Source organism: Pseudophryne corroboree, chromosome 5 (assembly GCF_028390025.1).
Source record: "Pseudophryne corroboree isolate aPseCor3 chromosome 5, aPseCor3.hap2, whole genome shotgun sequence".
Taxonomy (NCBI): Eukaryota; Metazoa; Chordata; class Amphibia; order Anura; family Myobatrachidae; genus Pseudophryne; species Pseudophryne corroboree.
This window is the reverse complement of record NC_086448.1, coordinates 95,536,924-95,609,012: the sequence shown is the minus strand read 5'-3', so window position 1 is coordinate 95,609,012 and position 72,089 is coordinate 95,536,924.

Sequence of the window (72,089 nt, the reverse complement as noted above, 5' to 3'; positions counted from 1 at the left end):
AAGTTCTAATCGGTTATGGTGTCAACTGTTTAGTTGTCAGTAATGTTGTGTCAACTTTATTGTTGTCCGTTATGTTATATGTAATTCTCCATTGTCAACCTCTCTATTGCTCCTGTTCGGCTCAGTAAAAAACACTGAGGTACTCTGGGATATGGAGGGGAGGAGTAGTTTCAAAATTAATTTATTCAGTGCCTTCTTCCTGTGGAAGCCGTCCATATCCCAAGAGTACTCCAGTGCCCCCTATGGATTCAAAGAAAAGGATTTACCTGGTAAGTACCAAAATCCTGTTTTTACACATAACGGCAGACAGCGTGCCCTTGTTAAACATAGCGGCAGACATCGTACACTTTTTACACATAACGGCAGACAGCGTCCCCCTTTTTACACATTACGGCAGACAGCGTCCCCTTTTTACACATTACAGCAGACAGCGTACACTTTTTACACATAACGGCAGACAGCGTCCCCTTTTTACACATTACGGCAGACAGCGTGCCCTTGTTACACATTACGGCAGACAGCGTCCCCCTTTTTACACATTACGGCAGGCAGATTCCCCCTTTTTACACATAGCGGCAGGCAGATTCCCCATTTTTACACATAGCGGCAGGCAGTCCCCCATTTTTACACATTGCGGCAGGCAGATTCCCCCTTTTTACACATTGCGGCAGGCAGATTCCCCATTTTTACACATTGCGGCAGGCAGATTCCCCCTTTTTACACATAGCGGCAGACAGTCCCCCATTTTTACACATAGCGGCAAGCAGATTCCCCATTTTTACACATTGCGGCAGGCAGATTCCCCCTTTTTACACATAGCGGCAGGCAGTCCCTCATTTTTACACATTGCGGCAAGCAGATTCCCCCTTTTTACACATTGCGGCAGGCAGATTCCCCCTTTTTACACATTGCGGCAGGCAGATTCCCCCTTTTTACACATTGCGGCAGGCAGATTCCCCCTTTTTACATATAGCGGCAGGCATTCCCCCATTTTTACACATAGCGGCAGGCAGATTCCCCCTTTTTACACATTGCGGCAGGCAGATTCCCCCTTTTTACACATTGCGGCAGGCAGATTCCCCCTTTTTACACATAGCGGCAGGCAGTCCCCCATTTTTACACATAGCGGCAAGCAGATTCCCCCTTTTTACACATTGCGGCAGGCAGTCCCCCATTTTTACACATTGCGGCAGGCAGTCCTAAGAAAGAAAAAAAGAAAGAAAGAAAGAAAGAAAGAAAGAAAGAAAGAAAGAAAGAAAGAAAGAAAGAAAGAAAGAAAGAAAGAATTATACTTACCCTCTCCGCTGGCTCAGGCTCCTCGGTGCAGCTTGACGATTCCCGGGCAGTAGAGAAGGAGGAGGAGGGAGGTGGAGGAGGGAGCCGCAGCAGCGCTGTGTTATTGGTGGAGGCGCTGCTGCTGCTGACCCTCTGCTTCACTATAGGCTGTTCTCGGAAGACAGCCTATAGTGAAGCAGAGGGGCAGCAGCAGCAGCGCCTCAACCAGTAGTAAAGCGCTGCTGCGGCTTCATCCTCCACCTCCCTCCTCCTCCTTCCCCCGTACCGCTGCTCCTCTCAGGGCGGCTGTGCGCTGCGGGCAGCGGTTGCCCGCAGCGCACAGCGGCATGTAATGAGTCAGTTTGACTCATTACATGCTTTGGGCCCCTGGACAGAGGCGGGCCGCAGTGCAACGCACTGGTTGCACTGGCGGTAGTTCCGCTTCTGCCCAGTGAGTCCTTTAGTCCATTGTCACTCTTCTCTACTATATACTTTAAATTCAACTATTAATGACTAAATTGTAATGATTAATAATAAATTCATATTTTATTTTTTCAAATCTATATAATCCTAAACAATTTATTACAAAACAGCAAAAATATTAGATATGAAACATAAAAGGGTCACAGTTTTAACAGACTCTCCTGTCCTGGTGGTGTTGCTGCACAGTGCCTAGAAGCATGATGTCATAGTAACCAATACCCCTTTTCCATCTACGATGCGGGTCGCAGCCAGGAGCCTGACACGGGTGCTACCCGGCTGCGACCCGCAACGGCTCCTTTCCCATCAGCAGTTACCATCCCGGCATATTGCCGGGTTGGTGACGCTGCTGGTGATGCGGCAGGGGCGGCGCTGGGAGATCACATGATCTCCTAGCGCCGCCCTTACATACAGTGTAAACGGGAGCCGTGTCGCATCGACACAGCTTCTGTTTACACTACACCTTAACCGGATCATTCCCGTGTCCTACCTAGGTAGCTACCCGGGTAGGATTCCCAGGTCACTTGATCCGGGATTTTCCTGAGGGAGCCGTTTCCACTAGCAAAAAACACGGGGAAATGCGCACCCCCGTGCATTTACCCATGTTTTTTGAGCTAGTGTAAAAGGGGTATAAGCTTCATGGGTCCTAGAACTACTCTCAGCTACTGGCAGGCACTGTGGCGTAGTGTCTGCGTCAGTGTCTGGGAAGCCGGCATTGTGGGTTTGAGACCCACTCGGACCACTTCGCCCGGAATGCTACCTGGGAGTGCAGGGACGTGCAGTGAGCTAAATGGCTCAGGAGGCACTGGCTAACCCCAGAGCCAGATTTCCATGCAATATATAAGCCAAAGCGTACATCTGGGTATTATACACAGGTGCAGCAATATAAACTCCTGGAAATTTGGTGAGTTTTGATCAGAGATAAATGTAAGTATATCAGGAAAGGCTCTGCCTCACCCCACCGCACGTCATTGCGGGAGTGTGATAAGACCTGGCACACCTACCTGGGAGTGTGGTAAGTATTAGCATGCCTCAGGCCGGGAAGAGTGGTAAGTCCTAGCACACCTCTGACAGGTTGGCCCCTGAGTTGAGTCGCAGGGTGTCGATCTCGAACCTGAATCCCAGATACATTTTTTTTTCCCTGACATAAATAAAACCTGGACCTTAGAGGGCAGAGCTTATATAAAAGGGGCATCAGTTGGATTTTGACAAAATATTAAAACATGAAATGCTGATAATTAAAAATATTTGTATTGCCCCTGCTCAAGTTATGACCGTTTGTGGAGTGATGAAGTGAATTCACCCACTCACCTATCTGCACTAATTAGGAGTATTACTCTTTTCCAGTTTATGGAAATTGTTTATTATGGACTTTTGTTTGTTAAATTAATGTTAAATTAGTCCACTTGATAGTCAATTGACTATAAGACCATTTGGGTATAAAGCAATTAATATATTAATTAAAATAAATATGAGAAAACGAAAATTTAATATTAAAACCCTAGTGGGGTTCGAACCTGTGACCAAAGGTGACGTATTACAGCGCATTAACCCACATAACATTTAGCAGCACCCCATAACATTATGGGGTGCTGCTAAAATCTGGAGACCAATAAAACTATATAAAACCCTAGGGTCAGTTTTCACCTGCCAAAAGGGTAGCAGCTGGCATACTGATTTATGCATAGTCTCTGCCAGAGCCAGCCCTAGGCACTGGCAAACTAGGCAAATGCCAAGGGCATTTGGAATGCCATGGGACAGAAGCAGATTCTGCTGGTTAAAATGATATGCGGCATGCCTATATTCTGTGTGTGACTGTATCTGCATATGAAATGCTACATTACAGTGTATTCCTGGAAATCACTGTAACGTAGCATTTCGTATGCAGATACAGCCACAGTGGCACACAGAATATAGGCATGCTACATATCATTTTAATCAGTAGAAGCTGCTTGTACATTCTAGTCACATAGCAATGAAAAGGAGATGCATTTTCTGCACACAAAAAAAAAGGCGCCCAGCGTTAGCAGAGCTGGACGGGAGCTGCATGGCATATTGAGGCAAGATGTATGAGGACACATCTGTATCCAAGCAGATGAAGAGGTCACAGTGTTAGCGGCCATGTGATTGCTGTGTGTGGGTAGGTACGTTGTGCAGTAGTGTTCAGCATATGTGTAAGAGACATTATGTGTGTCATGTGTATAAATGCATTAATAATGTGCGGCATATGTGTAAGAGGCATTATGGGTGTCATGTGTATAAATGCACTAAAAATGTGCGACATATGTGTAAGGGGCATTATGTGTGTCATTATGGGTATAAGTACATTTATAAAGGTCAGCATAATGTGTAAGGCGTATTATGTTTAGAAGGACATTAATAATGTGTGACATATGTGTAAGAGGCATTATGTGTGTCATTATGGGTATAAGTACATTAATAAAGGTTGGCATAATGTATAAGGCATATTATGTTTATAAGGACATTAATAATGTGCAACATATGTGTAAGGGGCATTATGTGTGTCATTATGGGTATAAGTACATTTATAAAGGTCGGCATAATGTGTAAGGCATATTATGTTTATAAGGACATTAATAATGTGTGTCATATGTGTAAGGGGCATTACTGTGTGGTATTATGTGTAGAAAGGCATTACTAATGTGTGGCATTATGTGTATAAGGTGCTCTACTGTGTGGCGTAATGTATAGAAAAGGCATTACTATGTGGTCAAATGTGAATAAAGAGCAATATGGTGTGGCGTAATTTGAATTGGGGGCACTATTGTGTGGCCATGCCCATTCCCAAAAGAGCACGCCCCTTTTTGGGCTGCACGCTGAATGTGTGCACTGTTCCTATTTAAAATATTGGGGTAGGAGCACCAAAATGAGGACTGCTATGACTGAGGGGTGATGGGAAAGGGGTGCAGGGTCAGAGGCAGAACTAGCAGCGGTGCTAGGGGGCATAAGCCAAAATCTTGCCAAGGGCATCATATTGATTAGGGCCAGCTCTGAGTACAGGGGAGGAGGGTGCCAAAACATACCCTTGCTCTGGGCACCATGGCGGCTAGCTACACCTCTGCATAGGCCTGATACTAAGGGGTATATTTACTAAGGTCCCGATTTAATTTGAGTTTGTATTTTTCTTCTTAGTGTGATCGGGGGAATTTAAACACAAATCTCGGCAGTGTTGGGACTATTCGTATTGTTTTTCTCGGCTGAGTTCACAAATACGAATGAATAGACCATCGGTCAAACACGGCTGTTATTTGATACAACTCGGTAATTTACTAAGAATTCGTATTCTCAATTATTGCCGACAATAGCCAAACACTGCTGGGAAAGCATAGAATTCTTAAAAAAAAAAGGAGCTTTCAAATAGAGATGAGCGGGTTCGGTTCCTCGGAATCCGAACCCGCCCGAACTTCAGGTTTTTTTACACGGGGCCGAGCGACTCGGATCTTCCCGCCTTGCTCGGTTAACCCGAGCGCGCCCGAACGTCATCATCCCGCTGTCGGATTCTCGCGAGGCTCGGATTCTATCGCGAGACTCGGATTCTATATAAGGAGCCGCGCGTCGCCGCCATTTTCACACGTGCATTGAGATTGATAGGGAGAGGACGTGGCTGGCGTCCTCTCCGTTTAGAGTGACTAGAGTACTAGAGAGAGACACAAATTTTGGGGAGCATATAGGAGGAGTACTACTTGCTGCTGATAGTGTGACCAGTGACCAGTGCCACCAGTTTAATTAATCCGTTCTCTGCCTGAAAAAAAACGATACACAGTGTGACACAGTCACACATACCATATCTGTGCTCAGCCCAGTGTGCTGCATCATATACTGTATATCATTATCTGACTGCTGAGTGCTCACTGCTCACACAGCTTAATTGTGGGGGAGACTGGGGAGCAGTTATAGCAGTAGTACATTTAAGTACAGTGCACACTTTTGCTGCCAGAGTGCCACTGCCAGTGTGACTGACCAGTGACCACTGACCACCAGTATTGTGATTGTCTGCTGACCACCAGTATATTGTGATTGTCTGTCTGCCTGAAAAAGTTAAACACTCGTCGTGTGGTGTTTTTATAAACGCATTCTGCAGACAGTGTCCAGCAGGTCCGTCATTACATAATATATACCTGTCCGGCTGCAGTACTAGTGTGATATATATATATATTTTAATTTTATCTCATTATCATCCAGTCTATATTAGCAGCAGACACAGTACGGTAGTCCACGGCTGTAGCTACCTCTGTGTCGGCAGTCGCTCGTCCATCCATAATTGTATACCACCTACCCGTGGTTTTTTTTTTCTATCTTCTTGATACTAGTAGCTTACTTTAGGAGTCTGCAGTGCTGACAGACAGTGTCCAGCAGGTCCGTCATTACATAATATATACCTGTCCGGCTGCAGTACTAGTGTGATATATATATATATTTTAATTTTATCTCATTATCATCCAGTCTATATTAGCAGCAGACACAGTACGGTAGTCCACGGCTGTAGCTACCTCTGTGTCGGCAGTCGCTCGTCCATCCATAATTGTATACCACCTACCCGTGGTTTTTTTTTTTCTATCTTCTTGATACTAGTAGCTTACTTTAGGAGTCTGCAGTGCTGAGTCTGACAGACAGTGTCCAGCAGGTCCGTCATTACATAATATATACCTGTCCGGCTGCAGTACTAGTGTGATATATATATATATATTTTTTAATTTTATCTCATTATCATCCAGTCTATATTAGCAGCAGACACAGTACGGTAGTCCACGGCTGTAGCTACCTCTGTGTCGGCAGTCGCTCGTCCATCCATAATTGTATACCACCTACCCGTGGTTTTTTTTTTTTCTATCTTCTTGATACTAGTAGCTTACTTTAGGAGTCTGCAGTGCTGACAGACAGTGTCCAGCAGGTCCGTCATTACATAATATATACCTGTCCGGCTGCAGTACTAGTGTGATATATATATATATTTAAATTTTATCTCATTATCATCCAGTCTATATTAGCAGCAGACACAGTACGGTAGTCCACGGCTGTAGCTACCTCTGTGTCGGCAGTCGCTCGTCCATCCATAATTGTATACCACCTACCCGTGGTGTTTTTTTTTTTTTTCTATCTTCTTGATACTAGTAGCTTACTTTAGGAGTCTGCAGTGCTGACAGACAGTGTCCAGCAGGTCCGTCATTACATAATATATACCTGTCCGGCTGCAGTACTAGTGTGATATATATATATATATTTTAATTTTATCTCATTATCATCCAGTCTATATTAGCAGCAGACACAGTACGGTAGTCCACGGCTGTAGCTACCTCTGTGTCGGCAGTCGCTCGTCCATCCATAATTGTATACCACCTACCCGTGGTGTTTTTTTTTCTTTTCTATCTTCTTGATACTAGTAGCTTACTTTAGGAGTCTGCAGTGCTGACAGACAGTGTCCAGCAGGTCCGTCATTACATAATATATACCTGTCCGGCTGCAGTACTAGTGTGATATATATATATATTTAAATTTTATCTCATTGTCATCCAGTCTATATTAGCAGCAGACACAGTACGGTAGTCCACGGCTGTAGCTACCTCTGTGTCGGCAGTCGCTCGTCCATCCATAATTGTATACCACCTACCCGTGGTGTTTTTTTTTTTCTTCTATCTTCTTGATAATAGTAGCTTACTTTAGGAGTCTGCAGTGCTGACAGACAGTGTCCAGCAGGTCCGTCATTACATAATATATACCTGTCCGGCTGCAGTACTAGTGTGATATATATATATATATATTTAAATTTTATCTCATTATCATCCAGTCTATAATAGCAGCAGACACAGTACGGTAGTCCACGGCTGTAGCTACCTCTGTGTCGGCAGTCGCTCGTCCATCCATAATTGTATACCACCTACCCGTGTTTTTTTTTTTTTTCTATCTTCTTGATACTAGTAGTTTACTTTAGGAGTCTGCAGTGCTGACAGACAGTGTCCAGCAGGTCCGTCATTACATAATATATACCTGTCCGGCTGCAGTACTAGTGTGATATATATATATTTAAATTTTATCTCATTATCATCCAGTCTATAATAGCAGCAGACACAGTACGGTAGTCCACGGCTGTAGCTACCTCTGTGTCGGCAGTCGCTCGTCCATCCATAAGTATACTAGTATCCATCCATCTCCATTGTTTACCTGAGGTGCCTTTTAGTTGTGCCTATTAAAATATGGAGAACAAAAATGTTGAGGTTCCAAAAATAGGGAAAGATCAAGATCGACTTCCACCTCGTGCTGAAGCTGCTGCCACTAGTCATGGCCGAGACGATGAAATGCCAGCAACGTCGTCTGCCAAGGCCGATGCCCAATGTCATAGTACAGAGCATGTAAAATCCAAAACACCAAATATCAGTAAAAAAAGGACTCAAAAATCTAAAATAAAATTGTCGGAGGAGAAGCGTAAACTTGCCAATATGCCATTTACCACACGGAGTGGCAAGGAACGGCTGAGGCCCTGGCCTATGTTCATGGCTAGTGGTTCAGCTTCACATGAGGATGGAAGCACTCAGCCTCTCGCTAGAAAAATGAAAAGACTCAAGCTGGCAAAAGCACAGCAAAGAACTGTGCGTTCTTCGAAATCCCAAATCCACAAGGAAAGTCCAATTGTGTCGGTTGCGATGCCTGACCTTCCCAACACTGGACGTGAAGAGCATGCGCCTTCCACCATTTGCACGCCCCCTGCAAGTGCTGGAAGGAGCACCCGCAGTCCAGTTCCTGATAGTCATATTGAAGATGTCAGTGTTGAAGTACACCAGGATGAGGAGGATATGGGTGTTGCTGGCGCTGGGGAGGAAATTGACAAGGAGGATTCTGATGGTGAGGTGGTTTGTTTAAGTCAGGCACCCGGGGAGACACCTGTTGTCCGTGGGAGGAATATGGCCATTGACATGCCTGGTCAAAATACCAAAAAAATCAGCTCTTCGGTGTGGAAGTATTTCAACAGAAATGCGGACAACATTTGTCAAGCCGTGTGTTGCCTTTGTCAAGCTGTAATAAGTAGGGGTAAGGACGTTAACCACCTCGGAACATCCTCCCTTATACGTCACCTGCAGCGCATTCATCATAAGTCAGTGACAAGTTCAAAAACTTTGGGCGACAGCGGAAGCAGTCCACTGACCAGTAAATCCCTTCCTCTTGTAACCAAGCTCACGCAAACCACCCCACCAACTCCCTCAGTGTCAATTTCCTCCTTCCCCAGGAATGCCAATAGTCCTGCAGGCCATGTCACTGGCAATTCTGACGAGTCCTCTCCTGCCTGGGATTCCTCCGATGCATCCTTGCGTGTAACGCCTACTGCTGCTGGCGCTGCTGTTGTTGCTGCTGGGAGTCGATGGTCATCCCAGAGGGGAAGTCGGAAGACCACTTGTACTACTTCCAGTAAGCAATTGACTGTCCAACAGTCCTTTGCGAGGAAGATGAAATATCACAGCAGTCATCCTGTTGCAAAGCGGATAACTGAGGCCTTGACAACTATATTGGTGTTAGACGTGCGTCCGGTATCCGCCGTTAGTTCACAGGGAACTAGACAATTTCTTGAGGTAGTGTGCCCCCGTTACCAAATACCATCTAGGTTCCACTTCTCTAGGCAGGCGATACCGAGAATGTACACGGACGTCAGAAAAAGACTCACCAGTGTCCTAAAAAATGCAGTTGTACCCAATGTCCACTTAACCACGGACATGTGGACAAGTGGAGCAGAGCAGGGTCAGGACTATATGACTGTGAGAGCCCACTGGGTAGATGTATGGACTCCCGCCGCAAGAACAGCAGCGGCGGCACCAGTAGCAGCATCTCGCAAACGCCAACTCTTTCCTAGGCAGGCTACGCTTTGTATCACCGGTTTCCAGAATACGCACACATCTGAAAACCTCTTACGGCAACTGAGGAAGATCATCGCGGAATGGCTTACCCCAATTGGACTATCCTGTGGATTTGTGGCATCGGACAACGCCAGCAATATTGTGTGTGCATTAAATATGGGAAAATTCCAGCACGTCCCATGTTTTGCACATACCTTGAATTTGGTGGTGCAGAATTTTTTCAAAAACGAGAGGGGCGTGCAAGAGATGCTGTCGGTGGCCAGAAGAATTGCGGGACACTTTCGGCGTACAGGCACCACGTACAGAAGACTGGAGCACCACCAAAAACGCCTGAACCTGCCCTGCCATCATCTGAAGCAAGAAGTGGTAACGAGGTGGAATTCAACCCTATATATGCTTCAGAGGTTGGAGGAGCAGCAAAAGGCCATTCAAGCCTATACAATTGAGCACGATATAGGAGGTGGAATGCACCTGTCTCAAGCGCAGTGGAGAATGATTTCAACGTTGTGCAAGGTTCTGCTGCCCTTTGAACTTGCCACACGTGAAGTCAGTTCAGACACTGCCAGCCTGAGTCAGGTCATTCCCCTCATCAGGCTTTTGCAGAAGAAGCTGGAGACATTGAAGGAGGAGCTAACACGGAGCGATTCCGCTAGGCATGTGGGACTTGTGGATGGAGCCCTTAATTCGCTTAACAAGGATTCACGGGTGGTCAATCTGTTGAAATCAGATCACTACATTTTGGCCACCGTGCTCGATCCTAGATTTAAAACCTATCTTGGATCTCTCTTTCCGGCAGACACAAGTCTGCTGGGGTTCAAAGACCTGCTGGTGAGAAAATTGTCAAGTCAAGCGGAACGCGACCTGTCAACATCTCCTCCTTCACATTCTCCCGCAACTGGGGGTGCGAGGAAAAGGCTCAGAATTCCGAGCCCACCCGCTGGCGGTGATGCAGGGCAGTCTGGAGCGACTGCTGATGCTGACATCTGGTCCGGACTGAAGGACCTGCCAACGATTACGGACATGTCGTCTACTGTCACTGCATATGATTCTCTCCCCATTGAAAGAATGGTGGAGGATTATATGAGTGACCGCATCCAAGTAGGCACGTCAGACAGTCCGTACTTATACTGGCAGGAAAAAGAGGCAATTTGGAGGCCCTTGCACAAACTGGCTTTATTCTACCTAAGTTGCCCTCCCACAAGTGTGTACTCCGAAAGAGTGTTTAGTGCCGCTGCTCACCTTGTCAGCAATCGGCGTACGAGGTTACTTCCAGAAAATGTGGAGAAGATGATGTTCATTAAAATGAATTATAATCAATTCCTCCGTGGAGACATTGACCAGCAGCAATTGCCTCCACAAAGTACACAGGGAGCTGAGATGGTGGATTCCAGTGGGGACGAATTGATAATCTGTAAGGAGGGGGATGTACACGGTGATATATCGGAGGATGATGATGAGGTGGACATCTTGCCTCTGTAGAGCCAGTTTGTGCAAGGAGATATTAATTGCTTCTTTTTTGGTGGGGGTCCAAACCAACCCGTCATTTCAGTCACAGTCGTGTGGCAGACCCTGTCACTGAAATGATGGGTTGGTTAAAGTGTGCATGTCCTGTTTATACAACATAAGGGTGGGTGGGAGGGCCCAAGGACAATTCCATCTTGCACCTCTTTTTTCTTTAATTTTTCTTTGCGTCATGTGCTGTTTGGGGAGTATTTTTTTGAAGGGCCATCCTGCGTGTCACTGCAGTGCCACTCCTAGGTGGGCCAGGTGTTTGTGTCGGCCACTAGGGTCGCTTACCTTACTCACACAGCTACCTCATTGCGCCTCTTTTTTTCTTTGCGTCATGTGCTGTTTGGGGAGTGTTTTTTGGAAGGGCCATCCTGCGTGACACTGCAGTGCCACTCCTAGATGGGCCAGGTGTTTGTGTCGGCCACTAGGGTCGCTTATCTTACTCACACAGCTACCTCATTGCGCCTCTTTTTTTCTTTGCGTCATGTGCTGTTTGGGGAGTGTTTTTTGGAAGGGCCATCCTGCGTGACACTGCAGTGCCACTCCTAGATGGGCCAGGTGTTTGTGTCGGCCACTAGGGTCGCTTATTTTACTCACACAGCTACCTCATTGCGCCTCTTTTTTTCTTTGCGTCATGTGCTGTTTGGGGAGAGTTTTTTGGAAGGGCCATCCTGCGTGACACTGCAGTGCCACTCCTAGATGGGCCAGGTGTTTGTGTCGGCCACTAGGGTCGCTTACCTTACTCACACAGCTACCTCATTGCGCCTCTTTTTTTCTTTGCGTCATGTGCTGTTTGGGGAGTGTTTTTTGGAAGGGCCATCCTGCGTGACACTGCAGTGCCACTCCTAGATGGGCCAGGTGTTTGTGTCGGCCACTAGGGTCGCTTATCTTACTCACACAGCTACCTCATTGCGCCTCTTTTTTTCTTTGCGTCATGTGCTGTTTGGGGAGTGTTTTTTGGAAGGGCCATCCTGCGTGACACTGCAGTGCCACTCCTAGATGGGCCAGGTGTTTGTGTCGGCCACTATGGTCGCTTATATTACTCACACAGCTACCTCATTGCGCCTCTTTTTTTCTTTGCGTCATGTGCTGTTTGGGGAGTGTTTTTTGGAAGGGCCATCCTGCGTGACACTGCAGTGCCACTCCTAGATGGGCCAGGTGTTTGTGTCGGCCACTAGGGTCGCTTATCTTACTCACACAGCTACCTCATTGCGCCTCTTTTTTTCTTTGCGTCATGTGCTGTTTGGGGAGTGTTTTTTGGAAGGGCCATCCTGCGTGACACTGCAGTGCCACTCCTAGATGGGCCAGGTGTTTGTGTCGGCCACTAGGGTTGCTTACCTTACTCACACAGCTACCTCATTGTGCCTCTTTTTTTCTTTGCGTCATGTGCTGTTTGGGGAGTGTTTTTTGGAAGGGCCATCCTGCGTGACACTGCAGTGCCACTCCTAGATGGGCCAGGTGTTTGTGTCAGCCACTAGGGTCGCTTAGCTTAGTCATCCAGCGACCTCGGTGCAAATTTTAGGACTAAAAATAATATTGTGAGGTGTGAGATGTTCAGAATAGACTGAAAATGAGTGGAAATTATGGTTTTTGAGGTTAATAATACTTTGGGATCAAAATGACCCCCAAATTCTATGATTTAAGCTGTTTTTTAGTGTTTTTTGAAAAAAACACCCGAATCCAAAACACACCCGAATCCGACAAAAAAAATTCGGTGAGGTTTTGCCAAAACGCGTCCGAACCCAAAACACGGCCGCGGAACCGAACCCGAAACCAAAACACAAAACCCGAAAAATTTCAAGTGCACATCTCTACTTTCAAATATACCTGCTTTTTGCTGGCATGTTCAGATAGTCATGCTAAATAGTTGAAAAAAATAAAAAAATTGTGTGGGGTCCCCCCTCCTAAGCATAACCAGCCTCGGGCTCTTTGAGCCGGCCCTGGTTGTTTAAATACTGTGGAAAAATTGCCTGGGGTCCCCCGTATTATTAAAACCATCACCAGGCTCCACTAGCCAGAGAGATAATGCCACAGCTAGGGGACACTTTTATACTGGTCTCTGCGGCCGTGGCATTACTCCTCCAACTAGTCACCCCTGGCCGGGGTTCCCTGGAGGAGTGGGGACCCCTTAAATCAAGGGGTCCCCCCCTCCAGGCACCCAAGGACCAAGGGTGAAGCCCGAGGCTGCCCCCCCATCCCTTGGCAGTGGATGGGGGGCTGATAGCCTTTTTGTGTTTAAAAAAAGAATATTGACTTTTGTTGTAGAACTACTAGTCCCAGCAAGCCTCCCCCACTTGCTGGTGCTTGGAGAACTACAAGTACCAGCATGCGGGGAAATAACAGGCCGCTGGTACCTGTAGTTCTACAACAAAAGAAATACCCAAATAAAAACAAGAGACAGACACCGTGATAGTACAAATTTATTAAAACACACTTACACACTCATACATACATACCTACATCCCACGCTGACCAATCACATCCCCTTCTCCATGTAGAATCCAATCGTTTACCTGTTAAACCAAAATTCCAATATACTCACCCAGGGGTGTATCTTCCTATTTTCCAGGATGGCACTCGCCAGGGGCGCCAGCCAAGGAGGGGCGCCGTCCAGAGGTGCCACCCGCGGGCAGTAGGTAGATTCACTTTTAGAGGCAGCAGCTATCCCCCCACCCCCGTGTAGTTCCTCACCAGCAGGAACGATCGCAGCAGCAGCTGCTGGGAGGTGTAGTTTATGTAGAGTTTCTTGTCTGTATTGTGGTGCGGTGCTGGACCCCAGCGCCAATTACAGTGGCTGCTGCTGCTGCATTCTTTGATCATTAAACGGCATCCCTGCTGTTGAGGAACTACACGGGGATGGGGTAATAGCTGCCGCCTCTAAAAGTGAATCTACCTAAAAGTGCTGCCTTTAATAGTAAAATCAACATGGGGCATATGTGTGTCTGGCACTGTGGGGGCATACGTGTATCTGACACTGTGGGGGCATACGTGTATCTGACACTGTGGGGGCATACGTGTATCTGGCACTGTGGGGGCATACGTGTATCTGGCACTGTGGGGGCATATGTGTATGTGGCACTATACTCGGAGGCATTATGTGTATCTGGCACTGCACTACTGGGGTCATTATGTGTAACTGGCACTATAATGGGGGACATTATGTGCATCTGACACTATACTGGGGACATTATGTGTAAGGAGAACTACTGTGGGTATTGTGTAAGGCTGCTAATTGTGTGTGCGCGCATGTGTAGGGGGTGTGATTATATATTTATAGTTTGATATCAATATAAAATTGTGAGGCCATGCCCACTTTCCCAGGAGCATGCACGCCTTCCTATATATATATATATATATATATATATATATATATATATATACACACGTCCTGGTTGTCCGGCTCTCCCGTAAATGATTTTTTCTTGCACTGAGTGCCTGAACAAAGGAGGTAACAGCAAGCAAATGGTACGGCACTCCAAGTGACTAGTAAATCAGGCTCAAGATGGCATTAAGATAGACAACGTTTCAGTGCCTTTAATCTGGCACTTCCGTCAGGTCAAACAGTATACAAGTAAGTGATCATACCTTATATCAGCCACAAATCACCCGGTGACTGGCGTCTTCTGGTAGTAGTCCCACTAGTATCCTAGATCTGAATGAATGAAATATTTTATTAAATACTTTGTTCTTTACATAGTTGAATGTGCTGACAACAAAATCACACAAAAATTATCAATGGAAATCAAATTTATTAACCCATGGAGGTCTGGATTTGGAGTCACCCTCAAAATTAAAGTGGAAAAACACACTACAGGCTGATCCAACTTTGATGTAATGTCCTTAAAACAAGTCAAAATGAGGCTCAGTAGTGTGTGTGGCCTCCACGTGCCTGAATGACCTCTCTACAATGCCTGGGCATTCTCCTGATGAGGTGGCGGATGGTCTCCTGAGGGATCTCCTCCCTGACCTGGACTAAAGCATCCGCCAACTCCTGGACAGTCTGAGGAGCAACGTGGCATTGGTGGATGGAGCGAGACATGATGTCCCAGATGTGCTCAATTGGATTCAGGTCTGGGGAATGGGCGGGCCAGTCCATAGCATCAATGCCTTCGTCTTGCAGGAACTGCTGACACACTCCAGCCACATGAGGTCTAGCATTGTCTTGAATTAGGAGGAACCCAGGGCCAACCGCATCAGCATATGGTCTCACAAGGGGTCTGAGGATCTCATCTCGGTACCTAATGGCAGTCAGGCTACCTCTGGCGAACACATGGAGGGTTGTGCGGCCCCCGAAAGAAATGCCACCCTACACCATTACTGACCCACTACCAAACCGGTCATGCTGGAGGATGTTGCAGGCAGCAGAACGTTCCCTTGTCGTCTCCAGACTCTGTCATGTCTGTCACATGTGCTCAGTGAGAACCTGCTTTCATCTGTGAAGAGCACAGAGCGCCAGTGGCGAATTTGCCAATCTTGATGTTCTCTGGCAAATGCCAAACGTCCTGCACGGTGTTGGGCTGTAAGCACAACCCCCACCTGTGGGCGTCGGGCCCTCATACCACTCTCATGGAGTCTGTTTCTGATCGTTTGAGTAGACACATGCACATTTGTAGCTTGCTGGAGGTCATTTTGCAGGGCCCTGGCAGTGCTCCTCCTGTTCCTCCTTTCACAAAGGCGGAGGTAGAGGTCCTGCCGCTGGGTTGTTGCCCTCCTACGGCCTCCTCCATGTCTCCTGATGTACTGGACTATCTCCTGGTAGCGCCTCCATGCTCTGGACACTACGCTGACAGACACAGCAAACCTTCTTGCCACAGCTTGCATTGATGTGCCATCCTGGATGAGCTGCACTACCTGAGCCACTTGTGTGGGTTGTAGGGAGGTCATACAGGCACGTGGAGGCCACACACACTACTGAGCCTCATTTTGACTTGTTTTAAGGACATTACATCAAAGTTGGATCAGCCTGTAGTGTGTTTTTCCACTTTAATTTTGAGGGTGACTCCAAATCCAGACCTCCATGGGTTAATAAATTTGATTTCCATTGATAATTTTTGTGTGATTTTGTTGTCAGCACATTCAACTATGTAAAGAACAAAGTACTTAATAAGAATATTTCATTCATTCAGATCTAGGATGTGTTATTTTAGTGTTCCCTTTATTTTTTTGAGCAGTGTATATATATATATATACTAGGTGATTCATCGCGCCCTGCGGGCGCTCTTGGTGGGAGCTGGGGAGGGGGGTTAGTGGAGGATGGATGTGGTGGGTCGGGGTGGGGGGTGCGTGTGAGAGGTGGGAGGTGTGGAGGGGGGTTAGTGGAGGGTGGATGTTGGGTGTGGGGGCTGCTCCCGTACAGGAGCTGGAGGTTTGAGCTGGGGAGGGTGTTTAGGGGAGGGTAGGTGTGTTGGTAGTGGGGTGGGGGTTGCGGGCTGCTCCTGTGCTGCGGGTGATGAGAAGCTGCAGGTGGGAGGTGTGTAGGGGGGTTAGTGGAGTGTGGGTGTGGTGTGTTGGGGTTGGGGGTGCATGGGGTTTGCGTGTGGCGGCAGCAGAGATAGTGGAGGAGGTTGCTGGAGAGGGAGGGTGTTGGAGTCCGGCAGCGCTGGTAGTTGCGGGTGCCGTCTCCTGCTTCATGTTAGAGGTGAGAGCTGGGGAGGGGAGTAAGTGGAGGCTGCGTGTGTTGGGTCGGGGTGGGTGGTGCGGGTGTGTCCCGTGCTGCGGGTGTGGGTGCTTGGGGTTTGCGTGTCGCGGCAGCAGAGATAGTGGAGGAGGTTGCTGGAGAGCAGTGGGGTGAGGTGAGGCCAGTGGCTGGGGAGGCACAAGCAGCTAACATCCCTCCCCCCCTCCCATAGAGGGGAAGGAAAATTTTAAAAAGCGTAGGCCCCCCCATTATTCATAAAACCAGCACCAGGCAGAACCAGCCAGGGAGGGGTAATGCCATAGCAGGGGAGACACTCGGTATGGGGTCCCCCTGCCATAGCATTAATCTACCCCCCCCCCCCCCCCCCAAGCTAGTCAGCCCAGGGCTGGAATTCTTCGGAAGTGGTGACCCCAAAAAATAAACATGGGGTCCCCCTTCTGAGCAATAACCAGCACTGGGCTGATAGCCCAGTGCTATGCCCCGCACCCCTGGTGGCGGTGGGTGCGGGTTCATTGTTAAAATTGTTCTTTACAGGTGGTCTACAGATCCCAGCAAGCCTGTCCCAGCATGCTGGCACTTGGAGAACCACAAGTGCCAGCATGGCCGGACATAATGGGCCCGCTGGCACCTGTAGTCCGCCTGTAAAGAATAGTAATATTGTTCTTTACAGGTGGCCTACAGGTCCCAGCAAGCCTGTCCCAGCATGCTGGCACTTGGAGAACCACAAGTGCCAGCATGGCCGGACCTAAATGGCCTGCTGGCACCTGGTGGCCACCTGTAAAGAAAATATTAAAATAAAAACACCACAGTCTTTAAAAATAAGTTTTATTGCACAGGGTCTTCACCTGGGGGCGGCGGCCTTTAAGCTCTTTTGCATGGCCGCCGCTTCCCCAGGGCTTCAGGCGTCTTCACCTGGGGGGGCGCCACCTCCCCAGGGCTTCCAGCGTCTTCCTCTGAAGTCTTCACCTGGGAGGCGGCGGCCTTAAAGCTCTTTTGCATGGCCGCCGCCTTCCCCAGGGCTTCTAGCGTCTTCACCTGGTGGGCGGCGGCTGCTAAGCTCTTTTGCATAGCCGCCGGCCATCCAGGACTTCCGTCGTCTTCAACCGTCATGAGCTCTTCTCTGCTCCTCCTCCGCCATCGGACTGATAGCCGCTCCCTCGCGCTGACTTATATAAGTCAGCCAGAGGGGGCGGAGCGATGACGCGGCGAGCCGTGATTGGCTCGCGGCGGCCATCCTCAATTTCAAAAATTACGGGGAGGCGCCATTTTTAAAATGGGTTACCACTCCACTGCTCCAACTCTGCACCTGCGGCCGCACTGACGCCGGCCGCACCCCCGCAACCACGCCGCCCGCAGCCCCGTCGGTCGCACCCCCGGCGTCCGTACCCCCGCTGTCCGCACCCACGCCGAGCGCACCCACGGCGCCAGCACCCACGCCGACCGTCGCACCTCCGCCGCACCCACAACAGTGATTGACAGCGGATCCAGTGACGGATCCGCTGGGCAATCACTGTGGCCTGACTGACAGGGAACGTGCTTTCATAGGTTGAAAGCACGTCCCTGTGTGATTTTTCAATGGGGTTTTAATGGGCATTGCTAGTACCCGGCCGCGGCCGTCCCCCGCTCCCTATACGTTCCCCTATCTGACAGGGAGGCACCAGGATAGGTGCCTCCCAAACACTTTAAGTAAGTGGAGGCTGCGTGTGTTGGGTCGGGGTGGGTGGTGAGAGTGTGTCCCGTGCTGCGGCTCTGGGTGCATGGGGTTTGCGTGTGGCGGGAGCAGAGATAGTGGAGGAGGTTGCTGGAGAGGGAGGGTGTTGGAGTCCGGCAGCGCTGGTAGTTGCGGGTGCCGTCTCCTGCTTCATGTTAGAGGTGAGAGCTGGGAAGGGGGGTAAGTGGAGGCTGCGTGTGTTGGGTCGGGGTGGGGGGTGCGGGTGTGTCCCGTGCTGCGGCCGATGAGAAGCTGCAGGTGGGAGCTAGGGAGGGGGGTTAGCGGAGTGTGCGTGTAGTGGGTTAGTGTCTGTTTGTGGTGGGGAAAGCAAGGGAAGGGTGTGTGGTACCGTGCTCAGTGGAGTGTCCGTCCAATGCTGGTTCCCTGTGCTCTAGCCACTGGTCAGTAGCAGGTGGCTCCACCCCAGACAGGCCTGTGACTCCACCCAGCGTTACGGCCTAGCACAGAGTCACAGACTTGGGCTAATATATAGGAGATATATATAATTATGCACTACTGTATGGCATAATGTGTATAAGGGATACTACTGTGTAGCATAAAGTGAATAATGTACATTACTGTGCTGTGTAATGTGAGTAAGGCACACTACTGTGGTGTAATTTGAATTGGGGTACTATTTAGCGGCCACGCCCCTTTTTTGGCAAACGTGCCTTCCCCATTTCAAATATGGGGGGGGGGGGCACCAGTCCTTTCCTTTGCCAGGGGCGCTCGGACCCCTAAATACACCCCTGTACTCACCTATTATCCAGTGATGATCGGTCCTCTTCGATCCAGAAGTAATCCATGGCCTTGGTAAAAAAAAGCAAACCGAAAGCCCGATCCATGCCACTAAAGGGGTTCCATGTTTACACATGGAACCCCTTTCCCTGAATGCCGGGACCCCCCGTGACTCCAGATCCCAGCAGCCAATCAGGGAGCGCCACGTCATGGCGCTCTCCTGATTGGCTGTGCTGTACGCTCCTCCATTCTGGCCTATGATGGGAACTTTGGGGTTTGCGGTTAACCGCGGGGGTTAATTGGGGTCACTCTTGTGGATGACCCCAATTAACTTTGCAGTTAACCATGGGGTTAATTGGGGTCACTCTTGTGGTTTGTTTTTTTGCCAAGGCCGTGGATTACTTCTGGATAATATGTGAGTTTTTTGGAATTTTGGTTTAACAGGTAAACGATCGGATTCTACATGGAGAAGGGGATGTGATTGGTCAGTGTGGGATGTAGGCAAGTATGTATGAGTGTGTTTGTGTGTTTTAATAAATTTGTACTATCACAATGTGTGTCTCTTGTTTTTATTTGGGTATTTCTTTTGTTGTAGAACTACAGGTACCAGCGGGCCCGTTATTTCACCGCATGCTGGTATTTGTGGTTCTCCAAGTACCAGCAAGTGGGGGAGGCTTGCTGGGACTTGTAGTTCTACAATAAAATTCAATATTCTTTTTTTACACACAAAAAGGCTATCACTGCCAAGGGATGGGTGGGACAACCTCGGGCTTCACCCCTGGCCCATGGGTGTCTGGAGGGGGGGACCACTTGATTTAAGGGGTCCCCACTCCTCCAGGGAACCTCGGCCAGGGGTGACTAGTTGGGGGGGGGGGGGGGGTAATGCCACGGCTGCAGGGACCAGTATTAAAGTGTCCCCCGGCTGTGGCATTATCTCTCTGGCTAGTGGAGCCCGGTGCTGGTTTTAAAAATACAGGGGACCCCTACATCTTTTGTCCCCCGTATTTTTGGAACCAGGGCTGGCCCAAGAGCCTGGTGATGGTTGTCTAAATATGGGGGGGGGGACCCCAGGCAATTTCCCCCCAGTATTTAAACAACCAGGGCCAGCTCAAAGAGCTCGGGGCTGGTTATACTTAGTAGGGGGGACCCCACAGATTTTTTTTTTACACTTTTAACTGTTTAAAGTCTTTTCATACTGTACACAATGAAGCCCTGCATGGATCTCACTGATCTGGCTGGGCTTCACTGTGTTATGTCCGGCAGGGTTTTACTAATCATTCCCGTAAAGCACTGCCCGACAAAATGAATCACATCAACATCGGAAAATACGAAAATAGAAAACTCAGCAGCTTAGTAAATTACCGAAAATGATTTTAAAAAGTTGCAGAAAAATACGACCAATAAAATTCGAGTTTAAACTCCCACCAATTGGGCAGAAACACGAATCTTAGTAAATAAACCCCTAAGAATATTGTTGAAACTGCAATTTCCTCATGAGTAAAAAGGATTTGATAAGATACCTATGATCCTGAATGAGAAGATCAGCCATTCTTCTTACTTGAAGAAAAAACAATAATTTATACTGACACAATAATTGCTAGCCAAATATAAATTCAGTGGTATGGGAATATATAGGTATAAACCTGAAAAGTGGGCAAAACCAGAAAAGGAAAGTATGATACACCCTACAGAATTTGTATGTCTTGAAAAGTGATATTTTTTTGAATGTATCAAGGATAGAATTCCGGGTCTTGGTAAATCTGACAGCATAGCAGTCACCAGAGAACCTATAGGGGCTGTTTTACAGTCGGCAGATATTGGAGATATATGCTGCAGTCCCTTCATGCTAAATACTGGGGATGCTTAATATTTGTGGATACCCCTGAAAACTGGTGTTTTGGGGGTATATCCCGCAAATTTTCTTTAATAAATATCTCTCAATAAGTAATGATATCACCGGGGGCTATCCTATTAGCCCTGATAAGCTGGCATGAGCAGTGGCTTATTGGCGTTTTTGTTATTGCACCAGGTGCCGGCTCCTGAAGCTCCCGTTGCAGACAGGGTAGCACTGATCTCCGATTCCCCGGTCACATGACCACTTCCCCGTCATGTGACCACCGCTAGGGGCAGGGGAAGAGGGGGTTTGCGGCGCTGGACCAGCTTTCCAGCCGGGGATAACGGAGCTGAGTGTTGGCTCCTGGGCCGTGGTGCCCTCACTGCAGTCCCAGCCTGCTGCTGCTGCTGCGTCGGGCATGGGACACTGACTGGTTACAGCGGCTTATCAGGGATTTTGTTTTGCCTGCCTCAGGCAGGGTGAAACTAAGTCCGCAGAAACAGAACCTGTGTGTTTTCGGGAGGAATGATTTTTTTTTAAAGGCGATCCTAATTGGATAGCCTTTAAAAAAACATCAGTGAAACATTGGAAAAAAGTGCAAAAAACTTTCCTTGCACCCGCATCTTCTCTAACAGGATACCGCCCTAAGCCGTAAAGAAGATGAGGATAAATAAGGAACTCCAGGGGGTAAATTTAATAAAGATCAGGGTTTTTTTTTGTCTGAATAAAAAATGGATCTAAATCGTTTAACATCGATGCTGTCTTTCAGGGTCTAAATCACACATTTAATTTTTTTTTTTTTTACAATCATCTATAACATTTTGAAAAAACTTAAACAAAAATAAATGTACAATTCGTCTGTTAGTAAATGTGTGATTCAGACCCTGAAACACATCATCGATAGTGATCAATTTAAATAGATTTTAAACTGAACAACATCAATCTTTAGTAAATTTTTTCCCCCAAATATATTTTATTGAGGTATAGGTACAAACCAGAATGAGCAATATAGATACCAGGTACAGAGCCTAATATACATGACTGAGAACATGTAAGTAGAGAGATATAGGACGGCATCTGCATAATCCCAAACATACCTCACATTTTCCATTTTCAAACATATAACACATATACCAGAAGGGTGACCTGGACATAGCACAATAAAGTAGTATAAAGAGAAGTAGAAATACACTTCTACAAAATCGTAACAGGTCTAAAATAATACTAAACCTGTAGTTATATCAAGGCATCCTACAACATGGAGGATGCATAACATAAATTAAAAACACACAGAAAAAGTGAATACAACAAAAACATTGTCCGCCAAGGCCAGGGGGCCATCAACCCATCCATGGAGAGAACATCAGAGCAAGGAAAAAAGAAAGATACGAGTACTGGAGGTCTAAGAGAGATTGGAAGGGGAATGGAGTGAGATGGGGGGGGAGGGTAAGAAAAGGAGAGATGGTGCGGAGAGTAGAGAGAGGACATCAGTAGTACAGAGTTATGGAAGAGAAATAGGGGTCTATGGTCTAGAAGTTGATGACAGTACCATGTGGTGCAATGGAAGCTTTGTTGAATGGCAAGTTTGGTGGATGTAGGCAGTGTATGTATACATTTTCCCCAGCAATGGAACAGTGCAGGGGTAAGAGTCTCTTTATCAAGAGAGGTCTCCAACCAATCCATGGTAAAGAGAAAGAGCAGCCTGGAGGTAGCCATGGGTAGGGAACGGGGAGTAGCGTGTATCCACTTTTGGAGAATAGCTTTCCTCCCCACAGCTCAAGGCCATTTCTAGACAATTTGGCTCCCAGTGCGAGATTTCAAAATGCGCCCCCCCCCCATTGCTATAAAAAAAATTGCGTGCCCCCCCCCCACATAGCTATAAAAAGAAAAAGCATGCGCGCGCCGAAGGCGCGCACGCTCCCGACAAGGGTGTGTGGCCTGATTAAAATGGGCGTGGTCTCATTAAAGTGGGTGTGGCCTCGTCTGATATCATCATGCCCACCACAGGGGGGAATAAATAAAGATAAAAAAAGTCCCCATTTTACACATTACAGCAGGCAAGTGTCCCCATTTTACACAGCGCGGCAGGCAGGTGTCCCCATTTTACACAGCGCGGCAGGCAGGTGTCCCCATTTTACACAGCGCGGCAGGCAGGTGTCCCCATTTTACACAGTGCGGCAGGCACGTGCCCCCATTTTACACAGCGCGGCAGGCACGTGCCCCCATTTTACACAACACGGCAGGCAGGTGTCCCCATTTTACAAAGTGCGGCAGGCAGGTATCCCCATTTTACACAGTGCGGCAGGCAGATAGATATCCCCATTTTACACAGTACGCAGGCAGGTGCCCCCATTTTACAAAGTGCGGCAGGCAGGTATCCCCATTTTACACAGTACGGCAGGCAGATATCCCCATTTTACACAGTACGCAGGCAGGTGCCCCCATTTTACACAGCACGACAGGCAGGTGTCCCCATTTTACAAAGTGCGGTTGGCAGGTATCCCCATTTTACACAGTGCGGTAGGCAGGTATCCCCATTTTACACAGTACGGCAGGCAGGTGCCCCCATTTTACACAGTGCGGCAGGCAGGTATCCCCATTTTACACAGTGCGGCAGGCAGATATCCCCATTTTACACAGTGCGGCAGGCAGATATCCCCATTTTACACAGTACGCAGGCAGGTGCTCCCATTTTACAAAGTGCGGCAGGCAGGTATCCCCATTTTACACAGTGCGGCAGGCAGATATCCCCATTTTACACAGCGCGGCAGGCACGTGCCCCCATTTTACACAGCACGGCAGGCAGGTGTCCCCATTTTACAAAGTGCGGCAGGCAGATATCCCCATTTTACACAGTGCGGCAGGCAGGTATCCCCATTTTACACAGTACGGCAGGCAGGTATCCCCATTTTACACAGTACGGCAGGCAGATATCCCCATTTTACACAGTACGCAGGCAGGTGCCCCCATTTTACACAGTGCGGCAGGCAGATATCCCCATTTTACACAGTACACAGGCAGGTGCCCCCATTTTACACAGTGCGGCAGGCAGATATCCCCATTTTACACAGTACGCAGGCAGGTGCCCCCATTTTACACAGTGCGGCAGGCAGATATCCCAATTTTACACAGTACGCAGGCAGGTGCCCCCATTTTACACAGTGCGGCAGGCAGGTGTCCCCATTTTACAAAGTGCGGCAGGCAGGTGTCCCCATTTTGCACAGTGCGGCAGGCAGGTATCCCCATTTTACACAGTGCGGCAGGCAGGTGTCCCCATTTTACACAGTACGGCAGGCAGATATCCCCATTTTACACAGTACGCAGGCAGGTGCCCCCATTTTACACAGTGTGGCAGGCAGATATCCCCATTTTACACAGTACACAGGCAGGTGCCCCCATTTTACACAGTGCGGCAGGCAGATATCCCCATTTTACACAGTACGCAGGCAGGTGCCCCCATTTTACACAGTGCGGCAGGCAGATATCCCCATTTTACACAGTACGCAGGCAGGTGCCCCCATTTTACACAGTGTGGCAGGCAGGTGTCCCCATTTTACACAGTGCGGCAGGCAGGTATCCCCATTTTACACAGTGCGGCAGGCAGGTTTCAAGTGGGGGGGCAGGAAGGGGGAGAGAGAGAGAGAGAGATACTACTTACATCTTCCCGCTCTTCGGGTCCGGCCGCCTCACGTCCCTCGCGCCGGCCGCCTCCTCCTTCCAGGCTTATCTCCTCTCCTCCCTCTTCCCGAGCGCTCCTGCTCGGGGGCGGGGCTTCGTGGAATGACGCGTTTGCGTCGTGACGTCACGACGCAAATGCGTCATTTCGCGAAACTCCGCCCCCCGAGCAGGAGCGCTCGGGAAGAGGGAGGAGAGGAGATAAGGACACACAAAGTGCCGCGGCGGGCGCCCCGTGCGGTTGCACGGCTCGCCCGCCGCTAGAAACGGCACTGCCACAGCTGATAAGAGAGTCACTAGTTTTTTGTCAGGAGAGGGAATGTTTGGCTGATCAAGGAGGTATCCAAAAAGGGCCCAAGAGGCGGTATATTGGAAATCAATACCTAGTGTAGAGGAGCTGTATGCCTGCAACCCACCCCAAAACGTTTGTATGTGAGGGCAATGCCAGAAGCAATGCATGATGTCAGCCACTGGTGTGGAGCATTTGATGCATGCTGCAGACTCCGAGAGGCCCATCAAGTGACTTCATTTTGGAGAAATGTAAGCCCTATGCAAGATCTTATATGACATTTCCTGGTAGACACTTGCTGGAATAAGCTTCAGAGATACATTAAAGCAGTCCAACACTGCCTCCGGGGGCAAAGAAGGGATCTGAGATGATCATTTTTCAATTTGTAAAAGATCGGAAGAGGGGATAAGGTCCGTGCGAATTCGGGCGTAAATCGTTGAAATGTAGTATGTACCGGAGTGTATAAGCGTGTCTAGGGGATTGAGAAAATCACTTCCATCAAGTCATGCCAAGACTGAACGTACATAATGAGAGTCCTGAAAATAATAGAATTCGTGGCTGGGACTAATGTTATATTTGTCTATAGCAGAGGTTCTCAAACTCGGTCCTCAGGACCCCACACAGTGCATGTTTTGCAGGTCTCCTCACAGAATCACAAGTGAAATAATTAGCTCCACCTGTGGACCTTTTAAAATGTGTCAGTGAGTAATTAATACACCTGTGCACCTGCTGGGTTACCTGCAAAACATGCACTGTGTGGGCTCCCGAGGACCGAGTTTGAGAACCTCTGGTCTATAGCCTCAGTGAAAGTGAGTGGTTCGTGTAAGGAGTTGAGGAGATTGCAAACATGTGTGATTCCCGCCGCGTGCCAGCTACTAAAAGGGAAGGAGGCATGTCCATTGTGAAAGTCTAACTTCCCCAGAAAAGGGAGAAACGGAGAATGAAGACTGTGTATATCCAATGATTTCCTAGATCTTTTATCCGGAGAAAGAGGTGATATAATAATTTAAAGCTGCGTGTCAGACTGGCTCAAGCACTTTGAATCGTAACAGGAAAGGGGAGTGGGATAATTCTCTGCACCGGTATAGCATTTTCAGTAGTTATGACAAAACCCCGAACCATGTGTAATACCCTGCACCAGTACAGTAGTACCATATGTAGTCACATATATATATTTATTAAATAGCTATGGTAGCGATGAAGTAAAGTTTATGGGGTTTCCTTTGTTAAAAATGCCACTTAGTGGTAAATGTTGTTAAGAACGCATAATACCCTCATAGAGGGCAAAGACTTATATACACTGTATATCACCCTCACGGAGGACAAATGGTCTGGGCAGAACAGTTAAGGGCCCAGGAAGCTTATGGGCTCGTGGCCCCTGGACTTGTCCACTGGCAGGATTGTGGGGGTGCTCTGAGTGCCACTAAAATGATAGGAGCCGGCACGTGGGGAGAGCGGGACTGATCCGGGAACCTGAAGGGAGCTGTAAAGAGGGAGAGGAGAGTGACGGTTGAGGAGTCTGAGGCGAGCGATAGAGGAAGACGGACTGCGCTGCTAGTGATCAAGCGGGGAGAGCGAGAGAGAGAACCGCGGCCGATGCCAAGAATCCTGCACAGATAAGAAGGGACTAGCCTCACCCCCGTCTCCGGTGACGTCCGCGCGGCTCCGGTGAGTTTGGAGAATCACCCGAGATAGCGTGAGGACAGGAGGAGGTTGGCTGCGGAGCACGGAAGGACTGACCCTCACTGACGCCCTCCGGGTGGCGGCAGAGAGCGGCTCTACCAACCCGAACAGAGAAGGACGGGCTCCGGAGGCGTGAGTGCCATTTATCATAGGAAAAGGGGCGGTAGGCGGCTGCATACATGGTGAGGGGTGGGCCCGCATAGAGACTAAATCAGAAAGGGCCTTACACTGTAGGGGAAGTAGTACAGTGCTACTGTAGAGAGGTATCCATTCACATGGTCGACCATGTTATGGTCGACAGTCATTAGGTCGACCACTATTGGTCGACATTGACATGGTCGACATGGACACATGGTCGACACATGAAAATGGTCGACACATGAAAGGTCGACACATGAAATGGTCGACATGAGTTTTTTAACTTTTTTTCTTTTGGGGAACTTTTCCATACTTTACGATCCACGTGGACTACGATTGGAACGGTAATCTGTGCCGAGCGAAGCGGTAGCGGAGCGAAGGCACCATGCCCGAAGCATGGCGAGCGAAGCGAGCCATGCGAGGGGACGCGGTGCACTAATTGGGGTTCCCAGTCACTTTACGCAAAAAACGACACCAAAAAAAGTTAAAAAACGCATGTCGACCTTTTCATGTGTCGACCTTTCATGTGTCGACCATTTTCATGTGTCGATCATGTGTCCATGTCGACCATGTCAATGTCGACCAATAGTGGTCGACCTAATGACTGTCGACCATTCATACCGGAACCCTGTAGAGACAGATCAATTGAACTGCAGCCTCACAATGAAGGGCATATATGAGGTTACCTCACATTTAGTGCATTGCTTTTGCTTAACAAGTAATATTTAAGGAGTTTTTGTTACTAAAAGAGTAATCAGCATTGAAAGGAGCAGCATTACCTTCTGTTCGGAAATAACAGTCGGTCAAAGAAGTAATTATTTCAATTGCACTGGTAGTCAGACTTACCTCAGATACCACGCAGAAACGGTGCTTAGCAGGCATACCAGTTGTCCACTTTGTCATCTTTACATCTTGATTTATACACAAAGAGACTTCTCTGTCAGCTGTAGTCAGATGAAAGGAAAGAGACAATTTACATTAAATTCTTCAAAACATGTACGAAGCATCCTTATAATAGAATTTAGCAAAGCTAATGATAGACAAATAGAGGTAATCGCAGGTACATTAATACAGCATATGTTTTTAACCATCAAGCTCTTCCATAGATTTGGATTTATTCCGCCTTATCTGATATTTATAGGAATAGAAACATCTTGCATTACAGGCAGCAAAAGAAATACACAGAAGTATTCACTTGATAAAGTTTGAGGATATAAAAGGAGTCAGCTAACTGTGTTTTACCCATCAGGGATTCATCTCAAAGAGACTTCATGTGCACCAACGTAACGGCCAATTATTCCTGCGCAGTTTATACATTAGAGGGGAGGTTATATACATTGCTACAATTTCCGGAATAGATAGTGACTATAAAAAGTATTTCACTATATAAGGCTGTTTATGGTTTCAGTTTAAAACAGTAATTATACAAACAAAATGTTGGTTTATTGATATGAATGTGCCTATATGTTAACCCCTTTTATCCACAACAGTGAAAAACCGGCTGAGATCATCGGTTGCTGTAAAATAAATTATCTTTATTTAGTCAGTGTATGATTGACGGGTGTCGAGAAACAAAGTGTTCAACTAATTGATTGTAAGAATTGATATTTCCGATGTTTAATGCTCAGTAAATTATCTGTGAACCCTGTGAGTAACAATAAAAGGGACTTGTTCTTTTCTTGCAAATATATATAACACCATTGTCTACAGTGTATCACTCGATCTCTCCTCTCTGAAGATCAGGACAACTAAGGATAAAGGTACGGCTGTCAAAGGATAAAGTACATTTACACTGATAACCCTATTCAGTGACCGATAGTCACACATGTAAATAAAGGAATTCTTAATTCTCGTATAAAGATTTCCGGGGGTGCTACCAGAGACAAGAGTTATGGATATACAAAAACCGAAGAGTAAAGAATGTCTCTTTGTTGGTGCACAAAGGAATTTTAAAATATAACTTTTAATGTATCTATAAAATTAGTCTAATCACGAAATAAAGACAATACACGTAATACATATAGTGAACAAAGTGTACAATTGGTGATGCTAAAATCATGTCTACCTACTGTTATATTCTTATTTAGTTATGTTCCACAACTGAGGATGGGACACAGTAGCCGTCAAAATTGAAATGCTTCTATGGGTAAGTATAATATCTGTTGGAAAATCAGTTCCAGGTAAGTGTACAATATATTATGATATGTATCTATAACAGAGGTTCTCAAACTCGGTCCTCGGGGGCCCACACAAAACCATTTGTTTTGCAGGTCTCCTCACAGAATCACAAGTGAAATAATTAGCTCCACCTGTGAACCTTTTAAAATGTGTCAGTGAGTAATTAATACACCTGTGCACCTGCTGGGTTACCTGCAAAACATGCACTGTGTGGGCTCCCGAGGACCGAGTTTGAGAACCTCTGATCTATAAGGTACTGGATTTAAAAACATACTCAGTCCCAAGATTCACTGCACTTATTATTATTCTTATAACAGGTAAGTATGTATATAATAGATAAGTATTTATAATAATAAGATATGTATATACATGCTGAGTCTGTAAAGATACTCAATTATTACAAGTACACACCATTGATCTATTTTTGGTGACAATTATGTCTACTGGGAGTCAGATGTTAGATAATATTTATGCAGCCACAAAGCTTTTTGCACTAATACATATCTATTGCATATGTGTAATCACAGACATATATGCTCCATTAACCGTGCAGCAAGCGGTGCTAATATCTCTGCTGTACGTTATCAGTTAGCTATTAATTATATGTAGCCATTTGTAATTTAAGCATATTATTTTGTATACATTAAATTCACTATGTAGAATTATATACCTGTGCTTATTGCAGTGCTGTTAATTATATTGACAGCATGTGCTGCTATTCATTGGTACAAATGTGTCCGTGTATTAGAAAATATAACACAATGGGCGGTATTCAAATGATATATCACACCCAATCTTCTTTCTAAAGTGATCCCCGTTATCGCGTATATAGCACCCATAGTAATGAGGTTTAGCTGCGTAAAGGTTTGGGCGCCCCAGGGGTAGCGAGCTGAAATTATTATACCACATCCATCAGCAGAAACAGAACGGGTGCGGAAGGGGGTGAAAATAATGTAATGAATTGTATCTTTTCTGTAGCGTAATATAGTTCTGTACAGAGCAGCACACTGTTTGTTTGACAGTGTTTATTGGAATCTTATGTTGTTATATATTGATACGAATGCGTCTATGGGGGTCATTCCGAGTTGATTGTAGCTGTGCTAAATTTAGCACAGCTACGATCATTCACACTGACATGCGGGGGGACGCCCAGCACAGGGCTAGTCCGCCCCGCATGTCAGTACCGCTCCTACCCGCGCAGAAGTGCTCCCGACCAGTGCAGCTTTAGTGTGCTGGCCGGGAGCTACTCATCGCTCCCCGGCCCGCAGCGGCTGCGTATGATGTCACGCAGCCGCTGTGGGCCACTCCCCGCACAGTCCGGCCACGCCTGCGTTGGCCGGACCACGCCCATAAAATGGCGGCCAAACGCTGCCGTTCCGCCCCCTCCCACCCAGCGACCACCTCTGCCTGTCAATCAGGCAGAGGCGATCGCAGCCCCGCTACGGCCTTCAGCCATCTGGCATGCGCAGTGGTTACCCGTTCGCTCAGCTACGATTAAAAAACAGCGAGCGAACAGGTCAGAATGACCCCCTATATGTCAATAATGCAGCACAATGTATCTGGATCAGTAAATATTATGACTTCTCACAGAACTCTGTACACAGCAGCACGCTGTTGCATATTATTTTAGATATATTGAATTGGATGTGCAGTGTTATATACCTGTGCTTACTGCAGTGCTGTTAATTCCATTAACAGCATGTACTATTGTTCATTGATACAAATGTGTCAGTGTATTAATAGATATAACACAATGTACCTTTTGTTGAGTAATAAGGAATCACAGAGCTCTGTACAAAGCAGCACACTGTCTATCTGACAGTGTTTATTGGAATCTCATGTTATTATTGATTGATACAAACGTGTCTGTATATTCATTGTGCAACACAGTGTGTCTTGATCAATAAATATTATGAGTTCACGTAGAGCTCTGTACACAGCGGCACATTGTTTATCTGACAGTATTTGTACCCATATGTTATTGCACAGGCATGATTATTATACTTTTGGTTGAATTACCATGAATAAAGTTACTTTCTGAGTAGTGTCATTCTTTTATTATCATGCTTGCATTAGTACATTCCCAGTTAAACACTCCTGGATGTGACAATTCAATATAATAAGCTTTTGAGAAAGTCTTTTCACGAAACACGTGTCAGTGGCGTTCTGGCCGCTACCCTGTACTGAATTTACACGTTATTATGTTATGTTCCCTATATTCACTGCTTATTGCAGAATGAGGATACTATATATGGATTTATAAGGATATAGGGGATACGGTCATTAGGGCGATGACACTTAGGTCGACAATCATTAAGTCGACCACTATTGGTTGACATGCATTAGGTCGACATGGTCACTAGGTCACATGGTCATTAGGTTCGCATGAACAAGATCGACATGGAAAAATGTCGACATGAGTTTTTCAAATGTTTTTTCATATTTTGAACTTTTTCATACTTTACGATCCACGTGGACTACAATTGGGAATAGTCACCTGTGCCGAGCGCAGCAGTAGTGGAGTGAGGCACCGTGTCTGAAGTTCGCTCGCCATGCGAGGGGACACGGTGCACTAATTGGGGTTTCCCGGTCACTGTACGGAGAAAATGACACCCAAAAAAGTTTTTAAAAAAATCATGTCGCCCTTTTTCCATGTCAACCTAATGACCATGTTGACCTAGTGACCATGTCGACCAATAGTGGTCGACCTAAGTGTGGTTGACCTAATGACCCATACCGGGAGATAGAAACATTAAGCAGATACCGATTTAGGGATTATACCAGAACTGTTACCGTTATTTTATATGTGGACACATGTGGGTAATCATGCGTTATTATTGGAAGCAATCTAAATGTCAGATACTTTAATTGCACATGTAGCTATTTGTGTGAATTAACCAGCACATAAGCTATACCAGCCTTTATACTGTACAGTGCTCTGTGATATACTGTGCAGTGCTCTGTGATATACTGTGCAGTACTCTGTGATATACTGTGCAGTACTCTGTGATATACTGTGCAGTGCTCTGTGATATACTGTGCAGTGCTCTGTGATATACTGTGCAGTGTCCTGTAATATACTGTGCAGTGCTCTGTGATATACTGTACAGTGCTCTGTGATATACTGTACAGTGCTCTGTGATATACTGTGCAGTGCGTACTCTGTGATATACTGTGCAGTACTCTGTGATATACTGTGCAGTGCTCTGTGATATACTGTGCAGTGCTCTGTGATATACTGTGCAGTGTCCTGTAATATACTGTGCAGTGATCTGTGATATACTGTATAGTGCTCTGTGATATACTGTGCAGTGCTCTGTGATATACTGTGCAGTGTCCTGTGATATACTGTGCAGTACTCTGTGATATACTGTGCAGTACTCTGTGATATACTGTGCAGTGCTCTGTGATATACTGGGGGTCATTCCGAGTTGTTCGCTCGGTAAAAATCTTCGCATCGCAGCGATTTTCCGCTTAATGCGCATGCGCAATGTCCGCACTGCGACTGCGCCAAGTAAATTTGCTATGCACTTCAGAATTTTACTCACGGCATTTTCATCGTTCTGGCGATCGTAATGTGATTGACAGGAAATGGGTGTTACTGGGCGGAAACAGGCCGTTTTATGGGCGCGTGGGAAAAAACGCTACCGTTTCCGGAAAAAACGCAGGAGTGGCTGGAGAAACGGGGGAGTGTATGGGCGAACGCTGGGTGTGTTTGTGACGTCAAACCAGGAACGACAAGCACTGAAATGATCGCAGATGCCGAGTAAGTCTGAAGCTACTCAGAAACTGCTACGAGGTATGTAATCGCAATATTGCGAATACATCGTTCGCAATTTTAAGATGCTAAGATTCACTCCCAGTAGGCGGCGGCTTAGCATGAGCAAATCTGCTAAAATCCGCTTGCGAGCGAACAACTCGGAATGACCCCCACTGTGCAGTACTCTGTGATATACTGTGCAGTGCTCTGTGATATACTGTGCAGTGTCCTGTGATATACTGTACAGTGGCCCTCATTTCGAGTTGTTCGCTCGCAAGCTGCTTTTAGCAGCTTTGCACACGCTAAGCCGCCGCCTACTGGGAGTGAGTCTTAGCATAGTAAAATTGCGAACGAAAGATTAGCAGAATTGCGAATAGACACTTCTTTCGTTCCTGGTTTGACGTCACAAACACTCCCAGCGTTCGCCCAGACACTCCCCCGTTTCTCCAGCCACTCCCGCATTTTTCCCAGAAACGGCAGCGTTTTTTCACACACACCCATAAAACGGCCAGTTTCCGCCCAGAAACACCCACTTCCTGTCAATCAGACTCCGATCACCAGAACGAAGAAAAAACCTCGTAATGCCGTGAGTAAAATTCCAAACTGCATAGCAAATTTACTTGGCGCAGTCGCAGTGCGAACATTGCGCATGCGCAATTAGCGGAAAATCGCTGCGATGCGAAGAAAATTACCGAGCGAACAACTCGGAATGACCACCAGTGCTCTGTGATATACTGTGCAGTGATCTGTGATATACTGTGCAGTACTCTGTGATATACTGTGCAGTGCTCTGTGATATACTGTGCAGTACTCTGTGATATACTGTGCAGTGTCCTGTGATATAGGCCCTCATTCCGAGTTGATCGGTCGCAAGGCGAATTTAGCAGAGTTACACACGCTAAGCCGCCGCCTACTGGGAGTGAATCTTAGCTTCTTAAAATTGCGACCGATGTATTCGCAATATTGCGATTACTAACTACTTAGCAGTTTCAGAGTAGCTCCAGACTTACTCTGCCTGTGCGATCATTTCAGTGCTTGTCGTTCCTGGTTGACGTCACAAACACACCCAGCGTTCGCCCAGGCACTCCCACCGTTTCTCCGGCCACTCCTGCGTTTTTTCCGGAAACGGTAGCGTTTTCAGCCACACGCCCCTGAAACGCCGTGTTTCCGCCCAGTAACACCCATTTCCTGTCAATCACATTACGATCGCCGGAGCGAAGAAAAAGCCGTGAGTAAAAATACTTTCTTCATAGTAAAGTTACTTGGCGCAGTCGCAGTGCGAACTTTGCGCATGCGTACTAAGCGGATTTTCACTGCGATGCGATGAAAAAGAACGAGCGAACAACTCGGAATGAGGGCCATACTGTGCAGTGCTCTGTGATATACTGTGCAGTGCTCTGTGATATACTGTGCAGTGCTCTGTGATATACTGTGCAGTGTCCTGTGATATACTGTGCAGTGCTCTGTGATATACTGTGCAGTGCTCTGTGATATACTGTGCAGTGCTCTGTGATATACTGTGCAGTGCTCTGTGATATACTGTGCAGTGTCCTGTGATATACTGTGCAGTACTCTGTGATATACTGTACAGTGCTCTGTGATATACTGTGCAGTGCTCTGTGATATACTGTGCAGTGCTCTGTGATATACTGTACAGTGCTCTGTGATATACTGTGCAGTGCTCTGTGATATACTGTGCAGTGCTCTGTGATATACTGTACAGTGCTCTGTGATATACTGTGCAGTGATCTGTGATATACTGTGCAGTGCTCTGTGAATTAATTAACAGAATCAGTATAGCAGCAAAGATACAGCTTATTGCAGTGCAATTTACTTAGGTGGTCATTCCGAGTTGATCGCAGCCAGCAACTTTTTACTGCTGCTGCGATCAACTAGTCCACGCCTATGGGGGAGTGTATTTTAGCTTAGCAGGGCTGCAATCGCTTGTGCAGCCCTGCTAAGCTAAAAAAAATTCAAGCAGATGTAGACTAGCCCTATACCTACTTACCCTGTGCGACGATCTCTGCGATGCTGGAGCCAGCTTTGACGTCAGACATCCGCCCTCCGTTCTCCTGGACACACAGCCAATGGTCCGGATCCGCTCTGGAACGCCTTCTTCCTGTCAATCTTCTTTGTGGTCGGTTCTGCGACCGCTTCCTTCGTTAGACGCGACATAACCCGGCGACCCCTGTCACTGGGCAACGTCGCGCATGCGTACTTCGGCCGCCGCACATGCGCATTCTGGACCCGTTCGCACCGCAGAGATAAACCGCTGTGTGCGAACGGGTCGGAATGACCCCCTTAGTGTCATAATAAGACACATAGGCCCTCATTCCGAGTTGATCGCTCGCTAGCTGCTTTTAGCAGCAGTGCAAACGCTAGGCCGCCGCCCTCTGGGAGTGTATCTTAGCTTAGCAGAAGTGCGAACGAAAGATTAGCAGAATTGCTTGAAAATCTTTTCCTGCAGTTTCTGAGTAGCTCCAGACCTACTCCTAGATTACGATCACTGCAGACTGTTTAGTTCCTGGTTTGACGTCACAAACATGCCCTGCGTTTGGTCAGCCACTCCCCCGTTTCTCCAGCCACTCCTGCGTTTTAGGCTGACACGCCTGAGTTTTTTAGCACACTCCCGCGTCCGAGCGATGCTCACGGCCGCCGCACCTCCCTTCCTGCCCGGCCGGTGCCTAGCAACGCCAGGACGCCGTGCGCGCTGAGCCGCCAGGTCCCTGGCAACGCTGGGACGCCGTGCGCGCTGAGCTGCCGGGTCCTTGGCAACGCTGGGACGCCGTGCGCGTGTAACCGCCGGACCCTTAGCAACGGGGACGCCACAGACGAACCGCGTTCCCCGTTGCTTCCTATCAATCAATACACCTGTTAGCTCTGGTCGTGCAGCAGGGCAGCTGCACAACATTACCAATTAAGCTTCGCTGCAGCTATTGGAGGGCTCCCTGTTATATTCTTCCTCACTACCTGGCACAGACGCCGGTGATAGCTTCCTGTATGCTGTTCCTGCCTTGTAACGTCTGTTCCTGGTCAGCTGTATCTGGTCGATCCTGCTCCCTGTGCTCCTGAGTCCTGGAGTTCTGAAGCCGGTCCTGGGAATCCTTCCTGTTCAAGTGAACCTGTTGCAGTCATCTGGGGGTTCTCGTTTGTTGGGGTTCTCTCCCGGTTTCGTGAGTAGCGGCTTCTGCCGCGTGTTGCGGCCTAGGCCGCTTAGTCCTTTTGGTACTTTTTGTATTGGTGGTTTTTGCGGAGGTTTCCGCTTTTCACTGTCCTCCCCGGAACTCGGCAGTGCCGTGTGGGGGAGTGGACAGTGATATCTTTTGTTGTTCTTTTCCTTTGGCGGCGTGCCGCACATATATTTAGTTTTAGGGTAGTTAGTAGCCCCTAGCTTCTGTTTGCTTTAGTTAGAGGTCCCCTTGTTATTATCCTGTCTCGGTTCACGCTTTGTCTCACGCTAAGACCTGGGGGCATCGGAGTTGGGCAGACCTAATCCGCCCTTCAAACGCGGCTGCCGTGGGCCCAAGAAACCTTAGTCACTCAGGCGTGAACTGACCACACGGGTAAGACAACGGAGGTAGGGTGCTAGGGGCTATTCCCGTTCCCTCCCTATTTCAGCGTCACGTCCTGGTGCTCTGGACTCACTTCGCAACATCTTTCTAGTTCTGAGCATCAGGAATGTAACAGGCGCGTGCGCCCTGCGGCCCATACGCATGTGCAGAACTGCCAATTTTTAGCCTGATTGCTATGCTGCGAACAACGGCAGCGAACGATCAACTCAAAATGACCCCCATATTACGGTATATTGAATTGTTACATCCAGGAGTGTTTAATTGTGAATGTACTAATGCAAGCATGATAATAAAAGAATGACACTACTCAGAAAGTAACTTTATTCATGGTAATTCAACCAAAAGTATAAGGTGCCCATAATTTTATTGCAATTAACATAAACACTTCTTTAAGCTAGTTTACAACTAAAATAACGACACACTAAAATGATGACACGGACACGGTTAGCTGTAATTAAAGGTCAGACGATATTTATTGATCGCTGACCTGTTCTTTAAACTATAATTGTAATTGAATTGATTTTATATTGGAGGATGGCAAAGGAAAAAGTCGCTACCAGACACCATCTCCAGTCACTTAGATTGAAACACAAAAACTGAGGGGACTAAACCATAACACCGCCTCCTACCTGCATAACCCGCATTGTGCCGGTCTCACCAGTCTTATCTCTGGCAAATGTTCTGTTCCCGCAGGGGAACGTCTAAATGTCCACCCGCAAGGTAATGACACACCTGCCGTCTTTCTAAAGAGGGTGCCCCACAATGACCGCTTATGCCTATCTGACTGCTGGTTGGTAGTGACTTCCCGCCAATCTGGCTGTCAAGAGCCAACCAAAGAGGACAAGAACGAAGGAAAAAATTGTCAGGGAGGACGGGAGGGCATTCCAAAATGGCAAGAGGAAGTCTGAGGCACATGACTGGGATTATATACTAGCCTAAACCCACGCCCCCTAAAATCTTGATGGACAGCCCAACAATCCTATAGGAAAATTCCAACAGAAACCAAAAACTACTAGCAACTGCTTAGTCATAGACAACCAATCACAAAAAATTGGGCTCTTATATGGCCTCAGGCTTATGCAGCCTTCAGCTAATCTAAGGCGCCCATAATTTTATTGCGATTAACATAAACACTTCTTTAAGCTATCTTACAACTAAAATAACGACACACTAAAATAACGACATGGACACGGTTAGCTGTAGTTAAAGGTCAGACGATATTTATTGATCGCTGACCTGTTCTTTAAACTATAATTGTAATTGAATTGATTTTATATTGGAGGATGGCAAAGGAAAAAGTCGCTACCAGACACCAGCTCCAGTCACTTAGATTGAAACACAAAAACTGAGGAGGGGACTAAACCACAACACCGCCTCCTACCTGCATAACCCGCATTGTGCAGGACTCACCACTCTTTTCTCTGGCAAATGTTCTGTTCCCGCAGGGGAACGTCTAAATGTCCACCCGCAAGGTAAGGACACACTTGCCATCTTTCTAAAGAGGGTGCCCCACAATGACCACTTATGCCTATCTGACTGCTGGTTGATAGCGACTTCCCGTCACAAAGGTTTAACAAACCGCCACCACCATCTAAACAAAGAAAACAAGGAAAACAAAATACCCCTAACGGAAAGGACTAAAAACACCATCTAAGAAAACCTGAACTCCAACCGGAGAAAGATGAACCCCATCCTCCTTGTAGAACTGCCGATTACGCAGCACAAGCAAAGGATGCTTAACAACCACTCCGCCTAAAGCCGTAACAAACAACGAAACAGCTGAATTAACCTTCTTGCAGGCTTTCTCAATAGCTGAGAAACACACCGCCCCCCCACCAATGAAAACGCGGGACTAACTCTGACCACACAATCTGGATCCCCGGCCAGTAACAACGTATCACCACCAAATCAGCCTTAATAGACAAAATGAGGTCGATGCCTGTTACGCAGCCCATATCATTACCGCCCAAATACAGGACAATACAGCCAGGGCGACCCAAACTACACTCACGGTGGAAAAGGAGCTGCAACAAATCACCCCATCGTAAACCATGGACACCCAACCAACAAACTACCCTGGTACCAAAAACAACAGCCGTCCTACGCGCCATGGGATGCCTTGCCGCCCAAAAAATGTAAGAGTGGCCAACCAGCCATACTTGTTTCCCAAAATCATCGATGGCTGCAAAAGAAAACACCCTAACATCAGAACAGTGAAATACATTACATAGCAAAACAAATTGACAGAAAACGGAAATAACCCAAGTGAAGGAGAAAACTTAAAAAACCTCCCGTGGACCTTAGTGTAGTGCCAATTGAAATTAGGGCCCCTCGGAGGAAAATGTAAAAATTCACTTCACACCCTCGATTTCTGAACGCTACCCATTCAAACAAAAACCGACGGGTAAACCAAGTTTTTGGGTTAGTGCAACAGGCGCACCTAAACCTTGTCCAAACGAACATAAGATCTATAAGAGGCAGACCTCCAACGGCCCTGCTCCCGAATAGCCTGTGGCTGCCGCTTGGATAGCCGCCACTGTCCGAAAGGAATGGGTACCGAAATCCACACAGCGCAAGCCCAATGTCCCCAAACATCTCCTAAACACTGAAGCAAACTGGAACTTAGTAAGAGGACTAGCGTGCGCATGCACCAGCAACTGGTCACTCCCCGGAGGCCGCAGCCAGAAATACTCCTGCGCCCGGCGCAGCGGGCAGACACCCACATCCTCCCAGGCCTCCAAGGACACCCAGCGACCCCGACCTGCTTGATCTGTCTTGGATCACACAATCCTACAGAGCAACAGGCCATCCTGCACACGTATGTTACAGAAAAGCATATCGGAATCCCGGGATGACTTGCTGCTCGCCACCAACTCGATGACCCTAAAAGCACCAAAGAAAGCCAAAGCAAATGCAAATCTAAAAAGTGCCACCTCGAACTCTGACTCCGCGACTATAGGCAGAACACCCTGCAACTCTGCTAAAAGCTGCAATGTAACCGGCCTACGGGAATCCGCAGTCGCTGGGCGCACCCTAGCCCATCCTTTAAGCACTTTGGAAAGGACAAAAGACCGGCAAGGGCAGAAGACATGGCCGCTTTGGACCTACCCCCTTGATAATGCTCCCAAACAAAAGACATCAAAACGTCTACCAGGGACTCACCTGACATACCGTACCTACTGTGAAAAGCCGACTAATCACGCCAGGCCGCATCATATGCCCTAAGTGTAGAAGGAGCTAACGCATACCTGGCCAGAGCAGTTAACCCGACTCGACAATCTGCCAGACAGAAGGCGGGCATGGTAAACCCTCCGTCGCCGCTCCTGGAACGAACTCACGGAACTTATCAAACTGAAACCGAGACAAAGCATCCGCAATCCTGTTGTCGATTCCGGGAACATGATGTGCCCTAAAATTAATGGTGCGCCGCAAGCAGACTAGGACCAGATGTCACAACAGTCGCAAAGCCTGGGGAGAAGAAGAACGCTGATTGTTGATAGCGTGCACCACTCCCAAGTTGTTGCAACGGAACAAAATGTCCCGATTCGAAAACTGGCAGGCCCACAATTCCAGTGCAACAATGACAGGAAACAATTCCAGCAACAGGTGGTTCCTAGTGAAACCCCGTGAGACCCAAGAAGGCAGCCAAGCAGCAGCGCACCAGGAACCGGCAAAAAAGGCCCCAAAGCCACAACTGCCCAAGGCATCCGTGAACTACTGGAGGCACCCGTTGGAACAACGAGGAGGAGGCCACAAAATCTCCCTGTTGAAAGACACCAGGAAAGAAGACCAAACCCGCAAATCATCCTTGATCTCGCGGGAGAGGTACACTGTGTGATGCTGCCTGGCCGTCCCCGTAGTAGCCCGTTCAAGTTTCCAGCAAAAAACCCTACCCATGGGAATAATCCTGCACGCAAATTGAAGGAGCCAAGCAATGACTGCACCTGTTTAAGCCGCACTTTGCGCTTTCCCAAGCAGTCGTCAATCAAACCCAAAAGCTTCCGCACTTTATCAGCGGGGAGGCGACAGCAACCTGCCACGGTGTCTATCTCAATCCCCAGAAAGCTAAGACAACTGGTGGGGCCATCGCATTTCTCTGGTGCAACGGGAACCCCCAAGATCTCGAACAAAGACCTGGCAACCGACAAAAAATCGCAGCAAACCGAACTGTCTCCTGGACCCATGAAGAGAAAATCGTCCAGGTAGTGAGCAACACCAGGGTGACCGGAGGCGGCCTGGATGCACCAATGCAAGAAAGTGCTAAATCTCTCAAAATAGGCACAGGAGACCGAATAGCCCATGGGGAGACACCTATCCACATAAAACTCAGCACCCAATTTGAAACCCAGAAACCGCAGGGAATCTGGGTGCAGGGGAAGAAGACGAAAAGCCGACTCCACGTCTAATTTCGCCAACAGGGCACCCGGACCACAGTCCCGAACCAAGCGCAGAGCTTCATCAAAAGACTGATAACGCACTCTGCACACGGCCTCGGGAATGGATTCATTAACCGAACCACCATGAGGATGCGACAAATGCTGTATAAGGCGGAACTTACCCGGGGCCTTCTTGGGCACCACCCCCACGGGGGAGGGCCGCTGACTGACCACGTGGGCTGGACCCCAGTGGCCGAACTTGAGAAATCTGGCGAAAATTGTGGGGAGGAGGAAACCGGGAGACCCGGGTAAGGCACCATGGAGGATGCAGGAAATGACTGCGCAACGGGCCAGGGGTGACCTCCAGGGAAAAACTGACCCCTGGCAAACCCAGCTGATGCCGAAAACAACGGAGGAGGGCCAGGCAGGTGAAACGCTGCAGCAACAGATGACTGCGTCGCCACCATCTGCACCGTCCCAACCTGACCAGCCGGTGGCGCTCGCGGACCGAGAAAAGGGGAAGACGCAGGACGAAATAACCCGGTGGGGGATTGGGGGTCGTACAGGAGAGACCCCGCCGAGAGCACCCCAGCTAGAGACCCCAGCACAGGAGCCGCCCGTGGAGTCTGCGTCCCGGCACCCCCCTGCGAAAAACCCTCCCCAAAACCACGTGCACCCGTGCCACTATCCCCACCCATAGCAGGAAACGCAGACAAAATGCCCCCCGCATGGGGGAGCATGTCAGCAGCAGAGACAACTAACCCTGGGGTACAGGGAACACCTGCTGCTCCATTGACACAGCGTCCCCCTGCATCCGCCACCCGCTCCCCCCCCCCCCCGCAGACCACTCCAGGACGCCAGGCACCACGTGGGCGCAAGTGCCGCTGGCCGAAGCCACAAACGGGGAGGAGACAGGGGACGCGACGGAAGCCACCACGCTGGAGGGGGGAGCCGCCCGCTGACCACCACCCGCCGGGGTTGACCCCCACGACCGCGGCCTATCCGAGCCACTACTAGCTGCGGCCGGGACAGCGCACCCACCACCTGGATGAGCAGCAGCATCAGCGGCGCGGGCCGCAGCGGCCCGACTACGCTGCAACCAATCAGATGCGAGGACCGAGGCAGGGGAGGCTGTGCTCCTTGAACATGAGCGCTGGGAACCCGTGGCCTCCACTAAGCGATGGGAGGGGGAGTGGAACTGCAGGAACGCGGCATAGTAGAGGGGGGAAGGAGCCACAATACAACAAGCCACTGAAAAGGGAATAAGGAGGAGAGGGGGGGGGAACAAAATAGAGCAAATACACGATAAAAGGCAAACCAAGACAGTATGTAATAACAGTCAGGTACTCAGCCTTCCTGGGGCATTCCAAAATGGCAAGAGGAAGTCTGAGGCACATGACTGGGATTATATACTAGCCTAAACTCACGCCCCCTAAAATCTTGACGGACAGCCCAACAATCCTATAGGAAAATTCCAACAGAAACCAAAAACTACCTAGCAACTGCTTAGTCATAGACAACCAATCACAAAAAATTGGGCTCTTATATGGCCCAGGCTTATGCAGCCTTCAGCTAATCTAATAATCACGCAGGTGCAATAATATATGAGCACAAATACTGTCAGATAAACAGTGTGCCGCTGTGTACAGAGCTCTACGTGAACTCATAATATTTATTATCAGGACACACTGTGTTGCACTATGAACATACAGACACGTTTGTATCCATACATAATAACATGAGATTCCAATAAACACTGTCAGATAAACAGTGTGCTGCTTTGTACAGAGCTCTGTGAGGATCTTATTACTCAACAAAAGATACATTGTGTTATCTATTAATACGCAGGTGGGGGAGGGGCTGGTGCTGGGCCCCGTGAGTGGGGGAGGAGCGGGTGCACAGGGCAGGACGGAAATAGACGCAGAAGCGTGTGGTCAGGCAGGGAGCGCGGCCTCTGCGTCTAAGGTGCGTCTGCTTCTCATCAACTATATTTACATTTCTCACCACTCACTCACACCCCACATAATGGCGTAGTCTCGGCTAGCCCCGCTCACCCTGGATCTCAGTGGCACCTGAGGGACTGTAAGAATGAGTGACAGCTCAGCAGAGGTTCTACAGCAGAAGTGCTCTGCAGCGCAGACACAGGGAGTGATAACAACAACATGGGATGTGGGATCCTGTTAGTAACACGTGGCTGGCTGCATGCACAGTGCATAGGGTCTGTGCTGCTGTGCCGGAGCCCCCTCCTCTCTCAGTCCCTCTCCCCCTGATGAACTGCGCAGGCGCAGTGGTGGCAGGTGAGTGTGTGGGCCGGACCTCGTGCATTTATTATGGAGACAAATAGGGGGAGAGAGACCCCAGCACAGGCTGTGCGGGCACCCCGCCGCCTCACCCTCACTAACCGGCACTGACAGCTGCACGCCCCACTGGCCCCCTGAGCAGAGCCGGCCGCCTGGGGGAGGAGCAGGTGGTGGGGCGCAGCAGCAGATCTGGCCTGTAAGCCGGTATATGCCGGCTACTGCTGCTCTCAACGTGCAGGTATACACGTGAGGGAGGGGCCCTGGTGTGCTGGCGGGCGAGAGTGACACCCCCCACCCCAGTACCCGCCATGTGCAGGAGCCAGGAGAAGCATGCCGGGATAGGGAATCGCAGGCAGACCGTGTATAGCTGTGCATCCAGCACAGCTATATTATATATGTAATAATTACCTGCACAGCATCCAGCGCAGCTATCTCCTGGTCATGCCCTGCATCCAGCCACCTCTGTCTCCTCTCCTATGTATTAGGGCAGATCTGTGACTCAGACTATGCCCAGCGTTGTGACTCCACCCAGCGTTATACACACAGTCACAGAGTCACAGATCTGGGGTAATATATAGGAGATACTTACTCATAGAAGCATTTCAATTTTGACGGTTACTGTATCTCATCCTCAGTTGTGGAACATAACTAAATAAGAATATAGCAGAAGGGTAGCGTGCCTTGATTTTAGCATCACCAATTGTACACTTTGTTCACTATATGTATTGTGTGTATTGTCTTTATTTTGTAATTAGACTGATTTCTCTGACGTCCTAGTGGATGCTGGGAACTCCGTAAGGACCATGGGGAATAGCGGCTCCGCAGGAGTCTGGGCACATCTAAAGAAAGCTTTAGGATCACCTGGTGTGCACTGGCTCCTCCCCCTATGACCCTCCTCCAAGCCTCAGTTAGATTTCTGTGCCCGACGAGAAGGGTGCACACTAGGGGCTCTCCTGAGCTCTTTGTGAAAGTTTTAGTTTAGGTTTATTATTTTCAGTGAGACCTGCTGGCAACAGGCTCACTGCATCGTGGGACTAAGGGGAGAAGAAACGGACTCACCTGCGTGCAGAGTGGATCGGGTTTCTTAGGCTACTGGACATTAGCTCCAGAGGGACGATCACAGGTTCAGCCTGGATGGGTCCCGGAGCCGCGCCGCCGGCCCCCTTACAGAGCCAGAAGAGCGAAGAGATCCGGTGAAATCGGCGGCAGAAGACGATCCTGTCTTCAGATAAGGTAGCGCACAGCACCGCAGCTGTGCGCCATTGCTCTCAGCACACTTCACACTCCGGTCACTGAGGGTGCAGGGCGCTGGGGGGGCCGCGCCCTGAGACGCAATAAATCGATAAAAACCTTATATGGCTAAAATAAATGCATCACATATAACTCCTGGGCTATATGGATGCATTTAACCCCTGCCAAAACATACAGAAAAACGGATGATAAGGACGCCGAGAAAGGGGCGGAGCCTATCTCCTCAGCACACTGGCGCCATTTTCCCTCACAGCTCAGTTGGAGGGAAGCTCCCTGGCTCTCCCCTGCAGTCACTACACTACAGAAAGGGGTTAAAAAAGAGAGGGGGGCACAAATTAGGCTCAGTATAAACAATACAGCAGCTATAAAGGGAAAAACACTTATATAAGGTTATCCCTATATATATATAGCGCTCTGGTGTGTGCTGGCAAACTCTCCCTCTGTCTCCCCAAAGGGCTAGTGGGTCCTGTCCTCTATCAGAGCATTCCCTGTGTGTGTGCTGTGTGTCGGTACGTTTGTGTCGACATTTATGAGGAGAAAAATGATGTGGAGACGGAGTAGAGTGCCTGTAATAGTGTTATCACCCCCTAGGGGGTCGACACCTGAGTGGATGTACTGTTGAAATTGCGTGACAGTGTCAGCTTTGTATAAAAGACAGTGGTTGACATGAGACAGCCGGCTACTCAGCTTGTGCATGTCCAGACGTCTCATACAGGGGCTCTAAAGCGCCCGTTACCTCAGATACAGACGCCGACACGGATACTGACTCCTGTGTCGACGGTGAAGAGACAACCGTGATTTCCAATAGGGCCACTCATTGCATGATTGATGCAATGGAAAATGTTTACACTTTTCTGATAATATGAATACCACCAAAAAAAAAAGGGGTATTATGTTTGGTGAGGAAAAACTTCCTGTAGTTTTCCTAAATCTGAAAAATAAAATGAGGTGTGTGATGATGCGTGGGTTTCCCCCCGATAACAATTGATAATTCTAAAAAGTTATTGGCAGTATACCTTTTCCCGCCAGAGGTTAGGGTGCGTTGGGAAACACCCCCTACAGGGGATAAGGCGCTCACACGCTTGTAAGAACAAGGGCTCTACCCTCTCTTGAGATGGCCGCCCTTAAGGATCCTGCTGATAAAAAGCAGGAGGGTATCCTAAAATGTATTTACACACATACTAGTGTTATACTGCGACCAGCAATCGCCTCAGCCTGGATGTGCAGTGCTGGGTTGGCGTGGTCGGATTCCCTGACTGGAAATATTGATATCCTAGATAAGGACAGTATATTATTGCCTATAGAGCAATTAAAAGATGCATTTCTATATATGCATGATGCACAGCGGAATATTTGCCGACTGGCATCAAGTATAAGTGCGTTGTATTCTACCAGTAAAGTGGTCAGGGATTCCAAACGGCATTTGGAAGTATTGCCTTAAAAAAAGGGGATGTACCCTAGGTCGCCTCTCAAAATAAGACGCCGTATTATCAGGCGCAGTCCTGGTTGACAAGCGGACAAAAGGGTTCCTCTTTTCTGCTCGTGACAGAGGGAGAGGAAAATGGCTGCAGAGATCAGCCAGTTCCCAGGAACAGAAACCCTTTTCCGCCTCTGCCAAGCCCTCAGTATGACGCTAGGGCTTTACAAGTTCAGGCACGGTGGGGGCCCGTTCTCAGTGAATTTCAGTGCGCAGTGGGCTCACTCGCAAGTAGACCCCGGGATCCTTCAGGTGTTATCTCAGGGGTACAAAATTGGAATTCGAGACGTATTCCCCTCGCCGTTTCCAAAAAGTCTGTTTTACCGACGTCTCCCGCTGACAGGGAGGCAGTTTTGGAAGCCATTCACAAGCTGTATTCCCAGCAGGTGATAATTAAGGTACCCCTCCTGCAACAGGGAACGGGGTATTATTCCACACTATTGTGGTACCGAAGCCAGACGGCTCGGTGAGACCGATTTTAAAATCTAAAATCTTTGAACACTTACATACAGAGGTTCAAATTCAAAATTGAGTCACTCAGAGCAGTGATTGCAAACCTGGAAGGGGACTACATGATGTCTCGGGACATCAAGGATGCTTACCTTCATGTCAAAATTTATCCTTCTCACCAAGGGTATCTCAGGTTATGGTACAGAACTGTCACTATCAGTTCAGACGCTGCCGTAGGGAGGGTCCACGGCACCCCGGGTCTTTACTGAAGTAATGACCGAAATGATGATATTCCTTCAAAGGAAGGGAATTTTTAGTTATCCTTTACTTGGACGATTCCCTGATAAGGGTAAGATCCAGGGAACAGTTGGAGATCGGTGTAGCACTATCTCAGGTAGTGTTGCGGCAGCACGATTGGATTCTCAATATTCCAGATTCGCAGCTGGTTCCGACGACTTGTCTTCTGTTCCTAGGGATGATCCTGGACACAGTCCAGAAAGAAGGTGTTTCTCCCGGAGGAAAAAGCCAGGGAGTTATCCGAGCTAGTCAGGAACCTCCTAAAACCAAACCAAGTCTCAGTGCATCAATGCACAAGGGTTCTGGGTAAAAATGGTGGCTTCCTACGAAGCAATCCCATTCGGCAGATTCCACGCAAGACTTTCCAGTGGAACCTACTGGACAAATGGTCCGGGTCGCATCTTCAGATGCATCAGCGGATAACCCTGTCACCAGGGACAAGGGTATCCCTCCTGTGGTGGTTGCAGAGTGCTCATCTTCTAGAGGGCCGCAGATTCGGCATTCAGGACTGGATCCTGGTGACCACGGATGCCAACCTGCGAGGCTGGGGAGCAGTCACACAGGGAAGGAATATCCAGGGCTTATGGTCAAGCCTGGAGACATCACTTCACATAATTATCCTGAAGCTAAGGGCCATTTACAATGCTCTAAGCTTAGCAAGACCTCTGCTTCAAGGTCAGCCGGTGTTGTTCCAGTCGGACAACATTACGGCAGTCACCCACGTAAACAGACAGGGTGCCACAAGAAGCAGGAGGGCAATGGCAGAAGCTGCAAGGATTCTTCGCTGGGCGAAAAACCATGTGATAGCACTGTCAGCAGTTTTCATTCCGGGAGTGGACAACTGGGAAGCAGATTTCCTCAGCACGACCTCCACCCGGGAGAGTAGGGACTTCACCCAGAAGTCTTCCACATGATTATAAACCGTTGGGAAAAACTCGACAGGTATTGCGCCAGGTCAAGGGACCCTCAGGCAATAGCTGTAGATGCTCTGGTAACACCGTGGGTGTACCAATCAGTGTATGGGTTCCCTCCTCTGCCTCTCATACCCAAGGTACTGAGATTGATAAGATGGAGAGGAGTAAGCACTATATTAGTGGCTCCGGATTGGCCAAGGAGGACTTGGTAACCGGAACTTCAAGAGATGCTCACGGAGGATCCGTGGCCTCTACCTCTAAGAAGGGACCTGCTTCAGCGGGGACCTTGTCTGTTCCAAGACTTGCCGCGGCTGCGTTGACGGCATGGCGGTTGAACGCCGGATCCTGAAGAAAAAAGGCATTCCGGATGAAGTCATCCCTATCCTGATCAAGGCCGGGAAGGATGTAACCGAAAAACATTATCACCGCATTTGGCGAAAATATGTTGCGTGGTGCGAGGCCAGTAAGGCTCGACGGAGGAAATTCAACTGGGTCGATTCCTACATTTCCTGCAAACAGGAGTATCTATGGGCCTGAAATTGGGGTCCATTAAGGTTCAAATTTCGGCTCTGTCGATTTTCTTCCAAAAAAGAACTAGCTTCAGTCCCTGAAGTTCAGACGTTTGTTAAAGGGGTACTGCATATACAGACTCCTTTTGTGCCTTCAGTGGCACTTTGGGATCTCAAGGTGGTTTTTGGGTTCCAAAAGTCACATTGGTTTGACCCACTTAAATCTGTGGAGTTAAAATATCTCACAGAAAAAGTGGTCATGCTGATGGCTATGGCCTGGGCCAGGCGCGTGTCAGAATTGGTGGCTTTATCCTGTAAAAGCCCTTATCTGAGTTTCCATTCGGACAGGGCGGAATTGAGGACTCGTCCTCAGTTTCTCCCTAAGGTGGTTTCAGCGTTCACCTGAACCAAACCTATTGTGGTGCCTGCGGCTACTAGGGACTTGGGGGACTCCAAGTTGCTAGACGTTGTCAGGACCCGGAAAGTATATGTTTCCAGGACGGCTGGAGTCAGGAAATCTGACTTGCTGTTTATCCTGTATGCACCCAACTAGCTGGGTGCTCCTGCTTCTAAGCAGACTATTGCTCGTTGGATTTGTAGTACAATTCAGCTTGCACATTCTGTGGCAGGCCTGCCACAGCCAAAAATCTGTAAATGCCCACTCCACAAGGAAGGTGGGCTCATCTTGGGCAGCTGCCAAGGGGTCTCGGCTTTACAACTTTGCCGAGCAGTTACTTGGTCAGGAGCAAATACGTTTGTAAAATTCTACAAATTTGATACCCTGGCTGAGGAGGACCGGGAGTTCTCTCATTGGGTGCTGCAGAGTCATCCGCACTCTCCCGCCCGTTTTGGGAGCTTTGGTATAATCCCCATGGTCCTTACGGAGTTCCCAGCATCCACTAGGACGTCAGAGAAAATAAGAATTTACTTACCGATAATTCTATTTCTCGTAGTCCGTAGTGGATGCTGGGCGCCCATCCCAAGTGCGGATTGTCTGCAATACTGGTACATAATTATTGTTACCAAAAAATTCGGGTTATTGCTGTAGTGAGCCATCTTTTCTAGAGGCTCCTCTATTATCATGCTGTTAACTGGGTTCAGATCACAAGTTGTACAGTGTGATTGGTGTGGCTGGTATGAGTCTTACCCGGGATTCAAAATCCTTCCTTATTGTGTACGCTCGTCCGGGCACAGTATCCTAACTGAGGCTTGGAGGAGGGTCATAGGGGGAGGAGCCAGTGCACACCAGGTGATCCTAAAGCTTTCTTTAGATGTGCCCAGACTCCTGCGGAGCCGCTATTCCCCATGGTCCTTACGGAGTTCCCAGCATCCACTACGGACTACGAGAAATAGAATTATCGGTAAGTAAATTCTTATTTTTATAGATACATTAAAAGTTATATTTTAAAATTACTTTATGCGCCAACATTCTTGGCTGAAGCACTTGAATGTGCCCTACTATAGGCTGCAGCATAGATAAGTTCCCTGTGGGCAACAGAGGAGGTTCTGTCAAAGTCCAATTCCCAATGAAGCTGTAGAAGGGATGTAGAGATGGGTAGGAAGCCAGAAGGTGGCAAATTCAAGAATAAATACTTTCCCATCCAGGCCACACTGGCCCTCATTCAGATGTGGTTGGAGTTGCTATCACTGCTGATAAACAGCAGCGATAACAATAATATGGTAATACAGCACGGGGCGTCACGCCTCCTGCTGCATTACTGATCAGAGTTGGATCCTATGACGCAGTACTGGATCTTCACCGACACCATTGGCTGTCTGCATGACCCAGGGGTCTCGCAATCCGGCTGCTGTATTTTCTACATAGAGGCCAGGAGATCTCTGCCCTCTGATGGAGATCCTGGCCTCTTCCCTTCCCCACAACACACCTCCTTTTCAAGAAATGGAGGCCGTCACTGCCCCCTTCCCACCTCCAAACGGCATCAACCACTGTCAGTCTGATGTAGCCCTGCGCCTGCCACCGCAGACCCGTACCACACATGTTCAGTACAGGTCCATTACATGCACAAAGTACCAAACATCGGTACTTTGTGGCATACGCCGCAGATCCTTTCAGTGTTTTGAAGATAACAGACCAATGGCCTGATTCAGAGACTGTCCCAAATGGCATCACAACTGCGATCCAGTACGCTTCGATTGTGCGAAAATATGCAAATGTATTGAGATGCCTGCTGGTACATGAAGACGTAACCGTCATATGCACATTGGTCAATCATCGACCTTCAGCGTAACCCTGTGGTCACTGCTGCATACAGGATCGCAGCTGCAAGCTGTAACACGCCCCCAGAACGTCTGCGACACACCTGCATTTGAGTTGCCATTCCCACCGTTACCACTTACAAACGCTCCCTGACTGTCAATCTTTTTGTGATAAAACCTGCACTGTGACCACGATCACAAGATCATGGAAGCACAATCGGGGTGCGACTTAGGCGCATACTCAGCAACAAAAAATATTTATCCACTGCGTACAAATAGAACCGTAGACTTTGGCAAACCCTGAAAAAGCAGTGGCAGATACAGTATGATCATATTTATATACAGTGTTTATATACAATTTTATTATCTTTGATTTACTATATTGTTGTTATTGCTTTTTTATGTTCATTAATAAAAATCAAAAGCTTGATTGGTTCTGGGCAACTGGTTCCAACTAGCACAGCTCTTATTTAGTTCTTGCTATTGTCTCGTGGGATTGTCAAATCCCCTTTTATCTACAGCCACAAAGGGATTGAATGCGGACTTCGAAATTAAATGTTTTTTGGAGGACTAAATGTTTACTGCATAACCTATACTTTCTCTCTTTGCTTTTAGATGACCTTTTTTAGTGTAGTGCAATCAGTATTGGAAGAGGAAGTGCAGTGACGGACGGCGTGTGGAGCGCGCAGTGTTTTCCACGAGTGAAAAAGGAAATGATGAAAGCGGAAGTGACGTCTTTCCGGAAACCCATGGAGCGCAGCGTGCGTTCCACATCCACCTGTGTTGAATTGTCTTCAATTTAGGAGCCATTAGGAACCATTTAAAATGGACACTTTGGGTCTTCCGGTTCCGGCATGGCGGAGTAAGCAGCAGCTCCTGTGTGCTCCTCCGTTGCTACCAGCCCCACCGCTCACTGACGGATCGACCTGACTCCCAGCTCCGGTCCTCGGCTCAGGACATCACCCGCTATCTGCTCCCCTCCCTCCCGGCCCGATACCCGCTCGTGCTGTGTGCGCTCGCACGGCGCGCTGCGGGTCTGGCCTGTGCGGCTGCTGACGGCTGCGCTCTGAAGCCCGGCGGCTACAGCCGGCGCTGGAAGCAATGCTCGCTGCCCGCCCTCTTAAGTGCAGATAGAAGTCTCGCTCCTTCGGAGCATTCTCACCCCCTGGCCGCTGACAACTGTGAATCCCCGGAGTAATCAGTTACTCATTGCAGTGTCCGGTGTCAAACTCCTGCCCCAGGCCTCAACATTACAGGACAGTTTGCCATTTACTGAGATCCCTGCACACCATGGAAAAGTATTTGGGCCCACCAGCACCATCTAAGATCCCGCCACCAGCACTGCCTCCTAGGCAGGAAAAACGTTGTGCGGATCAGACCTCCGCGACCAGCTCTGATTCTAGCCCAGTGAAACCTGCGGCTAAGAAACCAGTCAAGGCAGCCTCTGACGTCTCCCAGCTTCAGGTACAAGATGATATTGTCTCCCCCTTTGCCCCCCTAACTTATAAGGATATGGTAGCTGCCATTCATGATACGATGGCTCCGCTTCTGCAGAAAGCGGTTGGAGATATTACTTTACAACTGCAGCAACTCTCAAGCAGGGTATCTAATACAGAGATTAGCTTAGGGGTCACTATGGATGAGGTTCAAAAATTGAAATCCACTGTGGGGCGTCTGGAGAAGGACAATAAACATCTTCTTGACAAAATGGACAATATCGAAAACCGTACGCGCCGGTGCAACTTACGTATAATTGGTTTGCCCGAATCTTTTAAAGGCCATGGGCTGGAGCAATTTGTCCGGAATACCTTACCGAAAATGCTTAATGTTGAGGCTGAATGTGCTGACATGGTGATTGAGCGTGTACATAGAATGGGAGTCCAGTCACGTATAGGTTCTAATAGACCACGTGTGGTTATTTTCAAAACCCTGAACTTTCTTCATAAAGACGCCATTTGGAAGGCTTCTCGCAAAGTGGATCTCCGGTGGGAGGGCACCCCTCTGCGGATTTTTCAAGATTACTCTGCTGAACTTTCTCGCCTTCGCAAAGCCTTTAACCCTGTTTGTGCCTTCCTGGTTAAAAATAAGCGGAAATTTGCTATGCTGTACCCAGCTCGACTCAGGATTTTCCAGGGATCCTCCTTCACTGACTTTTCTACCCCCGGTGATGCTGAAGCTTATCTTAAAGAAGAGGCTGACTCGCTTGCACAGGATATCTCTGATGACTCTGCAGGATGACTCTTACCTCGTATTTCTTTTCAGGTTTCAGGCATACCCTTTACAAATTTGATTACGATGTTGCTGTAAAGTTTTGGCATTGCGTCCAGCTTTGCCTCATTCTATATGTTTTGGTGATCATTTAGTGAGTTTGACAAATTATTTTATTATTAGTATTGTTATTCTAATGTTGCTGGTGGCAACGGAGAAGCCCCCGCCACCCTATTGGTTCTATATGGTTATAATCACCAACTGTTTTTGCTTCACCAGAAGTCTGTTTACTAATATTTTCATTTCTTATGTAATGTCTATTTCATTACTCTTGCTTTTGCTGTCTGACTTTCTCTTTCTCAATCTCTTTCTGTTTGTCACCCCTGTCATGGTCTTCTTTCCTCATGTTTTTTCCCTCCCCCCTCGACTCCCTCTAACTTCTATAGGGATGCGATATTGTAACATGCTTTACCCTTGCCAGATGTTATATTTTTCTTTTTTGAGGTATGGCTACGGTTAAGATCTGTACATTTAATGTAGGAGGTATAAACACACCTGCTAAGAGACGAAAGATACTATCCTATATGAATAAAAATCATATTGACATTGCATGTTTACAGGAGACGCACCTGGTTCTAAAGGAAACAAAAAAGTTGCAGAGGTTGAATTGGTCTTTATTAGGCGCAGCATCGCTTAATTCAAAATCTTGTGGAGTGGCAATTTTAGCGAGACGCTCTCTCCCCATCGAAGTATTGTCAGTGGATGCTGATCCAGAAGGTAGATACGTGCTTGTGCATTGCAAACTGGGTAATACATTTTACCACATATGTTCCGTTTACGCCCCTAATACTTATAAAAAAACCTTTTTTTCCTCACTCATGGCTAAACTTTATACCTGTGACCTCTCTTCCCTAATTCTCTGTGGTGATTTAAATTTAGTCTCATCTCTGTATTTAGATAAATCCCAATATACAAGTCGGTCTCGACCTCTCCCCAAACTAAGTGTTCCTTGGCTTGCCAAGAGACTTAATCTAGTGGATGCCTGGCGAGCTTTGAATCCAATAGAAAAAGAGTATACATGCCTCTCAATGGTTCACAATACCTGGTCTCGTATAGACTACATCTTGGTTGCTTCCCTACTATTCCCTAATATTCGCCAAGCCACCATTGAACCGATTTCTATCTCGGATCATGGATTGGTATGGGTTGAACTGGCTTATACAATGGAAAAATCTTCTCCTTTATGGAAATTTCCTTCACATCTAGCTTAATCAGATAGCTTTAAAAGCAAATGTGATGATATATGGGAGAATTTTCGATTGGATAACTCAATACATGATTCGGAGAACCTTTCCCTTTTTTGGCAAACCGCCAAAACAGTTTTGAGGGGTGAAGTGATTTCCTATAACTCGCATCTTAGGAAATCCCTTAATCAGACGTATCTGGAAACTCAAAACATCCTATTTACAGCCTATCAGACTTTTAAATTACGGCCCTCTTCGGAAAACAAAACAGCTTATATTTTGGCTAAAACTACTTTTAATGATCTTTTGCAATTAGCAGGTGATAAATATCAGTTTAATGTAAGTTACAAGTTTCACCGCTTTGGGAACAGGGCGGGTAAACTTCAACTTCATTATTACAGGGATCTAGGAAACCAATGGTGGTCCATCCCTTGCAAAATTTAGATGGCTCCCTGTCCTCTTCTAATGCTCAGATTGCAGCCATTATGCGTGAATACTACGTATCCTTATATTCTTCTCCTGACCCGGGAGATGCCCTTAGCCCTCATGATGTATACCCCCCCCCCCACTTCTGGGACAATCTTCCTTTACCTCAAGTGCCAGCTGAGATGATCCCCTCCCTTACTTCTCCCATTACCCTTCCTGAAATCTTAACGACTATAAAACGACTTAAACCTTGCAAAGCCCCAGGGTCAGATGTCTACACAAATTAATTTTATAAGCAAATGTCCCCCAAGATAGGTTCGACCTTGCAGGCTGTCTTTAACAAAATTTTGACCGAGGGGATTCTTCCAGACAGGTTTACAGACGCAGTGATCAAAGTACTACCCAAATCAGGCAGGGACCTTTCCTTACCGGGCTCCTACAGGCCTATTTCACTATTAAATGTGGGTTTTAAGATTTTTACTTCCATCTTAGCGCAGAGGTTGAAACCAATCCTACCTCTACTTATTCATAAAGACCAAACTGGTTTCATAACTGGTCGACATTCGGTTGTAAATCTTAGACGGGTCCTCTCGGTCATTCAACATGCTAATTCGACCTCCTCTACTAACTCCCCCCCGGCACTTATCTTATCTATAGACGCGGAAAAGGCCTTCGACCTTTTATTATGGCCCTATCTTTTTAAAACCCTACACAGATTTGGCTTCCCTGATTCTTTTATTTCCATTATTCGCACGTTATATTCTTCTCCTTCTTCTTCCGTTTCCTGTAACGGTCTTCTCTCGTCTGCCTTTATATTGCAAAGGGGGACGAGACAAGGCTGTCCCCTTTCCCCGCTCCTTTTTGATCTGTCGATTGAGCCCCTAGCTATAGCTGTTCGTAACTCACCGCATATTCATGGAATTACCATTGAGTCGCAGGTTTTGAAAATTGCACTGTTTGCTGACGATACACTTTTGTTTTTAATGAATCCAGAACAATCGTTACCGTCCTTATTACAAATGATTCACTCTTTTGGAAAAATAGCAGGTTATAGAATCAATGTTAATAAGTCGGAACTTTTGCTCTTGGGCAATTTGTCACCTTCTATACTCTCCCATCCCGATATTCCATCCTTTAAAGTGACCCATTCTCATTTCAAATATTTAGGTATTAATATTTGCTCCGATCTCCTTAATCTTTATAAAATTAACTATTCCCCTCTCATAGATAACTTAGCCCTCAAACTGGATTCTTGGAAGGATTTACCGTTGTCTCTTTAGGGGAGGCTAGAGGTGATTAAATGTATTATTTTCCCCAAGTTATTTTATTTTATGCAAATGCTTCCTATTTCATTGACACATTCTGATACTCTTAGGCTCGAAGCACTGTTTTCTAGGTTTCTTTGGCAAGGTGAAAGACCACGCATAGCCAGGCAGAAACTAAAATCTCCTAAAGTGAAGGGTGGCTTTGCTGCTCCCGATATTCAGGCATACAGTACTCCCTAGCAGTTCAGTTCCGCTATATCATTGACTGGCTCCATTTTACATCCCACTATCTTGATTATGAGTTGGAATTAGCGATATTCACTCCATATGCTCCTAGTGCATTAATACACTCACACCCAACCCAGATACCCTCCCAATTAAAGAACCATATATTATTTAGAGATACTTTCTCCGCATGGCTAGCTATCAATAACACTGCCACCGAGATCCCCATTTTTCCAAATATACCCCCAGTGGCGTAACTAGAAATTTTTCTCCCCCAAGCCAAAAAATCCTTTGGCGCCCCCCCCCCCCCCATACCCCCCATAATTGGCATTAGTAAAGGGACAAATATGCGTGCGCCGCAGGCGCGCGCCGCCAAAAAGGTGTGTGTGGCTTCATTGAAATGGGCGTGGCTTCGCGTAAAGGGGCGTGGTATTGCAGGAAAAGACTACCTTATACCCAAGTTTTGCAACCTGCACGCCCAGACGTTAGCCACCACAGGAAAGAAAAATAATCCTGATTCATGCCCCTTACATTATTTGTCATTTTTCCTCCTTATAGTAATGCCTAGTATACATTATGCCACATACTGCAATGGCCTTAGCCATTATGCCACACACAATAATGCACATGACACAATATGCACACACTGTAATGCCCCCGACACATTATGCCACACACCGTAATGCCTGTGACACATTATGACAGGAATCGCAATGCCCGTTATACATTATGCTACACACTGCAATGCCCCTGATACATTATAGCACATACAATGTCTGTGACACAGTATGACACACACCACAATGATCCTGAGACATTATACCACATACCACAATGCCCGTGATATAGTATACAACACACCGTAATGCCTGACACATTATGACACACACCGCAATGTCCGTGATACATTATGCCAAACACTGCAGTGACCCTGAGACATTATACCACATACCACACAATGCCCGTGATATAGTATACCACACACCGTAATGCCCATTACACATTAAGTTCTACAGTAAGGCTTCCAATTACTTTTAAATTACCTGCTCGTTGCCAGGGGTTTCATGCTCTTGGTTCCATGCACGGTGCCAGGGGTTTTCATGCTCAGGGTGTCATGCTCGTTGCCAGGGGTTTCATGCACTGGGTGTCATGCTCGTTGCTATGGGGTAGTGCTTGTTGCTAGGGCCGTGCTCCCAGTGCCACATATGCCCCCAGTGCCAGATCTTCTCCCACAGTGCCAGGTATATGCCCCCAGTGCCAGATATTCCCACAGTGCCAGGTATATGCACCCAGTGCCAGATATTCCCCCACAGTGCCAGGTATATGCCCCCAGTGCCAGATATTCCCCCACAGTGCCACATATGCCCCCTCAGTGCCTGCTCCCCCCAGTGCTAGATATTCCCCCACAGTGCCAGGTATATGCCCCCAGTGCCAGGTATATGCCCCCAGTGCCAGATCTTCCCCCACAGTGCCAGGTATATGCCCCCAGTGCCAGATCTTCCCCCACAGTGCCAGGTATATGCCCACAGTGCCAGATCTTCCCCCACAGTGCCAGGTATATGCCCCCAGTGCCAGATCTTCCCCCACAGTGCCAGGTATATGCCCCCAGTGCCAGATCTTCCCCCACAGTGCCAGGTATATGCCCCCAGTGCCAGATATTCCCCCCAGTGCCAGGTATATGCCCCCAGTGCCAGATATTCCCCCCCAGTGCCAGGTATATGCCCCCAGTGCCAGATCTTCCCCCACAGTGCCAGGTATATGCCCCCAGTGCCAGGTATATGCCCCCCCCCCCAGTGCCAGATATTCCCCCATAGTGCCTGCTTCCCCCCCAGTGCCAGGTATATGCCCCCAGTGCCAGATATTCCCCCAGAGTGCCTGCTTCCCCCCCAGTGCCAGATATTCCCCCCCAGTGCCAGGTAAATGCCCCCCCCCCAGTGCCAGATATTCCCCCATAGTGCCTGCTCCCCCCCCCCCAGTGCCTGATATTCCCCCCCAGTGCCAGGTATATGCCCCCAGTGCCAGATATTCCCCCACAGTGCCTGCTTCCCCCCCAGTGCCAGATATTCCCCCCAGTGCCAGGTATATGCCCCCAGTGCCAGATATCCCCCCCCCAGTGCCAGGTATATGCCCCCAGTGCCAGATATTTCCCCCCCCCCAGTGCCAGGTATATGCCTCCAGTGCCAGGTATATGCCCCCCCAGTGCCAGGTATATGCCCCCAGTGCCAGGTATATGCCCCCCCAGTGCCAGGTATATGCCCCCAGTGCCAGGTATATGCCCCCCCAGTGCCTGCTTCCCCTCCCCCCCTCCCTTGTGTTGGAGGGACACGGAGCGCATAGCGCGCCTCTCCAGTGTCCCTCCTGGCTCTCCCCCGGCCGGTCTAATAAAGGAAGTGCCGGTTCGTGAGCCAATCAGAGCTCACGAACGGCACTTCCTTCATTAGACCGGCCGGGGGAGAGCCAGGAGGGACACAGGGGGGCGCGTGATGTGCGCTCCGTGTCCCTCCAATACAGGGCGGCTCAGCGGCGGAGGGAAGAGACCGCAGATTGACATGCGGACGCTCGTCCGCATGTCAATCTGTGCAAAGTCAGTGGCGCCCCCGCAGCCCCTCGCCCCCAAGCCACCGCGAGGGCTGCGGGGGCAGTAGTTACGCCACTGTATATCCCATTGTGGGGTAACCCAGCATTCCCACCCTCGCTGCACAATGCTACGTACTCCCTCTGGAAGGAGAAGGGCCTCGACTCCTTCCACAAAGTGTTTGATCCTGGAGGAGTCCTTTACTCCTTTTCTGATCTTTGCCAAAAATTTAAATTGTCTCCACGCCACATGTATATGTATTTCCAGGTGCGTCACTTTGTACTTTCTTATGGTGCCCTAACTCAATTAAGAGATCCCCATAAGGTATACCCTGCTTCTCAAGCTATTGATACTCTCCTGCATTCTTCCCAAGTGCGACCATTTAAAGTGAAATATGTCTACTCTATTTTGATATCTTGTCTACCCACCGTACAATGGGACAATTTGTTCCTGAAATGGAAGGCTGACATCCCTGCTATAGTTAGCATTACTGATATTATACAACCCTGTGAAAGATCACTGAAATTTTTGTCGTCAGCTTACTTCCAAGAGGTTCACCTACGATTTTTACACAGAGCATACATTTCACCTGCACAACGATCTCATATGTTACCCTCTGAATCTGGTGACTGTCTTAAATGTGGGAAGTCCTCAGCATCATTTATGCATTGTGTATGGGGATGTAGAAAAATTAGAAGATTTTGGTGTAAACTTCTTGCCTATGTTAATAGACTATTCTCCTTGCATGTATCCCCAGATCAGTTAGCTTGTCTTACCTTAAACTTTACTAACTGGCGGATCACTCCGAGAAGTCTCTCTCTTCTCAGTGTAATCCTTACACTTGGTAAAAAATGTATTTTGATTAAATGGGTTAAGCGCTCCGCTCCTTCCCTTGCGGAAGTCCAGCAAAAACTATTGCAATTGCTGTATTATGATAGAAAAACGGTTTTAACTTCGCCCTTCTTTAGCACACAAAAGTTTTGCCTCAAATGGAGCCCTTTCATTGACACATTGCCTCCCCCTTCCAAACAACATATCTTGAAAACCCTGGATTGCTCATTGTTGGCCTATGAATCGTTTGCAAGAGTTTGAGTAATTTAGCTGTTTTCTTTTTCAAACCACGTATTTAACTTATCTTCTCTCTCTGGCGCTCTAATGAGTTATATTGAGTGTTATGGGCAGGCCCTAACACTCATCCTCATCCCATCATGTATCCCCTTCTTTTTTCTTTCTTCCCTTTTGTGTCCCCCCCCTCCCCCCGTACATAATTTCTTCTTGTACTCTGTTTTCTACCTTCTGCTCTTTCTCTTTACCAAATAATACTATGTGGAAGTACTGCCATACTATGCGATTACTTGTGGTCTACCGCCCCCATAGTAGTCTTGGAATATATTCAGTTAAATTCCGGTAGAAGCCGGTCTTCTTTGTTGTAGGTTTATATTTCTAGTTTTTCTTTTATTTGCTGTGATTTCTCCTCATCAGTCGGATGTACCCTAGAATATCTCTGTATAGACACTTTATTCTGTATTTCCATGTTGTATACTTTTTCATATTTACATATGTATGACTGAAAAATCTTCAATAAACATATTTAAAAAACAAACAAAAAAAACAGACACTTTGGGACTTGACAGACACCGGAAGCCTGAGGAAGGGAAACCGAAACGCGTAGCTGACGGCGGGAACCTCCTGTGAACTGTACGAACCTACCACCCGGTGAGCATTACTGGATTGCCACGAAGAGTAACCAGAACTCTGAAGGGACATTCAGTCTGTCTTTTTGCACTGAGTAATTGACATCTGGTACGCGTTCTGACTTACTGGGATTCCCTTTTCATTTAAAAAAAAAAACCTGTTTCTCTGACGTCCTAGTGGATGCTGGGAACTCCGTAAGGACCATGGGGAATAGCGGCTCCGCAGGAGACAGGGCACATCTAAAGAAAGCTTTAGGATCACCTGGTGTGCACTGGCTCCTCCCCCTATGACCCTCCTCCAAGCCTCAGTTAGATTTTCTGTGCCCGACGAGAAGGGTGCACACTAGGGGCTCTCCTGAGCTCTTTGTGAAAGTTTTAGTTTAGGTTTATTATTTTCAGTGAGACCTGCTGGCAACAGGCTCACTGCATCGAGGGACTAAGGGGAGAAGAAGCGAACTCACCTGCGTGCAGAGTGGATTGGGCTTCTTAGGCTACTGGACATTAGCTCCAGAGGGACGATCACAGGTTCAGCCTGGATGGGTCACCGGAGCCGCGCCGCCGGCCCCCTTACAGAGCCAGAAGAGCGAAGAGGTCCGGAAAAATCGGCGGCAGAAGACTTTCCTGTCTTCAGATAAAGGTAGGCGCACAGCACCGCAGCTGTGCGCCATTGCTCTCAGCACACTTCACACTCCGGTCACTGAGGGTGCAGGGCGCTGGGGGGGCAGCGCCCTGAGACGCAATAAATCGATAGAAAACCTTTTATGGCTAAAATAAATGCATCACATATAACTCCTGGGCTATATGGATGCATTTAACCCCTGCCAAAACATACAAGAAAACGGATGATAAGGACGCCGAGAAAGGGGCGGAGCCTATCTCCTCAGCACACTGGCGCCATTTTCCCTCACAGCTCAGTTGGAGGGAAGCTCCCTTGCTCTCCCCTGCAGTCACTACACTACAGAAAGGGGTTAAAAAAGAGAGGGGGGCACAAATTAGGCGCAGTATAAACAATACAGCAGCTATAAAGGGAAAAACACTTATATAAGGTTATCCCTGTATATATATAGCGCTCTGGTGTGTGCTGGCAAACTCTCCCTCTGTCTCCCCAAAGGGCTAGTGGGGTCCTGTCCTCTATCAGAGCATTCCCTGTGTGTGTGCTGTGTGTCGGTACGTTTGTGTCGACATGTATGAGGAGAAAAATGATGAGGAGACGGAGTAGAGTGTCTGTAATAGTGTTGTCACCCCCTGGGGGGTCGACACCTGAGTGGATGTACTGTTGAAATTGCGTGACAGTGTCAGCTTTGTATAAAAGACAGTGGTTGACATGAGACAGCCGGCTACTCAGCTTGTGCATGTCCAGACGTCTCATACAGGGGCTCTAAAGCGCCCGTTACCTCAGATACAGACGCCGACACGGATACTGACTCCTGTGTCGACGGTGAAGAGACAACCGTGATTTCCAATAGGGCCACACATTGCATGATTGAGGCAATGGAAAAAGTTTACACTCTTCTGATAATATAAATACCACCAAAAAAAGGGGTATTATGTTTGGTGAGGAAAAACTTCCTGTAGTTTTCCTGAATCTGAGAAATAAAATGAGGTGTGTGATGATGCGTGGGTTTCCCCCCGATAACAATTGATAATTTCTAAAAAGTTTTTGGCAGTATACCTTTTCCCGCCAGAGGTTAGGGTGCGTTGGGAAACACCCCCTAGGGGGGATAAGGCGCTCACACGCTTGTAAGAACAAGGGCTCTACCCTCTCTGGAGATGGCCGCCCTTAGGGATCCTGCTGATAGAAAGCAGGAGGGTATCCTAAAATGTATTTACACACATACTGGTGTTATACTGCGACCAGCAATCGCCTCAGCCTGGATGTGCAGTGCTGGGTTGGCGTGGTCGGATTCCCTGACTGGAAATTTGATATCCTAGATAAGGACAGTATATTATTGCCTATAGAGCAATTAAAAGATGCATTTCTATATATGCATGATGCACAGCGGAATATTTGCCGACTGGCATCAAGTATAAGTGCGTTGTCCAATTATACCAGTAAAGTGGTCAGGTGATGCGGATTCCAAACGGCATTTGGAAGTATTGCCTTAACAAAAAAGGGGATGTACCCCAGGTCGCCTCTCAAAATAAGACGCCGTATTATCAGGCGCAGTCCTGGTTGGCAAGCGGACAAAAGGGTTCCTCTTTTCTGCTCGTGACAGAGGGAGAGGTAAATGGCTGCAGAGATCAGCCAGTTCCAAGGAACAGAAACTCTTTTCCGCCTCTGCCAAGCCCTCAGTATGACGCTAGGGCTTTACAAGTTCAGGCACGGTGGGGTCCCGTTCTCAATGAATTTCAGTGCGCAGGGGGCTCACTCGCAAGTAGACCCCTGGATCCTTCAGGTAATATTTCAGGGGTACAAATTGGAATTCGAGACGTATCCTGAAAGGATTTGCCCTTATACCTTAACCCTCGATGTGATGGCCTCTTAGACGTCTGGAGTGTAAACTCTTAGCCACAAGGTACATGCACAACACAAGCAGTAAGAATTCACACTGTTTTATTGAATGTTTAACATTGGTATAAAAAGAGAACACATAAGGGTGTAACTGATAAGTGTAAAAGGGCTCATTGGCTTAGGGGTAGGTGCCTGGGTGGGGTACGTAGGGGTGGTTAATACTTGACATAACATAATTGGATATAGCAGTTGCTAGGCAGATGTTATATACGTTGCATCAGACGGAACTTAACAAAGGATCTTTTAGTAACACACAGAAGTAGAAAAAGCAGGTTTCATCTAGTATAGAGCTGACCTTGGATGCCAGACCCACACAAGCCTGGTATCTGTATGAGAGACAAAGGCATCTAACACAGGGCAGCACGCATCCATTGCAAACACATAAGAGTTCATAAAGCATGTTTTAACCCTTCACTAGGGAAATAGAAATATTCACTTTTACACTGTAACCACCACAAGGAAACTGATCATATAAAAAGTAATATGTACAAAGACAGAAGAGGTAACCCTTCAATCCCCTCTTAGAATCATGATTATTATATGACATGATTCTTGAGTGAGGCTCCTTTCTTGTTTCTCCAGTTCTTGAGATATTGGACATAATCGTCGGGTCCCTTACTATCAGAGGAGGTGACAGGACTGGTGGTTATGTCATAATACATCAGGGCCTTATCAATGCCTTTGGAGGTAAGTTTCTTTCCACAGGGAATTATACAATAAACTATAATGCCTAAAAGAATTAAAGTTATGAGTATAAATATGCTTATTTGCACAAGAGCCTGTTTCCAATTTTCAAACCACCCAAAATATTGGCTCCATGGGTTATCAATACCTGAATTTTTTTAAGTTCTATGGATAAGGTTTCTAACTTGTTTATGGCTAAAGTAACCTTACCATTGGGACCAGTGTTGTCAGGAATATATGTACAACAGCCTTCCACCTTACTAATGTAAACACATGTACCGCCTTTTTCTGCTAGGATCATGTCAAGGGCCATTCTATTTTGGAATGTCATTTGGGAAGTGGCTTCTAGCTGTTCAGCTATACCTTTAAGAGCATCTTTGGTATCATTAACAAATCTTTGTTGATTATAATATATATAATTAATCCAGGCTACGTTTTTATTTACAGTTACTATAGGGAACAATGACTCAAAACCCGCAGCCACCTCATCTCTAGCTTTGAACTCATTTGGAACACCTCTTGGGACCCCTATAGCATCAATGTATACGTGGGGGTCAAAGCTACCTCCTGGGAGTGCTCTTTTCTTTCGATTAACAGGAGTATTAGAGGGAGGAGTGGGGTCATCGGTGATCATTAAAAAGGCTGAAAAAAAACAATTTTCTTGTTCTAGGGGTATATTAAGGGGCACTGTACCTAGGTGGGGCCTAGATTTGCCACAGACATAACAGTTGCTTTTATTGTGTTTGTTAGCACTATACTTCATCCATTCTAACCAAAAATTAATGGACAATCTTTGAAGTAAGTTCAGATGTTGACCATATCTGTTTCTGGCAGCTGATGGGCGATATCCCCAATCTGTTCCTGTATTCCACCCCACAGCTTCCCAGGAATTACAATTAGATCCATAATATCTAATGTCATAGTACCATTCGTCAGTAACACAAATATATACTGTCTCAGACATTCCTGATTTCCTTTTCTGCTGTATGAAATGTTTGTTGTCAGCAAGTTTAGGGAACATGAAATAATCAAGGATATATGTGGCTACGTGTGTGTTGGAGGAATTGTACCACAAGGTGGGGATCCCATTTGTTTGTGTGATGTCGACTTCACATATTGTGAGGTGAATGAGGGCCAGTAGGGCTATCGAGATAGTCCCCAGGATAGAGATAGGGGACAGGTTCCTCATCTTCTTCTGTTCTTCTTTCTTCGCTAGGTGGGAGGTCAGGGCTGTCTGCCCCGGTTCGTACCTCACTGGAATCACTTGCTTCCCTCTCTAGGTCTGGTCTAGGAACCTTTTTTACTCGGGATGCATGGATCCAGGCAGGATTTTCCTCTGTCAGGACTGCTGTCCGGGTAACTGCTACGACCTCTGTCTCTGGACCATAGGTGAAGTCTCCTGGGCTCTTGTTCCTGGGGAGCACCTTCACCACGACTCTGTCTCCGACTTTAAAGGGGTGTGTAGGTTCCTGTGGATTCAAAAGGGTTTTTACAAACAACCTCATGTTCAATTTCATTCAGTTTTGTTATCAGGGACCTGACATACTCTTCTCTGATGAGTTCTAGATCTCCTTCCTGTATTACTAGTGGTTTCTTAGCCCAGGGTGTAGGAAAAGGGTCTACCCATTAGTATTTCAAAGGGTGAGTAACCTAGAGTTTTCTGTGGGGTATTCAAGATGCTGGTGTTTAGCTTTATTAGGGTTGTTCCTGAGGCAAGTGATGCATCTGCTAACATACTGGTCCACAAGTGATTTGGCATTAGTAACATAAAAATCATTGGTTAGTAGGAGGAGTGTTGTGGCTTCACCACGGTGACCAACACCACGGCACTGGGCAACGAGCAAAGGGGCACTGGACTGGGGTATACAGGGTTTCCCCTCTTTGCAGATTAATCCTGATTTAGGATTTTTTCTGCAGAATTGGGTAAGTCCAGTCGGAGAGATCAGTATTAGTCGCAGCAGCTTGAAGTTGAGTGAGCAGATGGACGTTGTAAAGGGAGGGACATGCTCTAGTGAGTGCAATGAGTTCTGCAGCTTGCGCGGACTGATAAGGTATTGGCAGGGTTTCCAACACAGTGTCAGGGAGGGTGACAATGGCATAGCCAGCCTGGTATGCACTGTCATTGGGCCTACTACAGGAGCCGTCAACAAAAACTATGTCTGCGCCTGGTATGGGAACGGGAGACATGTCAAGTCTGGGAGAAGTTTCAGCTTCAATAGAAGCAGCACAGTCATGTAGGTCGGGTGGTTCATCCTCGGGACCTTTCAAGCCTAAAAGGGTATTGAGAATGGGTGCAGGGCCAGAAGAACTAGCAGTGTACTTGATGGTAAGGGTAGGGTTACTCAAAAGGAGTACTTCATATCCACTAAGGCGTTGTGCTGACATGTGCTGTGTGTAAGCCTTTAAGTATTGCCAGGACATCATGTGTGGTGTGGAGTACTGTGATGTGGCCTAAAGTGAGGGTAGTGGCCATTTCTGCAACCATTGCACAGGCTGCCAAAGCCCTGAGGCAGGCAGGCACACCTTGCACAGACACTGGCATGACTTTGGGAAAAAAATGCCACGGGGCGCAACTTCCCTCCATGAAACTGTGTGAGCACCCCCGCCATGGTTTTACAATTGTCCCTTGCATATAGATGGAAAGGTAGTACATAATTGGGGAGGCCAAGTGCCGGACTTTTCATCAACATACATTTTAAACTTTCATATGCAGTTAACATTTCTTGTGACCATTGTACAGTTTTAGGTTTGTCCTTCAGTGTGGCTTGTCTCAAAATGTTATCACAATAAGAGCAATCAGATATCCACTGTCTGCAGTAATTTACCATACCCAGGAAGGACAGTAGTTCCCTCTGGGTAGTTGGGGTGACCAGGCCCAATACAGACTGTATGCGTTGTGGACTGACTTTCCTCTCTCCCTGAGTGAGCACAAAACCTAAGTAATCAACATGCTTTTTACACCATTGCATTTTTATTTTGGACACCTTGTGTCCACATTCACAAAGCCAGTTTAGTAATGAAACACCATCCTCTCGGCAGGCCTCCTCAGTTTTACTACAGAGCAGCAGATCATCTGCATACTGTAGCAGGACTGAACCATGGTGAGGTTGCCAGGGCCTCAATGTGGCCTGGAGACAACAGGTGCGTCAATAATCTGCACCAGGTAAGTTGTTTACCCTCAAAAGAAAAGGCAAAAGTAATTGTGTCTGTGAATCTACAGGTATGCTGAAAAAAAAGGCATTCTTCAAATCAATTACAGAGAACGCAGCATCTGCAGGGATTGCAGAAATGAGTGAGTTTACATCTGGAACAATTGGTGCAATTGGGACAATTAGCTGATTGATTGCTCTGAGATTCTGTACAAATCTTATACTACCATCAGCTTTGGCAACAGGGTTCACAGGAGTACAGTATGGTGATACAATATGTCTGAGAATACCCTGTTGTAAGAATTGCTGTATCACGGGGCGGAGACCTTCTATCTTTTCTGGTGAGAGGGGATACTGCATAGGTCAGAACACAAAACACTGGTTGTTGCACCGCTGTCCACTAAAAAGGGAATTTTACTTCCATTTATAATAAGTGGCAGCAGAGGTGAATCTTTACTATGACGGGTGAGTTGAATAAAGGCTGGGATACCCTCCTCCGGGCCCCGTCAGTGCACGGGGTCTTTGGAATCTTCCCTGACTGCGGGGTTGGTTCTGTCTGTCAAAGCGTCTGGGGTTCTGATAGTTATGAGTGAGTGGGGAAGTGAGTAAGCTTTCTGAGTTAAGCAAAGGTAAGCCAGCGTCATCTGTCCAGCAGTCCTTAAACCTTTTTCAAAACGCAGTAACAGACTATGAAGGTTTCTGTTTACAAGCTACAGCGACAGGCAAAAAAACACAGGCAAAAAAAACTTCCTTCATATGTGTATAGCTGCGTCCTTTGCAAGCTTTGCGCAAATAAGATATACAGCCATCGAGGGTAATAGTGGGCTTGGGACAGTGTTTTACTATTATCTAAACTCTGGGTTATTGGTGCTAGGGATAGAGCTAGTGGACGCACCCTCCAGCAGTGGAGCTGGAGGCAATCCCATCTAGTGTGAAAGGGTTACTGCTGCCAAGAGATTTGTGTCTCTGAGCGCAGGATACATTGGAATGCAAAGGGGGGAGGCGAGAGGGATCTCTCTGCAGCCTCGCTTCTGTGCTGTTGGGAACTGACATTTTTTCTTAAATCTCCATATAGAAAAGGTAATTACTGCCTTCCCGTAGGAATGGGTCCTGTCCTGCTTTCTCTGTCCATCCCGCTAAATTATCCACCCATGGGTTAACTAAATAATACTCTGAGGTAGAGTTACGGGCAACATACATCTTGCATGTCTCACCAGGGAGGGGCGGGGGATATGCAGTTTTTTACTCTGACTAGAGCCCATTGTCAGACAGTAATATAAATCAACAGTACAACTTTAAAGGAAAATATCTAAAATTTACAACTCTACTATACATGCATCAGCTAACCAGTTAATTAGTCATTGACAATATCACAATATTATCTGTATAATGAGAACATGAAATCTTTTGACGGGTACGCTTACCTTCGTACAAGATGTCAGAAAAATACAGCGTTTTAGACAGGAAGCAAGAAAAGTGTTTGAGCATAGATATCTGGCAGACGAAAACTTACCAGCCGTCTGAACCAAATATAAGAACTTATCTCACTACAACATACAAGAATATATAGGCGATCAAATCGGGGTATTCTCTACGTTACGTATAGACCCCAGGTCTATGTTTTTTTTTAAGTATCCCAGATACTGACGTCTTTGGAGAATTGCGCTTGGACCCCGGGTCCTTTCTCAGACGTATTCTTTAAGTCCCAGACATTAAAGATTCTATGGTATCCCTGATACCTGTTTTATGCTTTTACATAAAACTTCGTAATATTAAGTCCCGGACTTAAATATTACCTTGTCACGTGTTCCCGGAACACTGACACGGATTCAGCTTCAGTGTATGACCGCAATCCTGTATGGCAAAGACAGACAATAAATTCTCTATTTTTACCATTCAGGGACGATCACTGAATCGCGGACGTAGCCCCCAGCTGAAAGGATTTGCCCTTATACCTTAACCCTCGATGTGATGGCCTCTTAGACGTCTGGAGTGTAAACTCTTAGCCACAAGGTACATGCACAACACAAGCAGTAAGAATTCACACTGTTTTATTGAATGTTTAACATTGGTATAAAAAGAGAACACATAAGGGTGTAACTGATAAGTGTAAAAGGGCTCATTGGCTTAGGGGTAGGTGCCTGGGTGGGGTACGTAGGGGTGGTTAATACTTGACATAACATAATTGGATATAGCAGTTGCTAGGCAGATGTTATATACGTTGCATCAGACGGAACTTAACAAAGGATCTTTTAGTAACACACAGAAGTAGAAAAAGCAGGTTTCATCTAGTATAGAGCTGACCTTGGATGCCAGACCCACACAAGCCTGGTATCTGTATGAGAGACAAAGGCATCTAACACAGGGCAGCACGCATCCATTGCAAACACATAAGAGTTCATAAAGCATGTTTTAACCCTTCACTAGGGAAATAGAAATATTCACTTTTACACTGTAACCACCACAAGGAAACTGATCATATAAAAAGTAATATGTACAAAGACAGAAGAGGTAACCCTTCATATCCCCCTCCCCGTTTCCAAAGGTCTGTTTTACCGACGTCTCCCGCTGACAGGGAGGCAGTTTTGGAAACCATTCACAAGCTGTATTCCCAGCAGGTGATAATCAAGATACCCCTCCTGCAACAGGGAACGGGGTATTATTCCACACTATTGTGGTACCGAAGCCAGACGGCTCGGTGAGACCGATTTTAAAATCTAAAATCTAAAATCTTTGAACACTTGCATACAGAGGTTCAAATTCAAAATTGAGTCACTCAGAGCAGTGATTGCAAACCTGGAAGAAGGGGACTACATGATGTCTCGGGACATCAAGGATGCTTACCTTCATGTCAAAATTTACCCTTCTCACCAAGGGTATTTCAGGTTATGGTACAGAACTGTCACTATCAGTTCGGACGCTGCCGTAGGGATGGTCCACGGCACCCCGGGTCTTTACCAAGGTAATGGCCGAAATGATATCCCTTCGAAGGAAGGAAATTTTAGTTATCCCTTACTTGGACGATTCCCTGATAAGGGTAAGATCCAGGGAACACTTGGAAGTCGGTGTAGCACTATCTCAGGTAGTGTTGCGGCAGCACGATTGGATTCTCAATATTCCAAAATCGCAGCTGGTTCCGACGACTTGTCTTCTGTTCCTAGGGATGATCCTGGACACAGTCCAGAAAGAAGGTGTTTCTCCCGGAGGAGAAAGCCAGGGAGTTATCCGAGCTAGTCAGGAACCTCCTAAAACCGAACCAAGTCTCAGTGCATCAATGCACAAGGGTTCTGGGTAAAAATGGTGGCTTCCTACGAAGCAATCCCATTCGGCAGATTCCACGCAAGACTTTCCAGTGGAACCTACTGGACAAATGGTCCGGGTCGCATCTTCAGATGCTTCAGCGGATAACCCTGTCACCGGGGACAAGGGTATCCCTCCTGTGGTGGTTGCAGAGTGCTCATCTTCTAGAGGGCCGCAGATTCGGCATTCGGGACTGGGTCCTGGTGGCCACGGATGCCAGCCTGCGAGGCTGGGGAGCAGTCACACAGGGAAGGAATTTCCAGGGCTTATGGTCAAGCCTGGAGACATCTCTTCATATAAACATTCTGGAACTAAGGGCCATTTACAATGCCCTAAGTCAAGCGAAACCCCTGCTTCAGGGTCAGGCGGTATTGATCCAATCGGACAACATCACGTCAGTCGCCCACGTAAACAGACAGGGCGGCACGGGAAGCAGGGGGGCAATGGCAGAAGCTGCAAGGATTCTTCGCTGGGCGGAAGATCATGTGATAGCACTGTCAGCAGTGTTCATTCCGGGAGTGGACAACTGGGAAGCAGACTTCCTCAGCAGACACGATCTACACCCGGGAGAGTGGGGACTTCATCCAGAAGTCTTCCACATGATTGTGAACCGTTGGGAAAAACCAAAGGTGGATATGATGGCGTCCCGCCTCAATAAAAAACTGGACAGGTATTGCGCCAGGTCAAGAGACCCTCAGGCAATAGCTGTGGACGCTCTGGTAACACCGTGGGTGTTCCAGTCAGTGTATGTGTTCCCTCCTCTGCCTCTCATACCAAAAGTACTGAGAATTATACGGCAAAGGGGAGTAAGAACGATACTCGTGGCTCCGGATTGGCCAAGAAGAACTTGGTATCCGGAACTTCAAGAGATGCTCACGGACGAACCGTGGCCTCTACCTCTAAGAAAGGACCTGCTCCAGCAGGGGCCTTGTTTGTTCCAAGACTTACCGCGGCTGCGTTTGACGGCTTGGTGGTTGAACGCCGGATCCTGAAGGAAAAAGGCATTCCAGATGAAGTCATCCCTACCCTGGTCAAGGCCAGGAAGGACGTAACCGCAAAACATTATCACCGCATTTGGCGAAAATATGTTGCGTGGTGGGAGGCCAAGAAGGCCCCTACAGAGAAATTTCAACTGGGTCGTTTCCTCCATTTCCTGCAAACAGGACTGTCTATGGGCCTAAAATTAGGGTCCATTAAGGTTCAATTTTCGGCCCTGTCGATTTTCTTCCAAAAGGAACTGGCTTCAGTGCCTGAAGTTCAGACATTTGTAAAAGGGGTACTGCATATACAGCCTCCTTTTGTGCCTCCAGTGGCACCTTGGGATCTCAATGTTGTGTTGAGTTTCCTAAAGTCACATTGGTTTGAACCACTCACCACTGTGGACTTAAAATATCTCACATGGAAGGTGACGATGCTGTTAGCCCTGGCTTCAGCCAGGCGTGTGTCAGAATTGGCGGCTTTATCATATAAAAGCCCTTATTTAATATTTCATTCTGACAGGGCAGAATTGAGGACTTGTCCTCAATTTCTACCTAAGGTGGTTTCTGCATTTCACATGAAGCAACCTATTGTGGTACCTGCGGCTACTAAGGACTTGGAGGATTCCAAGTTGCTTGACGTGGTCAGGGCCCTGTAAATATATGTTTCCAGGACGGCTGGAGTCAGAAAATCTGACTCGCTGTTTATCCTGTATGCACCCAACAAACTGGGTGCTCCTGCTTCTAAGCAGACGATTGCTCGTTGGATTTGTAGTACAATTCAGCTTGCACATTCTGTGGCAGGCCTGCCACAGCCAAAAATCTTAAAATGCCCACTCCACAAGGAAGGTGGGCTCATCTTGGGCAGCTGCCCGAGGGGTCTCGGCTTTACAACTTTGCCGAGCAGTTACTTGGTCAGGAGCAAATACGTTTGTAAAATTCTACAAATTTGATACCCTGGCTGAGGAGGACCTGGAGTTCTCTCATTCGGTGCTGCAGAGTCATCCGCACTCTCCCGCCCGTTTGGGAGCTTTGGTATAATCCCCATGGTCCTTACGGAGTTCCCAGCATCCACTAGGACGTCAGAGAAAATAAGAATTTACTTACCGATAATTCTATTTCTCGTAGTCCGTAGTGGATGCTGGGCCCCCATCCCAAGTGCGGATTGTCTGCAATACTGGTACATAATTATTGTTACCAAAAAATTTGGGTTATTGTTGTAGTGAGCCATCTTTTATAGAGGCTTCTCTATTATCATGCTGTTAACTGGGTTCAGATCACAAGTTGTACAGTGTGATTGGTGTGGCTGGTATGAGTCTTACCCGGGATTCAAAATCCTTCCTTATTGTGTACGCTCGTCCGGGCACAGTATCCTAACTGAGGCTTGGAGGAGGGTCATAGGGGGAGGAGCCAGTGCACACCAGGTGATCCTAAAGCTTTCTTTAGATGTGCCCTGTCTCCTGCGGAGCCGCTATTCCCCATGGTCCTTACGGAGTTCCCAGCATCCACTACGGACTACGAGAAATAGAATTATCGGTAAGTAAATTCTTATTTTGTTTATGTGGATACTTTTATTAAAACAATATTATGCTATGTTGAGTATCCTTTTTTACATGCTCTATTTGGCCGAGTACAATAAAAGAGCCTGCTTTTAAGGAAGATCCATGGCCCTCATTCCGAGTTGTTCGCTCTGTATT